Here is a 72,089-nt window from a genome sequence, read left to right as displayed (position 1 = left end):
TTATTTCATCGGTATCTATTTTAAGGCTCTCGAGGCTTCAATGAGAGAGCTCTCTACCTGAGCGTCTACCTACATCGACGATCAGGCCACATCCCATATGGATTTGTTAAAATCATTCCTCTAATCCAATACCATGAGCAAAAGTGGAAGGAAGAGGAAAGATGTTGTGAATGGGGAATCGAAGGGATAGTGAAAAACGGAAAAACATAAATTACATCGGTGTATGATATATGTATAGCATAGCAGGGAATGTAATGTAAGTGATAAGTATGGTATATAGGAGAATCGATTCCACAAGCGTTAATTAATATGAGGTATAATAGTATAAAATTTGGGCTTAATCTTAATTTAGAATGATAACTGCATTTTGTGTGGCTTTGTAAAGGTGGAGGATGATCTAAGATGTGTTAATGAGGTTTGTGAAGGCATAAGATGATTTAAGATATATCAAGGACCACTAGGCTTCTAGCACCTGTATATAAATCAAGGCTTCAGGTTGACAGGAGCAGTTACAGTTCATCCCATGGCCAAATTAGACTTGGGAGAACTGCGCCCCCTAATTTTTTTCCTGGCATTTGGTAAGTCCAGGAGGTACTTACTGTATATACTTTTGTTGTGGGTGGGGGGGAGGGAGGAAGGGGAGGGAACGGGGGGAAGGGAAGGAGTTTTTTTTAATTTCTTTTTCTCCTCTCTTTCTCTCTATTTTTTTTTTGTTATGGTATGCACAATTATTATAGGCCTGTTAGATATATGCACTTATTGTGCAAAAACTATTGCTTGGATATTGGATGAAATATGATGGCTGATAATATAGTTTATCTGAATGTAAAAGGCCTTAATTCACCTGCAAAAATAAAGTTGAATTAAAAAGAATGCAGGCTGACTTAGCTTTTCTGCAAGAAACTCACCTTAATTGATCTCATGCATTATCTTTGACAGATAAAATGTACGATAGAGCATATAACTCGAACGCCATTCGTCAACACAACGGAGTGGCTATCTTGTCCCATAAACAATGCCAGTTTAAAGTCTTAAGCTGTATTCAGGATAAAGAAGGAAGGTATATTTTAGTATCTGGAATGATAGGCCCTCGTAAGCTACACCTACTGAATTTATATGCTCCAAATGTCCAAGATAATAGATTTTGGGACACGATAAGTCAAATTATTAATTCTATAGCGTCAGACTGTCTTTTGATAGGCGTAGATTTTTAATGCTGTCTCATGCCCAGCATTAGACAGGAGCTTTAAGCCTGGAACAGTGCGGTCTCAGGGAAGGGGAGGACAGGACAGACTGTTCTTTCAATTTACTTAAAAACTAATTGATGTATGGAGAGCTCACCACCCCGACACACTGGATTTTACTTGTTATTCTCATCCGCATGATGCGTATTCTAGAATAGATATGTTTTTGATAAATTTAACACTTTCCCCCTATGTATATAGCTCACAAATTAATAATATCACCTGGTCAGACCACGCAGATATTGCTCTATATATAAAAGGATTGTCAGGCAAACCTAACTATTCATGGCGCCTAAATACTTCTCTTTTACAGGACCCCTTAGTTAGAACAGATATTATAAAGGCACTTTCAAATTATTTTTTAGAGAATAACACACATGAAATCAGTAAAACCACTTTAAGGGCAGCACATAAAACCGTCATTAGGGGAGAATTGATTAAAATAGCTTCATATAAGAAAAAAGATAAAATCGGAATCATTGTTTGAGTTACAGAAATTTATTCGTAAGCTGGAACAAAAACATAAAACAGCCCCTTCAGAACAAACACTACACGATCTGAAAATTAATAGATTCAAAATTAAAACTCTTTTACTAGATAAAGTGAAAGGCGGTTAAAAACAACCTGCAGATATTTTTCCGAGAGAGCTAATAAGATAGATGTCCCCTTGGCCAAGTGTTTAAAACCACGCATATACTCTAAACTTCTTTCAGCAATTAGAAATGCCTCAGGAACCCTGAGATGAGAAATATGGAGTCTTCCGGGAATATTTCGCTAGACTGTACAGTCAATTTATGGATGAGAATGGGGAGGATACGGACCAGGAGATAAGACTGAGAGAATTCTTAGGTAGGATGAACTAACCCCAAATCCCTGAAACTGCTCTAGAATTATTAAAGACAAGAATATCTATAGAGGAGATTAAAACCGCCTGTTTCTCCATTAAAGGGGGTAAAGCACCAGGCCTGGATGGTTTTAGCAGTAGTTACTATAAAACATTCCAACAAGCCCTTATGCCATATCTCTAGGAGGTCATAGATGAAAAATGCCTAAGTGGATATCTTCCAGCTGATCTCACAATGGCCAAAATTGTTCTCCTACCAAAAAAGGAGAACAACCCTGCATCAGTGGGAAATTATAGACCTATATCATTAATAAATGTGGACATAAAGATAATAGCTAAAGTTCTGGCTTTAAGACTTTCTCCTCTTTTCCCCATCTTGATTCACCCAGATCAAGTAGGCTTTGTTCCTGGTAGACAGCTCTACGAGAATAACCGTAGAGCCGTTGATATCACATGGGTAATGGAAACAGGGAAGACACCATCGATACTCTTGTTGTTAGATGCAGAGAAAGCATTTGATAGGGTCGCCTGGCCTTATCTTTTTTATTTGCTACAACATTGGGGCTTTCCTGATCTTATCATCACTATAATCAGAGCGCTATACTCTAACCCCCAAGCAATAATACAACCCCATTTGGAATATATAACGGCACACGCCAGGGTTGCCCTCTTTCTCCAATCGTGTTTGCCCTTATATTAGAACCTCTCCTGATCCACATTAGAGAAAGCGGTAATATCCAGGGTGTTCAAATAGGTAGGGAGATCTACAAAAGAGCGGCTTATGCTGATGATATCTTAATCTCTATAGCAATTCCTTTTGAATCCATCCCCGAATTGTTCAACTTGATAGAAGAATCTGGAGATATTTTGTGGTATAAGGTAAACTATAATAAATCGTGCAGAGTGACTTTTAATTTATCAGAGGCAGAACAAGATCAGCTACAATCTAAATTTGATATGTCTATTGGTAAGTTGCTGTGCTATTTAGGTATTAGAATTGGACGCTATTATAACACATTATTTAAAGATAATTATTTACCCTTAATAAAAAACCTGAAAAAGGACTTAGAGAATTGGCATGATAAGCCAATCTCGTGGATCAGCAGAATCCATTCTATAAAAATGAATATTTTACAGGGCTTTTATTTTTATTTCAAGCCTTGCCTTAGAGAGCATCCAGAAAGCTATAGGCACATTCATATGGCAGGGTAAGCGGCGCAGAGTAGCCAGAACTTTCTTGTATAGACCTAGAGACAAAGGGGGACTAGGCCTCCCTAACTTACTTATCTATTATTATGCTGCCCAATTGGCACAAATTATTGGATGGCATGCACCTCAAGGGAAATATAGATAAGCAGATATGGAGAGAGATGTGATGATACCAGACTCACCGGGAATGTATAGGTGGCTAAATAAGTTCTCAGGACCAGTTTTAAAACAAATATGCCACACACGAGAAGGATTTGGGAATTGTTATAGACAACAAATTAGGTAGCAATATGCAATGTCAATCGTTGCTAAGGCCAGTAAGGTTTTGTCATGTATAAATAGGGGCATAAATTCTCGAGATGAAAATATAATTTTGCCTCTTTATAAATCGCTGGTAAGACCACACCTTGAATACGCTGTGCAATTTTGGGCACCTGTTCTAAAAAAAGATATCATGGCACTAGAAAAAGTGCAGAGACGAGCTACAAAATTGATAAAAGGAATGGAGCATTTTAGTTATGAAGAAAGGTTAAAAAATTTAAATCTCTTCAGCTTGGAAAAACGGCGCCTGAGAGGGGATATGATAACATTATACAAATATATTCGGGGCCAGTACAAACCATTATCTGGAAATCTATTCATAAACAGGGCTATACATAGGACACAAGGTCACACATTTAGGCTGGAAGAAAGGAAATTTCATCTAAGGCAAATAAAAGGTTTTTTTACAGTTAGAGCAATAAGGATATGGAATTCATTGCCGGAAGAGGTGGTTTTGTCAGAGTCTATACAGATGTTTAAATTGCAATTGGATAAATACTTGCAAAAACATAACATACAGGGATACAATTTCTAATTAGTGGGGTAATAGCTGCTTAATCCAAGGAGACATCTGACTGCTATTTTGGGGTCAAGAAGGATTTTTTTCCTAGTTTGTGGCAAAATTGGAAGCGCTTCAGACTAGGTTTTTTGCCTTCTTTTGGATCAACAGCAAAAGCATATGTGAGGAAGGCTGAACTTGATGGACGCAAGTCTCTTTTCAGCTATGTAACTATGTAACTATGCCCATCAACATCAAACTCACTATATATTTTGGACAAACTTAAGTTAAAACATGGTCTAACCAACTTCCCTTCTCCTATGACACCAGTTTTTCGGAATAGACAATTTATCCGTGGAATAGAAGAACACTATTTTCAAAACCTAAAAGCAGGAGGAATCCATAGATACGCAGATCTTTGGTTAGAAGTAGAGGTGTTTTTTTTTTTTTTCCAGATTATCGACCAGAACAGGGCTGAGGACAGGAGACTTTTTCCACTATTTGCAGATTAGAGACTCTGCTTACTCAACGGAAGTAAAAATGGCAGTTAAACTTCCCCTTACTGACTTTGAAAAAGTTTGCAAAATAGGAAAGCTAAAGCGAGGTCTTATATCCGATTTTTATAATCAGTTAAGTGAGGAACCTACAGTATAGGGTCCATTAAATTATATATCCCATTGGGAGGCAGATATAGGAATCTCTTTAGAAGCCAATGATTGGATAGATATTTGGGAAACAGCATCTAAAATATCGATATGTGTAATCTCTCAGGAATAGATGTTTCAAATATTGTTTTGATGGCATGTGACCCCCGTCTTATATGGCATGTGACCCCGTCTTTGATGGCATGTGACCCCCGTATAAAATCGGTTAAAACTCGATCGTTTTTTTTTTGTTTTGTTTTTTTCTCCTGGGTTATTTTATTTTACTTTAAATATAAAAAATACACAATGTTGAATAACTTAATATAGAGCTACTAGACTTAAAATGTAACTATATAGTTAATAATTCATGTTAATGCATGTTACAGATTGTATAGCGTGTTTACTTTTCAATGTTAAATAAAGAATTATCGTAATATCCCCAATAAAAAAAAAATAAAAAAAGAAAAAGGAAAAAAAGAAAAGAGTACTTGTTGGCTTCCTGGCCAAATCCAGGCCATTTTCTTCCTTTTCAGTTTGGGTAACTTACTACAAGCTTGTCTTTTTATTTTATGATTATTTTAAGCTCAAAGTAGAGATGTATTTACTTTATTCCACACCACCTCTCTTGGCCGTTCTTTTTATTACATCTAGGCTACGCACTAATATATAAAACACATGTAAAACGTTGAACGAGTGAGACACATCACTAAAGACTCAGGATATTTTCTTTTCTTTATTAAAATTAATACAGCAAAGAGCTCACCTGGATGCAGGTACGTCAGTAAAGGAGCTTTTATACCTGTTTACTTTTAGGTGCTTAATCATAGGCATCAAATAACAGTATTACCAAAACCTCTCAACTTTCATATCACTCCCTCCTCCTCCTATTCACATCTGCAATATAATCTGGGTTTTTTTCCCTGCTTAGCAATCTCCCTTCCAGATTCTCACATAGCTTCCAAAATCTAAGGACTGCTTTAAACCTCAGAGACGTATATTGCCCAATTCAATAAATTCTTTTAGAGCGCTATCCAGTATAGGTTCTCCAAACCCTGGCTATTCACTTGTACGATACAACACAGTTCTGACTGTCTGTTTCTGCCTCCACTTCCAATGTTATAAAGTATGTCGGTGCTCTAAAAATACACAAGTGTCTAGCAGTTTTACATGATATTTTGTTATATTATGTGCTATAGTGTTGAAGGTCACATTATTATTGTCTAATTGAACTTTGTTATTTTACTATGTAGTCATACATGCTTTAGAGCATACAGAATACCATAAAAATTAATAATTCAGTGCTTAAGTAAAATAATTACAGTCCAATGGCAGCTAAAACACCAAATGCGGAGTCTCTCTCTTCCGATTAAAAGCCTGATAAAAAACAGGAGGTAGGTGCGGTGTATAAAAGGAGAAAGGGAGATATAGTAGCGTAGTATTTAAAACTTCGGTTGGAGTAAGTAAAAATAAAAAATGACTACTCACACTTTTCTGAAGCTTAGATACAGCTCCAAATTATGTGCCTGGGCGAAATGAACCTCGCCTAAGATTAGGTGCAGGGTTGGATCTTCGTATTGTTGTAGTTGTGGGAGGTATCCTCATAGAAATAAAAAGATAAAAGAAACGTATATGGTGTAGTATGTTGGGCTATGGAGCGAGAGTAAGTATAGATAAAAATGTGCACTGAGCACTCACATGTTATGGAGCCGTAGATATGGCTCCAAAGAGAACGTGTGAAGTGGTATGATCTCCACTTAAGGATATGGTGCAAATAGTTGTTCTCCGTGGATATTTATATAGGAGGAAACAAATAAAACCACAAGATAATATGTAGTGCAAAACACAATTAAAAAGATAAAAGACCTACTCACATGTTCAAGAGCAAAATGTGATTTGCTCAATCCAGTGCACTTAGGTGGTATTATCCCCACCAAGGATATTGCCCAAAAGATCCAGTAGCAGCAGCAATAGGTCCAATAAAAAAGTACTTTAATATAAAAAACGTTAAGAACAGTAGCAAGATAAAAAAAAACAGTAGCAAGATAAAAAAACAGTAGCAAGATAAAAAAACAGTATAAAAGCACACTTAACGTGTTTCACCATACCTCATGATTTAGAGTATATATGTGTACACATGTATTTATATGTGTGTGCATGTATATATATGTGCATTTTTAATTGTTTTCAAACTTCAGTTGGTCTTTTATAATTTCAGAAACTTTTTTTTCTCATAATTGAAATGTATGTGACTTTTTTGTACAGTCAGTATATGTTATGTTATGTTTATATGATTTTACTGTGACTGGGGGGTCTGACTGTTTGAAAATGTATTTGTCTTATATATTGGCTTAGGGTAATTCTTTTTCATGGATTCTTAGAGGATAAAATATTATCTACTTGAATAAAGTAAACAATTCATGTATAAGGATCAAACATTCAGTCATCTAATGGATGTATTTTATTATCTCAGTATCAATGAGTGTTGTAGATGAAAAGTTTAAAAAAGAGCAGACATCGTCTCTGTTCTGTGTTACTGTGTCAAGTGGAATAGGTCCAAGTTTTCCCAACTACGGTTCAATGCTCGACTGAGCATGGACCTTCATTCCTAATGTATAAATATAAACATTACCCATATGCTAACATCTGCATAACTACTGCACTTACTGTACATCTTGTCTATTGTAATGTAACTTGTAAAATGCTAAATACACTTGCTGTAGCTGTAGATAAAATATACATACACTGTATACCATCCGCACTTACCGTACCTCCCTCTACTGTAATGTAACCTGTAAAATTCGATTACACCTGTTAGTGCTATAGAAATAAAATATACACATAAAACAACGTATGAGGAACTGGATAAAAAGATCCAGATATAGCAAAAAAACAGACAGGGACATGGTGCATTGAAAAAGGGTTGTACTCGAAACGTCTGTTTATTATTCTGTCCTCCAATAAATTTTGGTAGCACTTTGTTTGTGCACATAGCAACATTTTGCACAGCCTCTATTAGTTTAGTTTGTACTGTAAAATATACACATACTCTATAGCCACTGTCTGCTATTTTATAAACGATAATTCAGTTATGGTGGTATAACATTGCATTTATACGGCTATTCACCAAACGCTGGATTTTTGCCTCAATTTAATATTTATGGATAAGCTTTTCCAATGATTTAATATTTTTAGATAAACTTTTACAATATATATTTTTTCTAAATATTAAAATATCAAAAAATATATCATATATAAAAATATATAAGTATTTGCAAAATGTAAATAGTTTTCATGATATTAAATCATTTTAAATGCTTATCCAAAAATATTGAATAATTTCAAAAAGATTATCCAACAATATTAAATGGGCAGATGGACAAAATCCAGTGAAAATGATTAGATTCCGCAGGATTGGCAAAGCTCGTATTTACCAAAGCCCTAGGTTCTCACTCCTAAATCTTATAACAGCCACCACACACTGGCCATGTTTTGGGGTCAGAGGGGACATAAGGAATTCCCCATTTTTTTTTTTTATTAAATATCATCCGATGGCAACAGGTGGGGACATGGGAATGGACAGTAATCTGTCCACCCACCATTCATTTTGTAAAGACTCTGTCATCCTGTTATTTCACTATCTGCCAATTCTCTTTAGTTGATATGCCCCCACTTGCCGCATGGCAGGTGGGGACATAGGGAGGTGAAAAACCTTTATTATCAGTTGACCCCCATAGAATTTTTATTTATTTATATATATTGTCTGTTTTTGTGGCAGCTGGCACACATACGCTGGTCTGCCTCCATATAACTAAACCTAGCACCGCCAAGGGTTTTTAAAACATTTGCCGGCTAGCTGCTAGCAATGTCAGCAGGCAAATAGTTTTGACTTTTTTTTTTAATCCAGGCCCAGATTTGAAGCATCTGGGCCCGGTTTTAATTAACTAGGTCCTGATTTTAGACTTCCAGCAGTAAAATCTGGATCAAATCCAGGTCCATTCGGGGCTTGAAAGACAAAATCCAGACATTGTTAGATAGCATGAACAATGTCCTCATGGTTTTGTCCCATTTGGTACGGGGCCATCGGACTGTAGTAAATCCCCCTGTATAGAGTTCTTGATAGTTTTTATTACTGTTGCATTGTAATTCAGCAATCCACACTAAATTAATACGTATTGCGAAGTATGGTTCCAAATTGGCATATAAATTAAACACACCGTTTGGAAGGTTCTCACCTACAGGGCCTACAAAGAATACATGGAAATGGAGTAGATGATCGTAAAACAATACAGAATGTTTAATCATTGACAACAAATAGAGTCATGAAACAAAAAAATGAACAATAAATGTCTTCCTAACTGAGGGTTAATTAGCCTTTTTGCCTTTAATGAGATGATGAATGAGAGGTTAAGTTAGATCTGTTACATAGATTTAGGGAGGTGAATTATAGATATAAAACAGAAATAATTAAGTTAGTGTGCAAAATGTGTGAGTAACAGTGCCAAGTGGGTTCCCTGGAAATTGTGTTAGATATTCTCAGTGATGATTTGAGTAATCTTATTTTTGGATGGGCCGTAAGTGAGAAAAGAGTTCAGGGATTACTGATAGGAAATGAGATCAAACTGTATAAACTTCACTAATTCCACAAAGCCTAGTATGTTCGAGCAGATCGGAATTTCTACAGATTGAGAATCCAGATAAGCGGGGCTCAGGGACAGAGTCACCAACCCATTCTTCTGATCCACTGCAGTGCCGCTCACAGAATAACTGATGGGGATAAGATCCTTTCCCTCCATTATACTTTGGTATACATGAGGAGCAATCAATGGGGAGTTTTACAAAAACTGGAGTGATAACCATGAATCTTACCTTCTAGTTACATAGTTATACAGTAATTTAGGCAGTGTGTTTCAAATAAGTGAGAGTGCATGTCTGTCAGTGAGTGTGTGTGACTGTCAGTATGTGACTGTCAGTATGTGTCTGTCATAGTGTGTGTCATAGTGTGTGTGTCTGTCAGTGAGTGTGTGTCAGTGAATGTGTGTATCAGTGAGTGTCTAAAATCAGTGATGGTGTGTGTGTGTCTGTCAGTGAGTGTGTGTGGCTGTCAATATGTGTCTGTCATAGTTGTGTGTCTGTCAGTGGGTGTGTGCCAGTGAATGTGTGTGTCAGTGAGTGTGTGTGTGTTTGTCAATGTGTCTTTTAGTGAGTGTGTCTGTTTGTCTGTCTCTCAGTAGGCATGTGTATGGGTCAGTGAATGTGTGTGTGTGTCAGTGAAAGTATGTGTTTGTTAAAAAGAGTGTGCCAATGAGTGTGTGTGCTTAAAATGATGTGATTAGTAGTAATATACTTGTGTGTGTATATACCGGTATGTATATATGTGTGTGAATCCACACAGTATATATACACGTGCATGTATTATTGATAAGTGTATATTGCATTAAAGTGTATATAAAATACATGTATATTAAAGAGCATTAAACTCCATCTGTACATTGTGCTAGCAGAAATGCTAAAAATGCAAACAATTTGGCCCTCCCACACTTGTCAATGAAATCCTTAACATTTGACATGTGTTCCAGTGGCAAACAGGGACTAATATCATAGACTGAGTGACAACCTGTTACTCCCCTAAGGGGTGCTAGCTGGGGAAATATGGGATGCACCAATGCCAGGGTGCTGGCCACGAAGCCAACATGTTAGTATCAGCACCGGGGATTGCCAAGCTGCGGGAAGTAACCCCAAACAGGGCCAATCACTCCACAATCACACTTAGACAAACCCCATATACAATCACACTTAGCCAACCACACACATACACACAATCTTACTCTGCCAACTCCACACATACATATCACACTGAGCCAACCAGCTTAATCAGACTCAGCCAAGCCCCACACAGAAGAACACCCAGCCAACTCCTGGTCTCCTGCACAATCACACTCAGCCAACACACACATCCCACTCAGGTGTACTGCTTTTACTGCTCCACCTCTCTTTCCTTCTGTAAGTTACTTTTTCTCACTTGATCTATGAATTAAATGTCGGGATAATGTACCCATTAGTGTACTGCAAAATATATACACAATATTTATATTACGTATGTATTTTACAGTATGCTGATTGGCCCATTTTCACACGCATTTTGGTTTGTTCAAATGTGTCCGCGGATATTTTCCCATAGAAGAGATTCTGCCAGACCGGCACATGAACCAACGTTCAGACATCCCAAAGTGTAAATTACGGGAAAAATGATTCAGCCAAACAAACTATCCTGCCATGAACAAGTCCTCAACGTGCATGTACACGAGCTCAGTTATCGTCATTCTATAACGCAGAATATGTGCGTTCTCATGATGCAATATTGTATATTGTATCATCTTTAGCAGCCTTATTGCAAAACACCTGTGCCAGCTGGCCGCTCTAGTTTAGCGCTATTTATTGATTACATACCATGCGTAGATATCTAATCTATATCTAATCTATACCTGCCCAAATCTACATCAGCCGTCCTGCCCAACAGGACAATTAACCTAGCAATTAAGCATTACTACGTCTGCAACGCTTAACGTTACTAAATGCTAATTCATTTATCAGCAGCAATGACAGTAATAGGTGTTATTAAAAGAAAACTCTATTAGTGGTTCCAGCCCAGAGCAATAACCTTTTCGAAAGAATTCTACCAGCTCGTCCTGTAAATGGCTGAGACTGGAACTCAAAAATAACGCCTGCAGCAAGTTCGTTGTATAAAATATGAGATGTACACATGAATTGTTGGCATGCACAACTGCCATTGTCTCTGTATCCCGCATGGACAATTAACTGTCTGTGTAACAAGTGTGAGCCAAATTCTAAATTGCTACTTGTACTGGGAGCTAACGGGTTAAAAGCTTCGCTGATCACGCAAATATCCCTTTAAAGAACTTTAGAGTAGACAGCACAGCACAGGGAAGGCAGGAGGTGGGGAGAATAGAATAGGAGGCTGGGAAAAGTGTCTCAAGTGGGAAAATGCAGGGTTTGTCCTTAAGTCTGACGTCAGATCTATCTTTTTTTTTAAAAAGAGAGAAAGACTCAGACAAAAGGACCTATCTTCTTTTATGTATCTGTCAGTTAAGGACAGTTCTGTTCTCCTTCACTCCAGGGACTTTTACACTAAAACTGACCGGTGTCTGGCTTCAATCAATGTATTTAATACAGGCTTCTAGTGATGAGTTGGCTCCTATACTGGATTCTAGCAGCACTCAGCATTGGCCAGGTGAGTTAAAAAGACAGACTGGCAATAGGCTGCTGTGAGACTGCAACTCTCAGACTGCATTGCCAGACTTCAGGCTGTCTACGCATGATGGGAATGATAGTTTCATGAGATCTGGGGATCTTCCTTTTGGACACCTTTTTGGGCTAAGCAGATTACTTTAATCTTGTCTTTGCTGACATTGTGTGGACATTGTTCCCCTATTATAATGTTTGCCAGCAATGGAAGAGTTAACCGCTGTGTGTGCTATTAATAAAAGTAACGCAAAAAAAAGCGCAGTGATTTATGACATGCAATGGATATAAGTCAAAGAAACCTGTTTGAATAATAGCTGCATATGGAATGCAATACATGTCTTTTATCCCTTAACAAATCTGAATGTCAGGCTGTGTTTAACTATTGCAGTACAGGATGCACGCGCTGACTGTGTGAGTTATAAAATAACACACAGATAGCGAGAAAGGCTGATACTTTGCAAACTCCTGGGATCCTTAATCAGGGTAAACACACGTGGCAGAAGCTGCAGGGAAAGTTAGAGGAGGGGATGCAAACAGAGCTGGGGAACAAGCTGTGCCTTGTGGCTGGGAACAGAATATGCATCATTCATATTGTTTATTCCACAATGGATATGGTTACTTTGTTTGACATGTTTGCTCTGAGGCTGAATGGGCAACCCGCAACATTTCAGGGGTTTCCATGGTGATTGCTCCACTTTTAGAACTTTGTTAAATTAATTACTCTTTATGTGTAATATTGTTTTGTCTGTTTAGTGTATGGTCTGCCTTCTATCTATATATAGATTTATAGAGCGTATAAACGGGTGGTCTGCAATCTCTCCCTCTCGATATAGCTTTATATTGAGCATAAATAGGGCATGTTATATGTATATGCTATTAAATGTCATTATTAGTTTTCTAATAGGTGACAGATAACTGCTTTAGGGGTTGTCCCATTACCACCCATGCCCACTACCTGTGACTCTGTATTGGTCCTGTAGGATAGTTTACCTTCCTAAGTGCCTTACCTGGCATTGTTCAATGGCTATGGACTATGAATTCTGTATTAATTAAGTATATATTTAAGAGATTATTTGGATTAAAAAAAAAAACCTCTTGGATAAATGTTTTTTGGAATCAAATGTTGAAGCTGCTTTTTAAAAAAAACATATATATTTTACAAAGTCTGATATTTTACAGACATTTCTAAAATGTATAAGTTAATGAAGGATAGACACAAGCATTAAAAGCCATGATAGAATGTCTAGAGATTTGTTTCTGTGATGGGAAAACTCTGGCAACTCGAATGGTTCTGACTACCATAATGGACAGCCACCTGCTGCCTGACTCGTCATCCTAGGAGTGAAAGTCCAGAGACCTTAAAGTGCAAGAGATGAGCTGTCTTAAGGAGACGGGTCTCCCAGGATATCCAGAAGGAAATGGGTTTTGGATAAATGAAAATGAAAGAATTATAATAAAGTGGTTTAAAAGGTCTCTACATCCAGGTGATCAAATGTTCATCCCTTATGGACTAGCCAATAACATCAGCTATATGAAGGGACACTCAGAAATTAAACAAGCAGGGCTTAACATTTGTAGTCCTATGCAACTAGCCAGGCTTTAAAAGTTACTAGCCACTGTACGCCTTACCATACACCCCAATGGTGAGTTTCTATTCACCACCGTTGAATTTTCACTTGCCAATGGCTAGTGGCTAATGAAAACGTTGAGCACTTATACATACATACCTCTCAGTCTTTCAACTAGACAGAGAGGAACACTTTAATTTTAGGGGTGTGAGTGGGGGTGTGACCAAGGGCAGGGCTGTTCTGAGAAATTTTAGCTGACTTCCTAATAATTTAGAATACAATGTGTCCGATCGACACAGACTGATTTCTAAACACATTTATTGTAGTTTAAAGACACATTACCGGGAGTATTATTGCTGTGCAGCCACACCAACAATATGAAGCTCCTAGAAAATAGGGACATTAGGACAGAAAATAAGGACACGGGGATTGGGCACAAAATAGGGACTGTGACTCCTAAATATCTAGATGAAATAGAGCTGCCTACGCTGAATCATACTTTTTTTCTATAAGCATCCTTAAAGGGACAGTATTAGCTTGCCACCAGTGCATTGCATAGGATTCTAATATAGATGTTATGTTGTTATTCTGTATTATTTTCAAAATACAAGAAAAACATGAGAGAAACACTATTGGATATGCTGTCTGCACAAAGTACTACAATAGTGATTCATTTGAAGGACATAAAAGCATTTAGCAAACGTTTCGGGATTCAACTGTTAATCAGTGCAAATGCCCTTACAAAACAAAGTACACTCACCTAATAAATAGAAAAAAAGTGCTTCAACCCCCCCCCCCCCCCCTAAGAGGTGGCTGTAGAGCTTCATGCCCTGGTTCTGGGTATTCTTGCAATAACTGGTGACATTGTAAGTGATGCACATGTCAGCTGTTACTATGGAAATCCATACGACTTTACACACTCCAGAAAGCGTGTAAAAATGGCAATTTTGCAAAAACAATGCTAAACAAATGTAGCAAACATGCTAGAAAATCATATAAAACAGGGAAAAAAAACTGAAAATTAAAATGTTGAAAAATCTGAGTTTGGCGCTGCTAGGTAACGGCTGGGAACTACACCGCTAATATTAAATGATAGCACAACAGGATATATGGATATCTAGTTCACACATACTAGTTAATATGGATATCGAAAACATCAAACATTCCACAGGACACCCAAACACAAGTGAACAAATAGATGTGAAATAAGATATACAAGTACACTGGGTCAATGTATAAAAAACAGATGTACCAGGCTTTCATGGAAGGAAACAGAAACATAGCCACAATATGGTGGGATCAAGATAAATGGGAATAAATAAAAAAGCAGTTAACAAAAACAAAGAGATTGCACCACAATAAAATATTGTTGTCAGTAATCAAATGAAATAGTCCAGAATAAAAAGGAATACCCCTTTAAATGCAATATAAGTTCTTGCATACATGGTAGGGGTGGATGGTCGATTCTTTAGATTCTTCTACCGGAATGTAGGTTCCTTGGTAAGATCCATATAGATATGTAAAACAGAACAGGAAATCCCTTAGTGCAATAAATCAATATAAGAGTGGAATATATAATAAAACAGCGGTACTTTTACTCACATTTGATGGAGCTATGACCAGCTCCAGCTGTAGTGGCATACAGTGGTATAATCCCCATGCACGGTATATGTGGATAAGTGTCCGAAGGAGGTAGTTTTGTTGAACCCATGACAAGAATGTAAAAAGGCAGATAATAGTGCTCTCTGTTGCAATACAAAATGCTAAAATAATAATTGTAGTAAATGCTCACAAATATAGAGCAGGCAAACTGCTCTATGGATAAGGTGCCGGTGGTGTGATCCCCACCTAGGATTACTTTGGAGTAGTCTTGCAGTTGGTACCAGTGGCTATTAAAGGGGGAGATGTATTACAGGAACCAGTGGCACTCGAGCATCTCATTGAGACCATTAGGTGGAAATGTATCCAATCTGCACATCTCCTTAACCACCATTTAAAACAAAATTCTTTCCCTATTACTACCGATGCTGAGTGGTGGAACCCTGTTCAGAATTTGGTATCGAAGTTGAGAAACATTCTGACGCATCTCCCTAAAGTTTCTTGCCACTGGTAGGTCTAAGCTAGTATTATGTCTAGGTATTTTATGTCTAGATATGCGGTCTTTAAAAGGGTTAATTGTTTTGCCCACGTAACCTAGTCTGCAAAGACACTTCAGGAGACACAGCACAATGTCAGATTGATGGTAAAGAAACCTCAGATTTTAATTTGTTCACCAGTGTCTACAACTGAAGCAGGGGTATATACAGATTTTAAAAAGAATAGTTCTTTCTTCTGGGGAAAAAAGTGTCAACTTTTACTGTCATATCACTGATATTCCTACCTTGTTTGGTAACAGAAATCGGGTGTATTGCATAGCAAAATGTGCTGATTAGACCCAATAACATGTTCAATCGTAGAGGTCAATGGGGAATATGTACTTACAAAGGGAATGCATTTGTAATGAGTCTTGGGTGAAGTGTGGAGTAGACTTTCCCAGTCTATAGTGTAATTGAGGCTATTTGCCGTATTTTGCAATGTAATACATTTTTCTTGCGTTCTGCCTTTGGTATTATTATACTTCTGATCAAGCAACAGGGGGTAGCGGTGACAGCAGCATGGAGGTACCTATTAATGATTTTTCAGGTTTGTTTAAACTCCTGACCTTGTTTACACTTATTTACACTTTTTTCACTGTGGGCATATTATTTCCAGCATACCCAGCATTCCATAGTTCTATTTATTAACGATCTTGCAGTGTTTTAAGCTCACAAAGGTCTCTCTCTGAGATACATAGGAATGCCATACTCTGCAATCTGCTTTGAGCTCTTCATCTCTTATAATAAAATGCATGAAGTGAATTCACTAATCCTGAAAGCTTGCACTCTACTGCATCTCCTTTGACCCATGTTCACTATACATCCACTACACACATAGCGGTTAGATAATAGTTCCCCTGATCACTGCAGTGTGTTCATCGACTGCATGGACACAGTAAACCGTGTTCTTTGATGCTCGAGTTTAACTTTGGAAACCTCTAAGTAACAAGTTACGCTTCATTGAGATTTTGAATTTGGATTTTTTAATAATTTCTGTAGCAAAGTGCTAAAAGTGGGGTAATCGTCACGGAAACAAATGGAATGTTCATTCTAAAAATATTCCACTCTTAAAAAACTTTGCCTCAGACGTGCTCCATCTAAATAACCCCCATTGGCTCTCCAGGTCGCCATCACGCAGCTAAAATACTCTAATTAAAATACACAATACTGGAGCGTTTTGTATATAAAGACTCTATAGGGGCAAAAATAGAGCTATTTATAGGTTATATAGGTTCCCAAATATTTCATAGATACTAGCTACCACACTTCAAAGTGATCCCTTCACCACATATAGAGTATTCAAAGTATAGTATTAAGAAGTGGAGCGATATCATATCAAGCTACAATAAGCCCCTCTCCCACATGCAACAGAGCTTTCAAGAGGAAAAGAAAAATACTTATAATTCTCACTGGATGGTATTCCAATTCATACTCAGCATGCAAGAGAAAAATAAAAACATCATAGAACAGATCGGTATAGATTACTTGGCACTTCTTAAATAGTGCTAAATTATTTAGGAAGTGACAAGTAATCTATACAGATCTGTTCTATGATTTTTTATTTATTTTTTATATTTTTAATTTTAATGTTATTTATTTTTATTTTAATTTTATTTTATTTTTCTCTTGCATGCTGAGTATGAATTGGAATACCATCCAGTGAGAATTATAAGTATTTTTCCTTCCCTCTTGAAAGCTCTGTTGCATGTGGGAGAGGGGCTTATTGTAGCTTGATATATCGCTCCACTTCTTAATACTATACTTAAAATACTCTAATTGTTGAATGAGGTCCTAATGTTTTCCCTTCAAAATGTTTGATTATATTTACAACCATTTAATAAAAACAGTTTGACAGAGTATCTTTTGCTTCTTTCTTAGATTGTAAGCTCGTTTGGGCAGGGCCTTCTTCACCTACCTGTTCCCGTATGTCAAATGTGTTTTGTTAGTTTTAATTGTTTGTCTTATTTTTTGTACTGTCTGTATTGCAAAATATGTTGGCACTACATAAATAAATGTCATTTTGGGAAGACAGAGAAATGAATGTGAAGTCATGGGGAGCAGGTCTGTATCTGATTGGTGGTCGCTCCTCAATTTCCCACCAATCATTTCCTATTTGCCATTGCTATATTCCCTTGTGCCTTCTTTGCTGTGATATATTATGATACTATCTAACACATGTGCCATTTTAGTAAAATTGGATTTGGCTCTTCTGTACAGTAGAGTAATGTTTTTTTTTGTCTCTGTTCCTGTGTAAATAGTTAAAATAATCTAAAAGCATGCAACGTTATATCACATTTTGCTATAATATTTTCTGTTCTGTACAAATAAACAGCATCACACTTAGGGATAATAGATTGGAAACAAGGTGCATTTTACGTCTGTGGGGTCTGGAAATTTGGAATTCATTTGGTGGAGAATGTTTCCTGGACTGTGGCAGTATTTACCTCTTGAATACCATCCATTTTATACATGAGTTTTATATGGCAAAATAATCTATGTATGCCTACTTTTGCTATGAAAATATAAAGTCCATTATAATATGCCAATACGATGATTATACCAAATATATTATGTACCCATTTAGCATAGCTCCCAATGTCACCATCCCATGAATTTGGACGCAGGTTGGGGTGAAAGGAGGAAGGGCAGTGATGCAAATCACGTCACTGGTGCCACCAAAGGGTGCAGACCATTTTAGTGTGGGTGCAGATCCACCCGAATTACTGGCAGGTCATGAATGCATGCCAGGCTGCCTGTCAATCAAGCTGTGTTAGAGCTCTCTGCTGGGTCTTAGTGCCCAAAACATAGCACAATCGCATCTAATACTCTCATACAGGCCGGGCTGGCCATCGGACAAACTGGGCAAATACCCTGTGGGCCGCAATGGCCGTGGGCTGAGGCCGGCAGGGAAGATCACAGGATTCCCCTGCCGGCCCATGCAGGGCCCGTGCTATCGGAGCTCCGGCTCTGCTGTGTGCCTTCAAAGATCAAAGATCTCCCTCACCAGCCCACAGGCACTGACATGCTGCCGCTGGCTGGGGAAGGAGAGGAGGACCTGGGGGAGCTCTAGCTAGCAGCTCCGCCGGGTTCCTCTCGCGCGGTTGAGCGTTGCCGCGGTTACCAACGCAACGCTCAGATCTCGCAACAGTGAACTCAACACTACGACCACCAGGGATTCACCTCCACTACCACCACCAGGGATTCACCTCCATTACGACCATCAGGGATTCAAGGGGTTCACTTCTATGTCCCCCCTTCTAGGCAAAGGTAAGAAGGGAGGGGGTGATATGAAGTATAGCTGTTTTTTTTTTTTAAATAAAAAACAAGCATATTTATGTATTACTTTCATCTTCCCCCCACTGCACACCAAACCCACAAACACACTAACTAAACGCTTCACACACCACTCCTGACACACTGCACCCTTTACACAGACACACACATACACACAGCACCTTTCATACACACTGCACCTTTCATACCTACAGTGCACCCCTCACACACACACACACACACACTGCAACCCTCTCTCACACACACACACACACATACACACACACATTGCACTCTTCACACACATTGCACCCTTCAAGAGCATTGAACCAACATGCTCACTTTGAGAGGGGACATGCTTGTCATTGGTGAGTGACAAAACACCCCCTCTCTGGCCCCGCCCCTTCACCCAATTTCTTTCCCAATCCGGCCCTGCTCTCATACTATGCTTTTTGGGGACTGTTCCCTGATTTCTCTAAAAGCTTGACACCAGGGACAGCAGGACAGGACCCTGATATCAAGACTGTCCTGCCGTAATCAGGAGGATTAGGAGGCCTGAATTAAATATGAGTCTTTACAATAAATAGATTGCAGCAAACAGACATTTTAAGGTAACGTTATCACCTGTGCAGGACTTTGCATTGGCCGGTTTAGGACCAATAAATATTATGCAAAGGTTTGTTTTCAGAATTTACCAAGTTATCACACAAGTGAGTGGATTCTCCAATAAGAGATACATCTTTCTCTGCTTACTTAATATCAGTTTTCCCATAGATTTCATTGGTTGACTTGCTGTTAACAGATAATCAATAATCTAGCTTAAATGGCGTGTAGTCAGACCTGGGTAAGGAAATGCAATGCTTGTGAGAAATTTCCACCTAACCCGTATAAATCTGCCCGGTGCACGAACCCTTTGACCATTCCCTATAACCCAACCCATGAATATTGTAGGGAGGGGACAGAAACCAGCTTTCTTTTCTACATTTTGACCACATTTTGCTTGGCAAAAAAAGATGTATCTCGATTTAATCTCCAATATTGGGCTGTGTCTCTCCGGATAAGAAATCCGACTCTCACTCGTTTTCCATTTTTCAGTATAGAAGAACTTCTTCAGATGGGGGTACAGCTCTGAGCACATATCAGGATTTGTTTACAGTCTGCAATGTAAGCCTCTAATGCTCTTTGACATGAAGACACATTTCTTAAAGACATCTAGAATTACCGCATGTCACTTTTTATCTCCATGGCCATGTGTTTAATATTCTGCTGGCAGTCTGCACTGGAGATATCACCCGCTCTGAAAAGTAGTATTTTTTCACATTACCCATCACGTAGCATGCTCAGATAGTAAAAACTAATGTAGCCAAATCAGTTTTTTTTGTTGAACTCATCTGTTGTTACAACAGGGATATTCACTAAGGTGAATTTCAAATTCAAGGTCAAAGCAGAAAACTGGAAACATTCTCTAAGCCAGTTGTGCATCTGGTTCTGCTACATTGGACTGAAAATTTTAATTCACTTTGAATTCTCACTTTAGTGATTAACCTTTAAATCTCCTTTAGAATCTCAGGTTGGCCACACACCAGTCAGTGAGGACCACATCTGGTCTACATACCGCATGTGTGTACTGGGTCCTAATGAACTGAGTGTGTTAAAGCTTTTTCTATAGTGTTGTAAAATTCTTTTAAAGGTTGTAGCCTGGGAGGAACAGAAAAAAAGCTAAGCCTGAAAATCGAGCTATATGGCTGCACACAAAGAATGTGTCACCCCAGGGCAAGTGATGTTATCATGTTGCTACAACTACACATTTTTAATGAATTTACTGAGACAGCAGTTATTTGTATCCGACAATTCCTGGCAATCAAATTATTGTGGATCTCGACTCCTATCATACACATTTACTCCGATTCACCGTGGGTGGCACCATCCTCTGGGAGGCAACTAGTAGTAATACTTGGAGCTTCTGTGGATAGACAAGTTCTGGCACTCAAAGTATTATGTTCAAGCAGTAATTATCGTGTGGGTATAAAAAACCAAGCCAATTCATTGTCACTCTTTCCTTTAGCAGAAGACCCCGCTCTGGAAATCTAGGTAGCAGGGCAAATTTCAGTAGTATGACTGCTAAGCTACAGAATGATTAGTAAATTAGTCTGCCAGCCCTCAGTGGTAAAGCCATCTCTGTCAATGGGACATACTGGATAAACATGGCACCTTCATGCACCCATTCTCAAATGCAAATATCCACTGGTATATGCCCACTGCCAAAAACATACACCCATAAGATTACACACACTGATATGCACATACACACAGACTCGTAAGTAAGTAAGCAATGTCATTGTGAATGCCTATGAGACACAGACACGGCGTCCTGTAACTTCACTGCTACCAATAATAATATGAATTATTATTAATAGGCCTGTGTGACATATTGAGCACTGTCTGATCTGACTGCACAGCCAGCTCAAAAAAAATCAAAAAACAACTGGAGCGGCCATAAGGCTAATCAGACATTGAGAACCAGTGCCCCCTTGGTGGGAAGGATTGCGTGGTTGGGGGTAAACTGTTATTCCAGCACCGAGTAAAGGATCAAACAACTGCTGGGTGTGGTTGCCACACTGGAAGGAGCACTGAGTCGTTTGTACAATTTAAAAACTGGTGTTCATTGGATCCCATGTTAAACTGGGAGACAATCTCCTTCTAGACCAGGTGTAGGCAACCTTCGGCACTCCAGATATTGTGGACTACATCTCCTCTGATGCTTTGTCAGCATTATTGCTGTAAGTGTGTTATGGGAGATGTAGTCAACAACTCCAGTAAACAACAGGAGAGCCAAAGGCTGCCTAACCCTGTCCTAGACTATATACGAAAGAGACGGCAGCTCATTGTGTGATTGTCCCTGATAAGTGGGGTAAAGGCAAATAATATTGAACAGGAAGTAACCCACTTTTTCATCTATCCCATGGGTGGGACATCAACCACCACATTTGGGCTCATGTTAACCTGTCTGAATATTTCACAAATGCAAAATTACATCAAGCTGACTTTTTATCAACCGTACCCAACTTGAACTTGGCTTGGTAATGTTTTTCTCCAAGTTGACCACATCTAAAACAGTTTGTATAGAAGCCGTATTTATGACGAAATGTTCCCAAATTAATGTGAACGTTTATTTTATTGGTAATGACAAAGAAGAACCAAAACAAAAACGTCAAACGTCATAATGGAATTGACCTTCAAAGCAAAACTATACCGTAATCAATAATAATAATGGAACTATAATATCTGTTACAAGTATTGATCTACAGTAACAGTATACACAACGGACATATTATACGTCAAATGTTTTCTTTCATAACATTGATTATCCCAGTTTAATGTTACACATCAAAACTTAATAATGTTTTCAAGACAGAAAAATGATGAAATAATACTCCTTATTTCGTAATGGATTGCGTGATCAGAATGACATATCGGATGAACAAATCAATTTTAAGAAAAAAAGTGTTTGAAGCAAGTATTAATTTACTTAATTCCATTGGCTAATGGATATTGTTTGACAAATCTACTTTAAAAGTATTGAGTTACTTATTTTATTGTACAGACACAGCAGCCAACAGTACGCCCAGGGTTACGGAATTCCTGAGCTAAAATGTGACCTATGAACCTATTTTCCAAGTTTTATTAATAGTGACAGATCTTTTGTTTTTCTGGGTTGAGAAAGAAAAGTTTCTGAATACATTTTGCCCTCTGCCTTGTAATTTTTAAAGATGAAAATTGAGCTGTTACTATAACAACTGATGCTTTCTCTGATGCAAGCACGTAGAGTTAAAAACTCATCAGCAGAATCAGGTCTGGAATTATTCCATTTTATCGTCTAGAGGTCCAAAAGAGGATTCTTGGTTTGGTGGATTCTGAGAATATGCTACATCCTGACTTCACAGTGCCAACAATAAAACTATAGTGTAAAATAGGACTGGTTTGGGACTGGTTTTCTAGGATTTGGCAGGTTCTAGTGTAGGCAAAACATAATGCCACACCATGCAGTAACATTCTAGACCGTTAGATATGGGCTTAGAACTTTGCTGCTGCAGTTCATGGAAGGTTTGTTGACATTTCAGCATGACGATGCATCACGATGCTCTAAGTAAGCTACATGTAGAAATGGTTTGTCAAGGCTAGTGTGGAAAATCTTTACTAATTTGCACAGAACCTTGACTTAAACCCATAAATACCTATGGCTGTACTAGAAGCCAGGCTGATTTGTCACAGAACATTAGTGACAGAACTTACGGAGTTTGAATTATTAGAGCTGATGCTAACATATTTAGAGCTAAGTATATTTTGCACAAAAAAGGTATGTGGCGGAACCTACCGCCAATTTCGTATACTTTGCCCCTGTTCGTGTGTTTTCCCTTTTCCATTCGGGAGTTATTACATATGTAGCGGGATAGAGGTTCTAACTACACTTTTATTCCCTTTGTTTGGATGTCCGTATACCCCTCATTCATTTACCGAACCACCTTTGCGGGGTCCCCTTGCTCGCAAATCATGTTTGGGCTTGATTGGAGGATTGTGCTTGTCCCATTCTAAATATAATAAAGATGAGGCTTGATTATTAATCTGTAGGTAAGTAAGTATTGGTGACTCTTTTGGATATGATATTGGAATACAAGGCTTTTTCTTGACCATTCATATCAAAGGACTCCTTATCTAAGAGGGAATCAAGACATATGGCAAATGACAGAGTTAGTTTATACTGAAACCAGACTTCCAGGCTACTTATGTGTGACTTCTCACACCTTGCCGAGTAGCTCTGTTGGGGTCCCAGCTTCAAAGAGGAATTTAGGTTGTAGGCTCTGACCTCCCATACATCAAATTAACCCCTTTTGAAATTGACAATACCACCTCTACCAAGCATCCAGTTCATATATGCACTACACAAATTACATTAAATGGCAATATTCTATAGTGCAACAAGGAATTATGTACCCTTGCCGTGACACCTCCCCCAGATGAGAGACGCAGTGGGAGAAGGCTCTCATGCCTTGCGTATCGGCACTTGTTCTTTTTTGCCTTCCCACCCACTGTGCTCATGTAGTAGCTCTAAGGGAAAGAAACCAATGAAGGAATCTGAGTGATATTTTGGCAATGTGTGCGCTCAGATCCAAGCTATTCGTGATATTACTTTCGTGGTGTTCCGAAGTTATTTAAATGTATTTTTGGGGTGTTTTAGAATACTGTATTTTTCTGGGAGGAAAAGCCCTGTGTTATTGTATGGGAGACCCCATGTAGGGGTCTGTGCATAAAAGCTGTGTGTGGACAAAATAAAATCAGTTGACTCCCAGAACTATGTTTCGTCTGGTTACTGGGGAATGGATGTCTATATGCTTTAATGGTCCCAGAGTGGCTGAAGGAAGGAATTAGCGGAGGTAACCAGTCGGGTTACCCATGGTCCACTACATGATGGTGATTCCAATTTATTAGGCAGACTTAACTATTTAGATGCGCAAATAGGAAATAATTATGCGATTAAATATTCTGTTTACACATCTGTACAGAATCTGATAAAACCACCTTTATTCTTTACATTATATTAAATATATTCTGCTTATATGAATATCACATTATACACAAAATAGTTTTGTCCTTCCTTCGTGAGGCAGCTCTGCTGCCCATGCTTCAGTGTTATGATTCCATTATTTAAAAAAGAGCTAGTTTTATATTGAGAGGTTAATGACTTATCATAGGCAGATGACACACTAAACAAAAGATAAATACTCTGAAATATCCGCTGCCCATTACTTTTCTTACCGATGATAGCTATTGCAAGTAGTATAAATGTTGTGTGAAATCCCTTTAGTATGACATCGAGAGACGTGGACACTGAGTCCTAATCCACATTCCAGAATTATCAGATAATAAATAAATCAGTTTAGCGCACCTCCAAAAAGTTTATTTATTGCAATTGAGTGATGCTGTGCCCTCTGTCCTACGTGATTGGTGTTTGTCCTATGCTTTGTCCCTCTGTTAGTGATTCCAAAACATCTTTCACGATCAAGTAACAGTCTCAAACTCTTGCAGTTGTTAGCTTGAAACATTATGAGAGGCTTTCATGATTGGGTTAAACATATGTAATTTTTAAGAAGGTATAAGTGTAATGCCATAGTTCTTTCTAGGGGAGACCACCGATACTGGGAGACAACCGAAAACACCAGCAGACAGCAAACAGTGCTGAGGACAGCAGTACACGTGTCATGGGCAGTAAGAAGACAGACTTGTATAGTATAGGGCAGCATATTACCATGTAGTGAGGAATAAAAATTTAGATTACTGGACAGGTGGAGGTCAGCACAGATAAACCAGGAATATTTCAAGTTACAGCTTGGAAACAAAAAGTTACATTACTGGACAGCAGGGATACAACATGTTATAGCAGGGCCGATTACATCACTATGCTTAATAAAGCGTATTATTTGTCTTAACTGAGCTCTATATGCAATCGGATATACCCTAGCTGAATACATATGGCGGGGAGGGATCCTTTGCAGTTAAACTGTTCTGTAACTTGCAATTGTACTGGGGAAACGTGTAAGTTAAACAATATGGCTTTGTGCCGCGTATGTCATTCAATGACTGATAATTCATACCTGTCTTGTCAGGAATGTCTTTAAACACCTTAGGTGATAAAAACAAGCCTATAGGATATTTTGAGAAAAGGAAAGTTCAAAATATATTAAAGAAGATCCAGAGAAATAAGATCTGGCAACAGCTGAACTTTGTGGCCTTTTTAACTCCTTAATCTATGTAAGAAGAGAGTTAATCCAATTGTTGAGATAATCTCTTCTTTCAAGATAATGAATCTTTTTAAATACGCAGTTTAAGAAAGAGTCCAAATATTATCAGCATTTCATATTCCTGTAGCAAGAGCTTTATGTATGTACGGTATATAAAAAAGACAAGTGACATCTGAGTCATAATTGTTTTAAATGATTAATTAAATGAAATGTACTTTATTACAATGCTGGTCTCTAAATTGATTCTTAAAAAATCGAAGAAATTGTCCATGCCACACATTAATGATTGCCTTCAGGGTTGTTCTCTGCAGTCGAGGAGTCTACTTTATATGAAAGTCAAAGACAGACCAGGATTGAATTCTACAGCTGTGATATGGGTTTATGGCTCAGTGACTGGTTTGTACAGGAGAATGAAAAAGGATTGATAGATTGTATTTGTCGAAGATACATGGAAAGTTTCAAAGCTCAAGTAATAATTGTGTTGGGACAAGGTATACCTGCTGATGTTTTTGGACTAACAAAACACCTTGAATGGACACTCCAGTCCTTAAAGAACTTTAGCCTCTCTTCAAATAAATATAATATGTGTCTTCAATATACAAAACCACCAATAATATAGAATAATACCAGTGGCTCAATTATAGAGAAATGTGCATTCGTTCTTTGCATATATGGAATGTAATTGCTTCAGAGTGACAGTCAGTTGCCATGCAAAGTAGTTTGTAATTGTGTAGGTACTATAAGCTCTTTTTTTATGATTTATTTTTTTATTCCAACAATATTTAAAATGTAGGATAAAAACAGACGCAGAGGTCTTAGACGGCAGCTAGCACCAACCAGAGGGTAGAAAGTGGTGACAGTTAACACTGAGTACGTGAGATGTAAGTAAGTGTTAAGGGAAGTGTTTGGGGTGTCAAGATGAGCTATTACTAACAGAAGGCATAGTCCATTCTGAAGATGCAGAGCTCAACCTGACAACGTTATGTTGTTCTAATGCACCTTTCTGCAGGGAGGCATTGAGCCACTTGGATGTAGGCTGAGTTATTTAGGAACTCTCACAGATATACCCTTTATCTACCTGGCTCATTATGTACCATCTATTGCATGGTGATATTTGCACTTTGTGTGCCAGCTTTATGAGTAACATTCAGTGTAAGCCATCAACATACGTCATCAAATTTGAGCAGATCCAATGACTTTGTTCCAACTGCAAAACAGAAATTATGGGACCAAAATAGACTTACCCCATAGGACAAAATAGCACAAACCAAACTACAGACGTATGCCTCATCGAATAGAGGCACGAAACGCCCCGTCCACCTTTCCCCTCAATAGCGAGCTTTACCCAACAAAGGTAGCTCACGCAATACAACCGAACCAACACTAACTCTCCAACTGTTGCCTCCACGACCCACCCCCCTACCCACGCTGCCACGAAGTAGCGCAAAACCGCCACTCCCCCCCCCCAAGACTCAACTCTCAGGTTGCCAAACGCATCCCCCACAACACCACTCCAGGAAAACTACAGACACCAATTGGACCACTACAATGCTGCACCAACACTTACAAGTTACGGGCAACACGCCTTCAAGCATATACCACGACACAAACATAAGGAGGAGAATTAGATAATCGTTCTAAATCACAACCTCTTTGGTTATACCTCTCTCCCACTATCAAGCACATTTATACACAGGAGAAAAATAAGAGGATAACACATTGGTGCAAATCTAGGGCTCCCCTGCCTCCCTTCCCCTCTCTCTTCTGTACCCTCCCCGAACCATGAGACTGTTGGAACCATAACAATGTTTCTTGTTTCCCCCCCCCCTTCTCTTCTGTACCCCCTTGTTATGCTGAAAACAATAAAAATTACAAACTGACCTCTAGCACAATCGATTGTATCCTCCAACTACCCAAACCTCAAATTTAGAAGTGTAGGCATTACAACATGTTCTACCATCTTTAAAAGACAAAGCAATGATCTATCAAAAAAGCAGTACTTACTAAATAAATAACAACATATACGTTAAAAAAGAAAAAGAATAAAGGAAATTGCATTACATATTTATAATTAATACAACTAATCTTAAAGTTAGAACCATCAGGTTAATGCAATATTTGAGTTCGAGGATTTTTATACAAGCATTTTATGTCCAGTTATAAGATTTCTGCGATATTAGAAAGACATTCTTTAGATAACCACCCTTGCGGTCATCACATAGCTATATAATAAAATATAAGCTCGGGGAGAACATTCAAACCAGGTGTTGATAAGTTGTTCCATAAAGTTAATCACATTTATATATATATTTTTTTTTATTGCGTTCACCACATGACTAACAAGAGTAACGACTGAAATCTGAGAGCTACAGATTAGTCTATGGCTTTTAATCTCAGCCACAGGAATATTTAGTTGTCTGGTTTGTTTTTGTAAATGTTACCAGCTTTACGTCTGCTGGTAGGGAACCCTCAGGACACAGACTTCTATAGTTTCAGATTAGCTATTTTCTGAAATGCTGAGGTCATGAAAACAATACATTTTTTTGATTCAACCTGTGAAACTCTTAAATATTCTTGCTGTGTATTTGTTCATTAAATAGAGGATTCATGGAACTAATTTTCCTTTATACTCTGTAGAACAAGGCAATAATTCCGCTTAACCACTTGCAATTGGTGAGTGAAAATGTAGCTCTGGTAAGTAGAAATTCATTTTACGCGGTTGTACCATGAACTCTCTTTCTGCTGCACTCCATAATGTCAGTCATACACTCAGTGCATGCATCTACATACACACACGCATTTACACACTACACACAGATATACACTGATCAGCCTCAATATTAAAACCACTGACAGGTGAAGTTAATAACATTGATTATATCATTACAATGGCACCTGTCTACAGGTGGGATAAATTAGGCAGCAAGTGAACAGTCAATTCTTACATTTCTGGTTTTGGAAAAAGAAATGGGCAAGTGAAAATGTCTGAGTAACTTTGACAAGGACCAAATAGAATGACTGGATCAGAGCATCATCTAAGTCTTGTGGGATGTACCCAGTATGCAGTGGTTAGTACCAACCAAAGTGGTGCAAGGAAGGATAAGTGGTGAACCGGCATCAGGGTCATGGGCGCCGAATGCTCAATGGTGCAAGTGGGAAGCGAATGTTAGCCTGTCTGATCTGACCACACTGAAGAACTACTGTAGCTCAAATTGCTGAAAAAACATAATTCTGGCCATAATAGAAATATACAGTGCAGTTTGCCGTGTATGGGGCTGCATAGCCACAGACCGGTCACAGTGCCTTCGATGGGGACATGAGCACTTGGAAACTGGACCACGGAGCAAGAAGGTTGCCTGGTCTGATGAATCACATTTTCTTTAGATCAGGTTGATGGGTTGTATGAATGTTGTTTACCTGGGGAAGAGATGGCAGCAGAATTCATTATGGAAATAAGGCAAGTCGAAGGAGGCAGCGTTATGCTCTGGGCAATGTTCTGCTGGGAAACCTTGGGTCCTGGCATTCATGTGGATGTTACTTTGAAACGTATTAGATGTTTTAAGGGTGATGCCTGTATTTTGTTAAAATTCTACAACAAACTGATTGTTGTTCCTGGTGTTGCATGCCTTTGAACTTTGAACATAAATCCTTAGAGTACATTCTGTCACAAGACTTTTACTTTGATGATCATGGCTCTTGGCATCATTTTAATTCATGATAAAGGTCCAAAAAATGCTATGGACCTATATATATATATATGTTCATTTATATCCTACATTCTAGGTATAATTGGGGCTTATGTAGGATAAAACATACAAGGGAGGTTTCAAGATGTATGTGAGTTGTAACTATGATTCCAATGATTAAGAGCGACCACGGCAGTGCACAAGCGATAAAGTGTAAGTCATCTAAGTCCATGCCTGATACAGATCTATCTTTGATCTTCACACAATACACATTATTAAGGGAACCTGATGCTGAGGTCTTCATATTAAAAGGGGATTTGACACTTTCCTCTTTTCTAAATGATACTTGAGGCAACAGAAATGGGGACTGCAAAAAAAACAAAACGAGATAAAATGTATACTTTTATATGCTGTTTAACCCGAGTCACAGAAAGAAGTAATCCATCCAAATGATTCTGTTAACCAAAAATAAGTCCAGTGCCTCAGTAAATAATCTAAGATCATTCTTGCAAGCTCTGCAATTAATACATTGAGGACTGTCCCTCACCACCTGTTGCAAGCACCCCTAATGCCAAATGTTTGGTTGCCACTAGCAGATATATGAAGAAGTCCCACTAGGACCTGTGATAGGCCATCTCCAGGTGGGATCCTAAGATGTCCCCAGTCTGTGTGGGTCTGACAGCCTTGTGTGCTACACAAATGCACCTTAAGTGCCATGCACTGCATGCGTGCCATAGGTTACTGACCCCTGTTTTATATAGTAGTGTAAATTCTAGCGAACTGACAGTTCCCCTTTAACAGATCTTCTACACCTTGAAACTACAAAATCTAAATTCTTCTTCCCCCTGTTTCTTCCACAAGTAACCACATACTGCAAGAATTGTATACATGGAGAGGATATGTTGCTCCATTTCTACTTATGTAGCTCAATAAATAAATATACTTTTTCATATTTAAGTACCGTATATACTTGAGTATAAGACAAGTTTTTCGGCACATTTTTTGTGCCCCTTGTCTTATACTCGAGTCAATTGCCATAATACAGATCAGGACTGTCTGGCTCATTACAAGCCCGGCGGTCCTGTTGGGGGCTGGCAGCGAGCTGTTACTTACCTTCCCTGCAGCTCCTGTCCGCTCCCTTCTCCTCCGTTCTGGTCAGCTCCACTGTAAATCTCGCAAGTGCCGCGGCGTCCTGTGGCAATGCTCCGCGCGGGACTCAGACCGCGAGACTTACAGTGGAGCTGACCGGAACGGAGGAGAAGGGAGCTGATAGGAGCTACAGGAAAGGTAAGTAACAGCTTGCTCCCAGCCCCCCTCCTGCACAGTACACACCACTGGACCACCAGGGAATAATATAGCCCCCTCCCTGGCCAGCTAACAAGCAGGGAGGGGGGACAAAAAATAAAATAAAAATGTAAATAATATTAAAATGCCCACCCCCCACCAAGGTTACACACTCTGCATGCATACACACACACACACTGCATTCATACACACACACACTGCATTCACATACACACACACACTGCATTCATACACACACACGGCATTATTTACACACACAGACTGCATTATATACACACACTGAATTCATACACACACACAGTGGTGTATCCTGGTTTTGTGCTGCCCTAGGCAGGACAAAACTCAGGCGCCGCCCTCCCCCCCCTCGCCACACCCACCCAACCCTTCCCCCCGCCCCGCCTTCTAAATACACACACACACATTCACTGACAGATACGCATACACTAACAGAAACACACACTCACTAACAGACACTCACTAACAGACACACACACACACACTAACAGACACACACACACTAACAGACACACACACACACTAACACACACACACACACTAACAGACACACACACTAACAGACACACACACACTCACACACTAACAGACACACATACTAACACACACACACACACACACACACTAAGACACACACACACACACACACACACACACACACTAACAGACACACACACACACACTCACTCACATTAACACTTTTTTACTTGAACCCACCCAGCCTCCTTACCTTTGGGAATGCTGGGGGGGGGTCATCTTTCTCCCTGGTGGTCCAGTGGCTGCTGGGCGGGCGTGCGGCTGGCGAGGGAGCACTTCCTCTGAGATGTCTGCTCAGCTCCCTCTCGCGCCGCAGTGAGGCTGGGAGCCGGAACATGACGTCATATTCCGTCTCCCAGCCTCCCTCTGCGGCACGTGAGGGAGCTGAGCAGACATCTCAGAGGAAGTGCTCCCTCACCAGCCGCCCGCCAGCACCCCCTGACCGCCCAGCAGCCCGCCGGCATGTTTGTTAGCCACAAGGCTAACAAGGCATTTGCCCTGGGCATTTGGGGGCGGCGTTTTTTGCTGCCCCCTGGAAAATGCCGCCCAAAGCAAATGCCTTATTTACCTCGCGGCTAAAACGTCCCTGCACACACACACTGCATTATATACACAGTCACACACACACTGCATTATATACACACACTGCATTCATACACACACACACTGCATTACATATATACACACACACACTCTGCATTCATTATATACACACACTGTAAATAAATATTAAATTAATATATTTTGGGGGGATATAATTTTATTTAGAAATTTACCAGTAGCTGCTGCATTTCCCACCCTAGTCTTATACTCGAGACAATACGTTTTCCCAGTTTTTTGGGGTAAAATTAGGGGCCTCGACTTATATTCGGGTCGACTTATACTCGAGTATATACGGTAATCACAGGTATCATGGGAACCACGCTGTCCTCATATCACCTCTCCTATTGTCCTAGAGCAATTTTATATTATAAGTTGGCATTTCAATTATCCATCCAATAAACATAGTGCTAGTACTTGGCAAGACGCAGGCTTATAATGGAAATGTCATTAAATAATGAATTCCAATCCCACATTTGTAACTCTGGGTTCCTTAGTGAAGGTAAACTTTGGTTCCATTCCCCATCTGGTCTGACTCCCACGAGTGCAAGCCTGTTGTGCAATATATATATATATATATATATATATATATTTTTATATATATATATATATATATATATATATATATATATATATATATACAGGTATATGTAAAATAACATACAACAAAGCATGTTGAATCAAAATTCTGTAAGTCCAATAAAAAAATAAATAATTCCTACTAATTTAATCTGTTTGTTTTTTTGCATGTGAATTACTGTACTAATGCAATTACAATTTCTACATTTCTATGTATTCATATGATCTGAAATACTACATGGTTCAGTACAGTCTGAGGATCACTCTCAGGAAGAACTGGGACATACATGTGGAGACAGCAGTCTCACTACTCAATTATCTGCCATTTTAGCGTTAAATCACTTTGTTTATGCAGCCCTAGTAACACCTTCCTGCCTTCCTAAACACTTCCTGTAAAGTGAAGTCTAATGTTTACACATCCTTTATTGCCAATTCTGTTTAAAGGGACACCATTGGCACCCAGATCACTTCAGCTCATTAAAGTGGTCTGTGTGCAGTGTCCCATGACCCTTAACCCTGTGCATGTAATTATTGCAGTTTTTAATAAACTGCAATAATTACCTGCTATGGTTAACTCCTCCTATAGTGGTGGTCTACCAGACAGCCAGTAGAGGGACTTCCGGGTCTTTAGGTTAATTTTGGTTGTCTAAATGATGCTGGACATCCTCACGCTATGCATGAGAACTTCCAGCGTCACCGGATTCCCCATAGGAAAGCATTGAATAATGTTTTCCTACTGGGTAATCCTAATGCGCATGTACAGATTTTATGGTGTTTTGGAAAGTTACAGGGCTTGCCCAATTCAGTTTGTCAGATTGGTTTGCTGGGTCTGTTCCCCTGCTGGCAGCTCCATAGACTTCTATTGCAGTGAGGTGATCATGGTGATCACATGGCCTTGGAGGGCTGGGGTGGCTGGAGCTGCTGCAGGGGGACTGCTGGGGTCTCCGGCAGTCCCCCTGACTGATCACTGCGGATCGTCGGTTCAGGTAAGTCCAGGGCTCCTATTTGCCGCAGATGTACTGGGTAAGTCCGCGGTCCTTAACGACTATTTTTTGTGAGAGCTCAGGAAGGCTATTCCGGTCAAGTGATCGCGAGGGAGAGCCGGATCAGGCAGACCCCAGGATCATGATAGCCGGCAGGGGATCGCCAGGTAAGTGGGGATTTACAAATGGACGTACCAGGTACCAGGTACGTCCGCGGGTGTTAACGGACAAATTTTGTCAGACGTACCTGGTACGTCCATGGTCGAGAAGGGGTTAAAATATGTTCACCATTTAATTGGAAGTTGTTACAAAATGCCCTTTGCCCCAGGCTGTTGGAGGAGCCTGATTGCCAGCCTCCTTCCTCATGACTATGGCCCCGGGGAGATTTTGGCCTTTAAAAACATTATTTGGCCATATCGGATTTTATTTGAATACTTCTGGCCCTTTAAGAACTGTATGTAAGGATTGGTACTTTTTATATGGCACTTCAGATGCAGCCGAAGTGTCGAAGTAGTCTAAGTGGCTGCCATTCGACAAATGAACACGTGGCGGCGGCCATTTTAATTTAGTCGAACGCGGTCAGCAGTGTGTGCCCCTGAATCCATGGAACTAGAATCGGCTACACATTTGCATGAACACCGCTGACCCTGACCTTCTCCTCCACTTCGACACTTCGGCTAAAGTCGAAGTGCGTTCGACAATTCGAACGCCATGTTACACTGTGCTATTTGCACGAACGCGGTCCGTTCGTGCATTCGAATGGGACTTAGTCATTTTTTCTATGTGAACTGACTTTAACATTGGAAATAGACCGGCCTCACAGCCAAACTCTGTGGAACTGTTTTGGGCAAGAAATCCTGCGTGCGGTCGGTCAAAAGAGGCTTCCCCAAAACTTTAACCTCATGGCAAATTTACTTTGTTCATGGGATCTGAGCGCTGTTCACCTATATTGGGCCCTCCCATCCGAGCTATCAGGGGTTTGTTTAAATGTGGGGGTTCTGTGTAATATAATAAGAATTATGTATTTTTTTGTACTTTTACGTATTTTTGCTGTTAGTGTAAAATGTAGATATTGTCTGTACTTGGAGATAATTGAGTTTACTGCAGTGCCTTAAGCCAATTATCTCCTGGATGGAGAGGAGGGATTTCATTGTGTATGTGGGAGTGTTATTATGTTAATTAGTGTTCCCATTGGTTTGTGTCCCTTTTGTCACAGTTTACCACCAGGTCTACTTGTATATAAGGAGTAATAAACACTCATTGTAGACAGATCATCTTGTACCTTCATGAATTTCGGCTCATGTTTGGGGGATTGGAGAACTACACTCTGGGGATTGCTATAATCACTATACTCCCCAGGGTATGATCACTAAGCTCTGCTAAGAGCTTGTTCCTGTTCCTGTTCTCTGGAATTCGGAGAGGTTGACCTACTAGAAGCTGGACCCTGGTCTTGGGTCCAGAGTGGGTGGAGACGGTGAGACCCCAGCCAAGCTGCGGCGGTTCGTGGGAGTCTACAGTGGTTATGGTGTCTGGCAGAGTGCTTGGAGTCCTCGGGAAGCACTAGGAGCATCCATCAACAGAAGGTACCTGGTCAGGGTGCAAGCGGTTCCATTACAGACGCCAATGCAGAGAGTGGAGAACAGGTGTTATGTGACATCAATATACTTGAAAGGTACGCAATCTTGTAAACATATAACTACACAAGATATATAACAGCGGACCTCATAATACATAAAATAATGAAACCATGAGAGAACATTATTTTCCCCTTATGCACACTTTGACTTATGTATCTTTTATATGATGTGATATTTTTAAGTTAGGTTAGTTTTTAGGTAGTGTACGGGGTCAAGGCCGGGGCAAGGATTTCTGCCGCCCTAGGCAAAGATCCATTTTGCTGTCCCTTCATGTCACACACTCACTGGCAGACAAACACACGCTGACACACATACAATCACTCACTGACACACACACACACACACAGAAACTCGCTGACAGACATACACTCACCCACTGACACACACACACAGACACTCACTGACATACACTCATTCACTGACAGACATACACTCACTCCACTCACTGACAGACATACACTAACTCACTGAAAAACACACACACACACTGCTGACAGACATACACTCACACACACACACTCACTGCCAGACACACACACTTACTGACAGACATACACACACACACACACTCACTGACCGACATACACTCACTCAATGACAGACAGACACACACACACACACTTATTGACAGACATATACTCATTCACTGACAGACACACACAGATACTTACTGACAGACATATAGTCACTCACTGACACACACACACACACACACTCACTGACAGATATACCTCACTCACTGACAGACATATACTCACGGACAGACACACACACACAGAGACACTCACTGACAGACATGCATACACTTACTGACAGACACACACAGGCAGACACTCACTCACTGACAAACACCTTCCTGGGGTCCAGTGTGGGGCAGCTCCTCACTCCTCCCGTCCGCCGTTTAGTATGCCGGAGCGACGTCATATTCCGGCATCATAGAGGGCGCGCGAGGGAGGAGTGAGAGGCTGCAAGAAGAGCCTCCCTTGCCACCTGCCTGCTCCATCCCCATCTCCTTCGGTCACCAACATTTGATGGCAGGTGCCTGCTCTGCCATACTGTGAAAGGGCTCCTCTGGGCGCCCCCACCTTCGGGCGTCTGAAGGAGTGGCCTGGGGGGTGGCTCTAGAGCCGCTTGCCCTGCGCTGCGGTTCAAGACAGGGGGAGCCCACCAGGAAATATCCCGGTGGGCGCCCCCAGCAGGCCGGCGCCCTAGGGAAATGCCTAGTTCGCCTAACGGTGGCGCCGGCACTGTACAATGTTAATGTTTAGTGACAGTGTTAGTGTAAGAATTAATGGTTAGTGCTAGTGTACTCAAGAATATTACAAGGGAAGGCACGCTTTCTGAGTACAACCACACAATATAGACACAATAAAAAATAAAGCAACAGGGTTCTCACTCAACAGCCCTATGCCCCATAGGACCCTAAAAAAATTGAATCAAAAAAAGAATGAGTAGCACAAAAAATTAAAACAAATAAACTAACTTATTACATAATCCAAAATGACATAGTACCCATAAAAACCATTAACGAAAGATAAGGCTGTGGTACTAAGTATCTATAAGCAATGAGCAATAGCATGTACATAAGTAACATCTGCCAAAAACAAATCGGGAACATGAAAAAAATATGGAAACAAAGAAAAACTATCACAATAGATGTTATCCTAATAATCAAAATAAAATATGGGATACCTAACCCATTGCAGAATACATATCAAAAATAAACAAGAGAGCTATAGATTCGTAAGAAAATGTTCCCTTACCTTAGATATTTCCCCTTTTCTAACAATTCTATTGCTCTCTTGGTTTTTGGTGTCATAACATTTTCCGCGGTGCATTACAATTAGAAAATGGGTATATGTAGTAAGTAATTTACATGCAGAATATAATGGAGACTTGAGGTGGAGAAGGCCTTGCCCAAACGAGCGTACAGTCTATGAGGAAGAGGTAAAGACACAATAGAAATAACAGCATGTCAGAGGGGGTAGGAATTGATGGGCAAGATGCCTGTGTAGAAATAAGTAGGTAAAAGTGGTGTGTGGAAGAACCAAACAGTGGCAGGACAGAGAGTGAGCTGGGCTATGGAGGCGACGGTCATGATGAGGGCAGTGTAATGAGATAAGCGTCACCCAGGAAGATGGTAGGATTTCCTAAAGAGCTCATTTGCAGAGCAAAGAGAACAAAAGTGGTATGTGTGTTGAGTAAAGAGGAAATGTAGTGAGGAGTGGAGAGAGTGAGGGCTTTGCAAGTTAGTGTTAACAGTTTGAATAGGATCCTGAAAACCAATGTGAAGATTGGCAAAGGGGTGAGGTGTAGGAATAGCAGTCATTGAGAAAGATGAGCCTGGTGGCAATGTGCAATGAGTTGCAATAGTCAGGTAGGGAAATGATGAGCACATGGACAAGTGCCTTAGTTTTATCTTGAGAAAAGGAAGAATGTGGGCAAAATTTGTAAGGTAGAATTTACAGGATTTGGAGACAGACTGGATGTGAGGAGAAAAGGTAAGACCTGAGTCAAAAGTAACACAAAAGCTCGAGGGGTTCACTTGACATTGACTTGCAAGGAAATTAATCGAGGAGGACTAATTCAGAGTGGAAAGATGAGGAGTTCAGTGTTTAGAAAGATTACGTTTTAAAAAAACTGGAAGCTATTCAGTTAGAGATGAAAGAGAGGCAATTTGTAAAACGCTCTCGGAGAGCAGGATAGAGGTCAGAGAAGGAGAGGTAAATGTGTGTATTGTCAGCATATATAGTACTGGAATCCAAAGGAATTAATAAAGAGAGAGGCAGTGTAGATGGAGAAAAAAGAGGAGCAAGAACAGGGCCTCGAGGAACATCAACAGGCAGCAGGAAGGAGGAGGCACCAGAGAAAGAGGCACTAAATGAGCATTCAGGTGTTATGGAGTCCAAGGTTATGGAGGTTTTGAAGAAGAAGAGAGTGGCCAACAGTATTAAAGGCAGCAGAGAGGTCGAGGAGAAAAGAGAATAATGACCTTTAGATTTAGCAGTGGTTAAGTCTTTGGTCACTTTGATAAGGCCAGTTTTAGGAGGGGTTGAAGAGGTTCAAGGTGAGAGTTAGTATTGAGAAAATAAGTTAAGTAAGCTTAGTTTTGCTCCCTGCCGCTTCCATATTTAATTCCTTACCCGCTAACAATGGGTGAGGATAATAGGGTGGAGTCTGCACTAGGCCTCCATATTAAACTAATTCTCTGAATTCCTGATGCTGGAGGTTGGGGAAAGGAAGAGGTGGTGAGCTATACTCCTTGTAATGAGTGAGAGGTTAAATATATCAATGGTTATTCCTGAATTTTATTTGCAAACTAGACTAAAGTCCCCAAATGGTGACAGTGTAGCTCTAAAAAAAAAACTGGGGGAGGGCGGGGGGTCTGCCAAAACAGACCAGACTCCACTGATAAATATCAACGTCAATACAATTTGAGGGTAAGTAAATATTTATGTCAAGTGATTTAGGTGTTTGGAGTTTCTCTTTAAGCACTGTAAGAAGACAAAGAAAATTCAGCTATGGAATTCCCATTATTACAATGAAAAACACAAGTTATAGATCAAAATATGGCTCTATTTCTATATGTTACTGGGTGGTCTAGTAACATTCAATAAATTAGAAACATATTTTCCTGGCGAGTATGTATCATTCATATGCCTCTGCTCTCTCGGACCTGTGAGATAACATCGACCATGCATGCTCTAATAGAATTCTAAGAATGTAACTAATGTACAGGACATCATACCAACATGAAAATGATGTACATTGTGCATTGAAAAAAAACATCCATCAAAACACATCCGAGTAGTCTGCTTAAATAGCCGGTCTAAGACAGCTGCAGTGCCATCTACTGGCTAGAATTTTAAACTACACCTACTTGTTCGTGAGCTCCCAGTTCAGTGCCTTGAGTGAATTAGGAAATAAGATGTTAACAGTTAAGACTCGGATTGGAAGTCTAACCGAAGCTAAAGAAAAAAAAGAAAAAGAAAATGTCTAATTGGTGAAACAAAACAGTTTTTTTTTCCAGAGTGGGGGAACAGAGTGGTGTATTGTTGAGAATTGACAAGGAAGTTGCAGCATTTATGCCAAAATAGTAATGTTGGCAAAATGTCCAATTCATCTCCAACTATGGAAGACAAATGTCATCTTAAGAATAGGTGGCTTTAATAAGATATCTAATAACCTTCGTTGACAGTGAGCTAATGGATGTCTTCTGCATGCAATTCCCATATTTAATTCATCCTTAAAGGGACACTCCAGGCACCCAGACCACTTCTGCCCATTGGAGTGGTCTGGGTGCCAACTCCCACTACCCTTAACCTTGCAAGTGTAATTATTGCAGTTTTTCTAACTTGTAAATGTAAACTAATATTTGCATTGCAGGGTTAACTCCTTCTCTAGAGGCTGTCTACTAGACAGCCACTAGAGGGCACTTCTGGGTTTATAGCACAGGTTTTCTGTGCTATATCGTCGCTGGACGTCCTCACGCTATGTGAGGAACTCCAGCGTCGCTAAAATCCCCATAGCAAAGCATTGAAAAGCATGGTATTGAAAAGCATTGAAAAGCATAGCATTGCCACGCATGCGCATTAGGTCTCCCCCCCCCCCCCCCCGGCTGGTGTGATCAGTCTCCCCTGCCAGCTGACGTGATGAAGAGGAGAAGTGCCTCTAGTAAGTCACTGAAGGGGTTTTCACCCCTTCAGCAACCGGGGATGGGAGGTGGGAAGGAGAGGGAACCTGCAGTGCCAGGAAAACAGATTGTTTTCCTGGCACTGGAGAGTCCCTTTAATGGAATTTGTTGTGTTCCATTACTCCCTGACCCCCCACTAGATCTGTGAGGTTTGACGTACAGTTATCACTAGACATCACCCACCGATTATTGCAAAAAAATGTTTATTTCATGCAAATCTGCTTTTGTCAATGAGTCATTTCGGTTGGGACAAGTTTTTTAACCATCTGAAACAATTCAGATAAACCAAAAAGAGGGTAAAATGGCCCAATCAAAGTACTGGAAAATATATGTATGATATAAATGTAATGCATCTATTTAGCAGTAAACAGATAGGTGCCATGCTGTTCACAGATCAACTGAGAAGAAGCAATCAACAGAGAGAAAAAAGGGGGAAAGTAAAAGAAAATCCATATTTATACATGTGTGTATTATATATTTATCCCTTCTCTCCTGATCTGTGAATAAAATCAACATTTAGTTATATTTTTTCCCCATCAATCAATTTTTTGTTTCTATTAATCATCTTTTTTGTTTTTGGCGTCATGGACAGAAAATCTGAATCACAAATCAAACAAAACTGCTATGTTCATTGATCATTTCATTCGTTTCACAATTTGTTTGAACCCGAATGCACTAGCAATCACGAATAACTATAAAATGCTTCTGAAACAAGAGTAGATCATTTAGGGTTCCATGCTAAATAGCAACCTTATAGCAATCGGTCTACGTAGTGGGGGTGTTAGATATACAGTGCATCCTAGTGTGCACATCTACCCATATACCTTTAAGATGCAAAGTTTGCACAGTACTATATACTAAAAATACCCTGTATTTTGAACACAAAAATACAAAATATTTTTGTATTTGTATTCCTCAAAGCAACATAATCCAAGAGAAGCAATCAACACAGCACCTGTATGGTACGATTGTTAGAGATAAGGATCAGAACTAGATCCATTAACGCATTCTTATTAAACTACTATTTTTCTCATATCAAACTGGCACCTTATATGGCATGGAAAAGCACATTGAATTGCCCCATATTGAAACGCTGGGGTCTGGCTCTGCTTGTTATTACTGACGGTTGTGCTATACAGGTGTTGTGCTTTTCTTTTTTTTTTGTCAATCATTCTTTTATTCAAGGCATAAGCAAAAGGGGAACAGAAGAAAAAGCATGGGAAACGTACCAGCAAATTACATCACAGGGTGGTTACATCATTGTTGTCATAACAGTACAGTTTCAAAATAATAATGCCTCTTTTTCTTTTTTTTTGTAAAACAAAGAAAAGAAAAGCAATGAATTGTATGTTATTGTCAATATAAAAGCTTCAAGTGAACAGTAAAACTATTAAACTATAGGGATTCCTTTAACAGTGTGCATAAACCTGTGGGTAATTAGCAGGCTAAATATAACATGGGAACAGAGGGGGGCGGCCATGTCTTGGGGGGTATTCAGTATCAGTTCCTATCCCCTGCTATATAGGGTGCTTAGTAGCTTCGGCTGTGCTGGGTTGATTTCGTTAACTAAGAGCCGTATATTAGGTCAGCGGTGTGGTGCTATGTAGGTAAACATGCGTGTCAAGTCTTAGTGCCCTATAATGCGTCATGTGGGGTTATCCCAATGGTTAGTCTCTCTTCTAAGTCCGAGTCTTGCGTCTCCGTCCCGTTGGTTATCCTGATGTTCAGCATTGTTGCCCCCTAAGGGTCAGCGTGGGTGGGTATACCGGGCGGGACCACGCCGGCACCCGGGGGCCATGCCACAGGCACTTCCCGCGAATGGACATCCAACGTATCGCTGTCGGACGCGACTCGGCCAGTATCAAGCATCTAGCTCTGGGGAGCCAACTATGCCGAACTATTAGAGATGTATGCTTTCCAGGGATACCATTTGAGGGCACATTTGTCAGAGCGCTCCTGCAGGGAGGCGGTCATGATTTCCATATCATAGATGTTTTCTACCTTGTCAACCCATTGTGTGAATGTAGGCACTGTGGTGTGTTTCCAGTGTAGTGGTATGAGGGCTTTCGCTGCAGTGAGTAAGTGTATGGTGAGGGAGTTTTTGTATGTTCGCATGGGTACTGGCGTGTGGTGTAGTAGCATCGTCAGGGGTAGGAGGGGGAGGTCCGAACCTGTAATCTCTCTGATCTTTGTATTGATCATTTGCCAAAATGGTGTGATGCGTGGGCACGTCCACCATATGTGTATGTTTGTGCCGGGTCCGGACCCGCATCTCCAGCAGTCTCCTGTGGTCGTTACTTGCATACGTTTGAGGGTCTCCGGCGTCTGATACCATTGTGTCAGAAGTTTATAGCTGGTTTCTTGAAACTTTGAGCTTATTGAGCATTTGTGTGTGAGGAGGAAGATTTTCCCCCATTCCTGATCTGTTAGTTGGGTCCCCGTCTCTGTTTCCCATTTACCAGTGAAGCTTAGCGGGCTGCCTCCCAACGATGTCAGGAGGGTTTCATACATGCGGGAGACACCGTGTTCTAAGTGTCTTCTGTCAGTGCACAGTTGTTCGAAGTCCGTGAGCTGCCTGTGGAGGTGGGCTCTACCCGCTATTTGTGCGTGGTATGCCTTTACTTGGTGGTGGTGGAATGTTTCTAGTTGAGTGGGAGGCCCCTCCATCAAGTCTGCCAGCCGCCTGACCTCGCCCCCCGAAATCCATTGATGTAGGTAGATCCAATCTGCCCCTTGGATGCGTTTGAGGGCGGCCGGGGGGAGGCCTCCTGCGAGGTCCGGGTTGTAAGTAATGGGGGTAAGAGGGTTCGGGGAAGTAGTCAGGCGGCGGGTGAATCGGAGGCCGCACCACACTCTGAGCGTGGCATCGATGATTGGGTTGTCCGTCTGCAGGTCCCTGAAGGTGAGCCGTCCCAGCCAGAGTTTGGATGGGATGGTGCCCAGGGACTGTCTTTTCTCCATCTGTATCCACCGCTTGGGGCTGGGGTGGGCGTGCCAATCTACTATTCTGTGTAGGTGTGTGGCCTGGTAGTAGGTCTGTAGGGATGGGAGTCCCACACCCCCGGCAGCCTTGGGGCGTTCCAGGGTGGTCCTGCGAATGCGGGTCGGTTTCTGGTTCCATACGAAGCGTCTGATGGCCGTCGTCGCCGATTTGAAGAATGCCTGTGGGATCCTCGTGGGTAGGGTTGCGAACAGGTAGAGGATGCGAGGCAAGATGTTCATTTTGACAGCACTTATGCGGCCGAACCAGGTAATGTATTGTCCTGTCCACTTCGTCAGGTCTTTCTGTATGGTCGAGAGGATGGGAAGGAAGTTCAATTGGTAAAGCTGAGCCAAGTCACTCGGCAACCAGGTACCCAGGTAGCGAAGTTTGGTAGTGTTCCAAGAGAAACGGAACTGGGAGCTAAGGTGTTTGGCGAGGTCCTCGTTCCGTGTTATGGGCATGGCTTCGGACTTATCTATGTTCAATTTCAGATTGGACAGGCGTCCGTAGACCTCGAACGCCTGCAAGAGGTTAGGGACCGAAATCAACGGTTGTTCTAGGAAGAAGAGCATGTCGTCGGCATATGCCGCCACACGATGCTCCTCTCCTCCCACCCGCACCCCCCTGATGCCCCCATCTCGTCTCACCGCCTCCAAGAAAGGTTCCAGGGTGAGGGCAAACAAGAGGGGCGAAAGCGGGCATCCCTGACGAGTGCCGTTGCATATTGGGAAGGCATTCGTCAGGGCTCCGTTGACCCTGATCCTGGCTGTCGGCGTGGTGTATAACGCAGCTATCCATGAGCGCATGTGTGGTCCGAAGCCCATGTGTCGCAGTGTTTCGGCCATGAACATCCAGTCCACCCGGTCAAACGCCTTTTCGGCATCAGTCGACACGAGTACGGTGTCACGGTTAGATGATCTGGCGGTATGGATAACATTGAGTGCACGTATCGTATCATCCCTGGCTTCCCTACCCGGGATAAATCCCACTTGGTCCGGGTGGACAAGGTCTGGCAGTATATGGGTCAGTCTGAGGGATAGTGCTTTGGTGTATAGCTTCAAGTCTGCGTTCAGTAAGGAGATGGGTCTGTAGTTCGCACAGACGGTCGGGTCCTTGCCCTCTTTGGGGATGACCGTGACAGTCGCCGCCAGTGTATCCACGGGAAAGCGTCCTCCGTCCCGTAGGGAGTTTAGTCCAGCCAGTAGTTTTGGCATAAGCGTGTCTCGAAACGTGCGAAGGTATGTGAGCGGTAGTCCATCTGGTCACGGTGCTCGGTGTGGCTTAGAGTTATTTAGTGCCAAGGCCAGCTCTTCGAGCGTTAGGGGGCTCTCCAGGTCTTCTGCGTGTTCCGTCGACAGTTTGCGTGTAACGTGTTGTGACAAGTAGTCCGTGATCTTCCGGCGTTGGGACATGTCTCTTGCGGCTTGTGTGGCCTGTTTCTGATTATAGAGATCCGTGTAGTACGCCTCAAATGCTGCCATAATCCCCTTGGGCATATTAGTGTGGTGGCCGGCGCGCGTCTGGATCTTATGGATATGTTGAGACCGTCTCTTTGAACGGAGCATTGTCGCCAGGAGTTTACCACTCTTGTTGGAGTGTTCGTAGAAGAACCTCGTGGATTTGCGCAGCAATTGCAGGTGGCCTTGAGCCAGGTGTTCCCTGAGTTCCCTCCGAGTCTCTGTCAGTTGAAGATAGGTGTTGTCGTCCAGTGTCTGTTTGTGGGAACTCTCCAGGTCAGCAATCCTCCTCGTCAGGTCCATAATGTGTCGGGACTTCTCCTTCTTGCGTTGCGTACACACTGATATAAAGTGCCCACGCATCACACACTTATGAGCTTCCCATAAAGTCAAGGGGGGCATGTCGGGAGTCTCATTTGTTTCAAAGTACTGGGCGATAGTGCGCTGTGCTGCGGTGCGGGCTACTGGGTCGGTCAGTAAGGATTCATTGAGTTTCCACTGGCGCTCTGCTGGTTTGTATAGGGCAGAGTTTATCTGTATTGATGTCGGGGCGTGATTTGACTGGCGGACAATCCCTATGTGTGCGTCTCGGAGGAGCGTCAGGTGTTCCTGTGGCATGAAGATGTAATCTATGCGACTATATCGTTTGTGTACCGACGAGTAGCAAGTAAAGTCCCTGTCGTCTGGGTGGGCCGTCCTCCAACAGTCCACCAGTCCCGCCTTATGTAGGGCCTTCCTGGCGGTGAGTAGGCAGTGTGGTGGGATTGTGCAGGTCCCTTTCGAGGTCTCTATGTGTGGGTCTAATGGTAGGTTTAGATCCCCTGCCAGGATCAGGAGGCCGTCCCTGAAGCGTTCCAGTTTGGACAGTGTTTTGGCTAGGAACGTGTGCTGCGCTAGGTTTGGGCTGTATATGCAAGCGAATGTGTATGTGTGGTCAGCTATGGAGCCTTTGATGAAAATGTACCTCCCGTTTGGATCAGCAAGTGTTTCTGTGTGTTGGTATGGGATCGAGTGTGCAATTAATATCGCCACCCCTGTTTTCTTAGCATCTGGGTGGTTCGCAAAGAACCCCTGAGGGAAACGGCTGTTCTCTAGTTTCGGTTGTGTTCGGCTTACGAAGTGCGTCTCCTGCAAGAATGCTACTGACACTCTCTCGGCCTATAGTAAACGCAGCAGTTGGGCGCGTTTTTCAGGGGAGTTCAGGCCGCGGGTGTTGTTGGACCAAAACTTTAGCTGAGCTGGGCGTACCTCCGACATGGCCACGCGAACCGGGGATCCCCCCGGGACCCAGAGTGAATCAGGAGGGAGGGATAGGTCAAGAGCGATAGGGCGGGTTGGGCAGAAAAGAAAGGAGAGGGGGTGGGTGTGAGGGGTAAGTGCAACTTCGAACCTCGGTCGGGGAGAGTCGTCGGTGGGTACTATCCTGTAGTCCCTCCGAACACCGACCGGTATATACAGTACAGGTTCGTTGCTTGAGGTGCGAGGGAGGCAACCGATGTCGTCAGTCGTTCGGTTGTATTACTTCCGTCGGCAAGTGTCTCTCAGGGCTCCCAACCCGCTGGTGGTGGATACTAGCGGTCTTAGGTAACTGCCTAAGGTGGTATCATGTGGGGGTGGACCGTAGGTCCATGTGGATGGGGAGCGTCATGAGATAAGTCTGGAGGGGCTACACCCTATCCAGCGTCCGTCTGGCTATGTCCGGGGTCCCCGTCAGTCGGTACTCAGAAAGCGTGTCCGTGTGTCAGGGCGTCGTCTACTGAGGGTGGGACCGTGAGCGTGCTATCCAGGTCTACCCAGGTCCCCGGGTCAGTTAGTTACGCCCGTGGGCCCCGACTGTATAGTCGTATCATACACAGAAGAGTACATACTGTAACACATAACAATAAGCAAAAGTTAAAGGTAAAGTCAATAAACACTGTAACTTGTGAACATGTAAGGTACCTTCAACATTCCCCAAACCCGATTACCCGGGGTGCTCGGCTGCCGGACCCTGTCCCCGGGCCCTGCCCCTGCTCACTACTCGGCCAGCGAGGGGGGGGCCCACGAAGCTCCGGGGGTGCGGCGGGCGTGCCCCCACGACCTGCCAATCCCATCCTCCCGCCCAGCCCAAGTACTCAGGGGACCCCCCGATAACAGATCAACGGCCAGCCTAAATACGGGAGCCCAGGGGATCCCAGGCCCCGCTTGGTATAAGCGTTCAAGTCTCGGCTGTATTAGCTAGCAGCTTCAAAGTCCCCATGGCGGGGAGTTCCGGGACGAACCCTTGACATGACAAGTGTGTGGCCTGGTGGGGACCAGCAACCTCGGAGGGGATTCCCCACCCCATCCCCAAGCCCCGCCACCCAAATTCGTAATGTGCCCCCCAAAAATTTTGTTGCCGGGGGTGAAAGCCAAAGTCCCGTATCCACAGTGGGCCCGCCACCCCCAGGTCCCCTCACCCACCCAAGCAGGCGTAGATCCCGGGCTAAAATTCAAGTAAGGTGTGCGGGGGGGGTGCAGTACATACCAGATCGGGCCGTTCTTACCACTTGGGAGCCCCCGGATCCCCCCGTAGGCGAGGTGGGCAGTTGTCAGTCCGCTGATGTCACGTGGGCCCGGTGTCCATGCAACCGCTGCCCGGGGTCATAGCTTGGGGTATAGTCGCTTATTCTTCGGGGCCCACTGATCCGCCGCGCCTCTGGCTCGGGCCCGAGGTGTTGTCTGTGAGGTTCTCAGCTGGGACAGTGGGGCCGGTGGGTCTGGCTGGAGGGCAATCCAGGATCCAGTTGGAGATTGTCATGGGAGGGAGGCCCACGGCCCGCAGGAAACGGGGGAGGTCATTAGGCCATCTCAGCACGTGCCACTGGTTGTCCGTTCTAGGCTTGCAGGCTAAACGGGAACCCCCATTTGTAAGGGATCCGTTTCTCTCGCATGAGGTTGGTAAGAGGTTTCAAGGCCCTCCGAGCATCTAGTGTAAGTGTAGACAGGTCCTGGTACAGGGAAATCTGGGCGTCATTATATCTGATGGTGCGTTGCGTTCTGGCTGCCCTCATAATGGACTCCTTTAGCTGGAACGACTGTAAGCAACATATCAAGTCCCTTGGTAGGCCGTCCCTGCGCGGGGACCGTAGCGCTCTGTGTGCTCTCTCTAGGCCGAAATCTGTAGGTGCGTCAGCACCGAGTATGTGGGTGAACAGGCCCGTTAGCTGTTCCCGGGGCGATTCCCCTTCTGATTCCGGGAAGCCTCGTATGCGAATATTGTTCCGGCGTCCTCTATTATCGAGGTCTTCCAACTGCCGCCGGAGGTCTAAAAGAATATTGCCTTGCCTCGAGGCTGCCAGGTCGGCCGCCTGCATGTGGTGTTCAGTATTCAGGCGGTGTTCTTCCAGGGTATCCACCCGCGTCTCCAGGACCGCGAGGTCCCTCCTCACTGCCGCCACTTCCTCTCTGATAACTGACCTGAACTCGGCTATGAGCTCCGTTTTGTCACTGCGGGTAAGCATGTTGGCCGAAATTGCAGCAAGGTCTGCGGACATCTGAGATAGTGCATCCTCTCTTGGGAGCTCCTCATGGAGTCAGCCCGGCTGCTTGATCCCGGGGATGCGGGCGCCATCTTGCTTTGGTCCCGCGGGCCCCCAAACGAGTGCGGGGAGGACAGAAAGTCGTCCATCGGGCCCGGAGTCTGTGTGGCTGGTGTGTGTGGAGGTCTAGGGGTAGCCCCTCGTTTTGTTTTCCCCATAAAACCGGCTTTTTTGCGGCGTGTTTAACGTTTAAGCGGGTTGGGGCCGCGGAGCTCTCGCTGTCTGCGTCCTACTCCATCGGCTGTCAGGCCACGCCCCTCGTTGTGCTTTTCTTTGCTGCACAATGTTGGTTTGCACAAGAGAGTCAAAACCATATTTGTTTTTGTGCATAAAAGTCCACTCCTTATTTACACTGTACACTGGGTTCTGTTTTATAATTACACAATGTGGGAGATTTTATTACAGTAAAGGAAGTTACTTTTGCCATTTAAATTTTTTTACATTTTATTTAACCTTTGCTACGCATATGGACACACAACGTTTTGTGAAATACTCACTCCTGATATAATTTTTTTTTTTGTTTAAAAATGTATATTGTATATTGGCCCTTAATTTAATATTTTTAATGAACATTTCAAATGATCACAATCTGTTGTGATCAAAAAACTTTTCAAATGTTTTATCTACAGGCGTTACCATAAAGGTCTATGGGAGTTTTTTTTGTAGATAAATCATTTGAATTTGTTTTCTAACAGATTGTGATCATTTGAAAAGCTTATCTAAAAATATCAAATTGATTAAAATAACATCTGATTTGAGATTCAGAAAACCATGGAAGCAGTCCAGACATCTTTCAGTAGACCAACAAAACTTTGATGTGTCCCACATAGGACTACATTGTAGTATGCAAATATGTCCACAAGGTGGCAATCTCACATATTAGTTAGAGAACATTGCCCTATGTAACCATGGCTCATAAGCCTCGGACATGTTCAGATAATCTTGTATGGTAATGTTTTTTTTAGAAGCTCCCTTTAACTTATTATCTATTAATTAGGGATATGTCCTATTAAAATAGATAAAGATAACTCTGGTAACAGAACAGCACTTCTCCCATTGGCATCTTTGGGTAAATTGATATCAATGTCATGCTCATCTCTTGGAATAGAATCTAGTCCTCAGTAAGCTAGCATTGCCTAAATTACTTAGTCAAATAGGTGATATAATGCAAGGGAATACCACCGTTGGCTCACAGAGAGTTCTAAACCGCTACCAATCCAGTTGCCAGGTAAAATGTCAACTCTGCGAGGAGAGCTCCAGTGCCTGCAACGATGTCTATTGTATTAAAGATACTTCACCTGCTTCGTGGAATTATAAATGCAAGCTTTTCTTGCACCAGAAGGTTTGGAAGGAGTCTCTTGTCTATTCTCTCGAATACCACATTGTGCACAAAAATGAAGATAATGGACGAATAAAGGTGGAAATGCTAGAAGAACCCTCTAAAATATAATAGAGATACAAATCTAAGCCAAACTAATACAGAATGGGAAAGTAGAAGGGGAGGCTAGGTGCTGTCTCATGTTTGGTACTCCATGACCGACTCCCAGAACAAAGCAGCTACCTCTACTATTCTTTCTCAACTAATGAGTATTATTTACCTTTATTTTTTACCAGTCCCTGAGGACAGCCGCTAAAGGTGTGTTTAACCCCGTAATATAGTATCTTAATTAGTATCTACTAAACAGCATTGTTTTTTATTAAGCGGTTAAAACTAAAGGAATGCTGAATCCAGAGCACTTCATTGGTGGGATGTGGTCTATGTTCCTTTAGTGATCCTTTACCTTTTTTCTACACATTAGGATATAACTGCCGAATGGAATTAGTGTTCTGTTTCAAGGATTAAAAAAAATAATAATACTATAATAATAATATTAAAATATAAATCAAGGTTTTTTTTTTTATGAAAATGTGTTTGGCAAATGTTGTTGTGCTTTGTAGATGGCCCGCAATGACTAAATGAAAACTTGTGGGATATATTTGTAAAAACCCAGAGGATACAGTATGAAGTACACAGCAGCGTAACGTGTGCCACTGAACTCCAATATGGGTAGAATAGAGGCCTTCCAAAATAATATTTGGAAACCCTAGGAAACAAGCCTACGTACTAAGATCCATCAGGCTGAAAGAATGTTAGAATATGATGCTTTCTGCAGAAACAGGTGGTGAACCCGTTAGAATGACTGGACACATTGTATCCCTCTACAGTGCTCTGTCGAAAATCACTGAAATAACCACAAAGCCAAAAATAAATACTAGTAACCTTAAAAATAGTTTGTGCGTTTGTGTTGAAGCTCATGCCCAGATTTACTCTCCAGGTATAACGGCAGAGCATCATACTGTACAATCCTATGAGCGGGTTATAGTGTAAGCAATGTAGAGAACTATGTTAATGTGTATCTCTGAAAATGGTAGGTGTCTTCAATCTTCAATTAGAGTTGCACTTTGCAGCATTGATGACTTCAGGCTTAGCCTGTGCTTTTGTACTCTGATAACCACATCATCATCCTATGGCGAATGGATGTTAGGATATTTTATTTATGAAATGAGGAATTTAGAAAACAGCTTAACTAATCTATCGCAGTGACAATTAAATAAATGTGAGTTCTAGAGAATGACTTGAGAATGAAAATGTCACTTTGACTTAAGAGAAGATCCATCTACTTTATTGAAGAGTCACTTTTGTTTATAGGATTAAGTATCTCGTGACCCATCTACTATTAATAGTACTTGCTATGATCTATACATAATGTAGCCTGAGAGGTTTGCCTTCCTTATTGTTATTTAAATCATATTCACAGAATTTGGAAAATGAGAGGTACGTTGTGAGTAGGGACTTTTAAAATGAAGCAGGGAACATCTCCCATATTTGGTTGGAGCGGACTGGGCAACCATTACTGGTTTATTTTTTCTTTTGTTTGGTGGACATTCCAGGAGTTATCAAAAAGGTTTAAACATTTTTCTTTTTACATTTATTGTTTTGAATGTTTGAGTTTTAAACTTTCTGCCGTAAGTGGAAACACAGAAGAACAGCATGAATAAAAAAAATTACGTGTGTAACTTAGGTGTTTGAATAATGCAAATGAAAGTTAAATGTGCATCGTCTGTTTAATACATTGAATCTGTTACTGAAATGCCAATTCCTTCACCTATGTCTGTATATCAGGATATGTGGATTCTTCTCTGCTTTTTGAATAACTGCAAATCTAATGTTTAAAAAATATAATGCAGACTAAATTTTAATAAGTTCACTTTGTTGTTTAAATTGACTCTTTCTGTAAACGTTATACCTCGGTTTCTTGGAGTTTAGTGTCGTAAGAGGGCCATAATTAAAGGGACACTATAAGCATCAAAACAACGTTAGTGTAAAGATCATGCCTCTGCAGTCTCACAATTCTCTGTCATTTAAAGTTAATCGATTTATTTCTGTCCATGCTACCCTAGCCACACCTCCCCTGCCTGTGGCTCACACAGCTTACATGAAAAATTGTCTCATTTTCGATCATATGTTAATTTACTTTAGATGTTTATATTTAATACTAGGTAAATTTAACTTGAATCACATACAGGAGGCTCCTGTAGGGTCTAGGAGGCTTTTAACAGAGCAGGAGATACGAAATTCTAAATTACATTGGCATAGAAAGGAAGTGCAAACATTAGATCTCTCTATAGGAAGTGTTTAGGAAGGCTGTGCAAGTCACATGCAGGGAGGTGTGACTAGGGCTGTATAAACAATGTGATTTAACTCCTAAATGGCAGAGAACTGAGCAGTGAGACTGCAGGGGCATAATCAATACATCAGAACTACTTCAATAACCTACAGTTGTTTTGATGACTATAGTGTCCCTTTAACCCCGTAAGGACACATGACATGTGTGACATGTCATGATTCCCTTTTATTCCAGAAGTTTGGTCCTTAAGGGGTTAATACTTTAATTTAAAGTGAGACAACACAAAGTGGATAGTAAGTCCATATATAACTATTACCCATTAAATTGGGTAATAGGAACATCCCCTGGATGTTGGACTAAGGTAACATCCCCAGGATGTACTTGAAAACCTGAGTAATCTGAATGTACCTTTCTTGGTTAAATACTTTGTTATTACTATTTCCTCTATACCTGCTGTAATTTTGTGCATGTAATATTCAAAGGCAGATAGAATGATAGAGAAGTATAGCTGTAATGAAAGAAAACAGGCATCTTTAGACGTGACATTCAGTCTCATGTTATATAAACTCTCCTCTCCCCTGTCTATCTGTCTGTCTACCTACATAGGGCAACACTGCGATATATCTGTCACAGGCTGTCTGATATCAATGAGAGTCACACACCCAGGCTGAAGTCATGGCTCCTGCAGTGCCCCCTAGATGTGTGACTCAACCTTTTTGTAAATAGGATGTGAAAAAGTACTCATGATTTGATGCAGGTGCAAGGGAAGGACTACCCTGAGAGATGCTTTAACAAATAACACAGACAAGGCAGTTGTGAAGTAAATTAAGTTTCCATTTTACTTCACAAGGTCACGCTCTGCATTTGATGTTTTATTCCTATCTTCTTAGCGTGAAGTACCACGTATGACCACTGATATATAGTCTAATACTATCCTTACCCTTTGTGTCACTTTACCCCACTCCCTCTAGCATGTAAGCTCATTGAGCAGGGCCCTCAATGTTCCTGTCACCCTGTGTGTCCAACTTGTCTGGTTACATCTACATGTTTAAGGCAAAAAAGATACCCAACCACTAAAGACCAGCAAACAGCAAACAGCAAACCTACTAAATAGTGTGCCCTCTGCAAACACCAAAACAGTAATGTAAATGAAAATAGGAAGTAGGAATGCAAAACAAGAGATGAACACTTCTAAGGTGCAAAAATAAAAAATATATACAACCTTATAATAACGAAGTGGGCGATATCTATATAAGAATAAATAAATCGCACATAGTGTAATACAGAACAACAATATTAAGACACGCAGGATGATTATATGGAACTCACAGGATAACAGTGAAAATCAGGCCCATCATCCTCAGTCCGAAGGAATCTTCAGAATGTATGGAGAAAAACTCTTCTTTTGGAAAAAGGATCCAAGTAAAACAGCATGTAATCCACTCTAAGGTGGTATCAACAGCATCAAAAGTAAGTCCCCCAAGTGATGTAATCTGACGCGTTTCGTCTAGGTGACTTCCTCAGGGTGTTGATACCACCTTAGTGTGGATTACATGCTGTAACGGATCGCCTGGCACCCCGAATTGGTACCTCCGTTAATGGATGCTCCTAGCGCTTCCTGAGGACTCCAAGCACTCTGGCAGACACCACAATCACCGAACCGATGCAGCATATGAATGCTATAGACCGTTGAATAGGAACCATATGAATAGGCTTACTCTCCTAGCAGTCAACTGGAACAGCATGCAATAAATCCTTCCCCCAATAATGAGACGACACTTCACTTTGAGGGTTAAACAGGAACTCTGGACTGGCTCATCCAGCCTGGCTTTTATTACACTTGTACACTTACAGGCCACACCCAGGGGGAGGCACAAAATGACCAATCACATACATGGTTCAACCCACACATCCCCTCCCCTCAGATAACAGTAAACCCAATTATACGGTACACATTTTTAGCCAAGTTCTGGATGTACCCCAAAAAACAGGGGGTACACCTTTAAACATATCCAAAAATCAGTTCATTCGGATAAACGGTTCGGGAGATATGGGGTTCCAAAGATTTGACCGACCGCATGGGTAAAGTATCCGAAAACAGTTCCATGCATTTTGGCCCTGCGGTCGGTCACAAACAAGGGAATGAAAACAGACGAATTGCCTGGGTTATGGAGCCTAAGGGGGATTCGAATGAATCCCCTAGTTCGTGGGGTTCTTTCTACCGAACGGCGGGCCGTTCGGTAGTTTCCATACGAACTTCTGGAAGTATGGAGGTCTCAGCGGTGTTTGCCTAGTCGAGTGTCCGATTTTAGTTCCAGACATTCGACGGCAAAACACCGCTGTTCGGGAGTTTAAGATGGCCGCCGCCACGTGTTCGTTTCCCGAAGGGCGGCCACCCAGAGGACAAAGAATACATTACACTGATTGCCAATTACCCGTTTGCAACATTGTTGCAAACGGTAATTGGAGGCATACTTATTCCTGGGTGGTCTGGTTGTTCGGTAGTTTCACTCAGTATAATGAATTGAGTGATTCTACCGAACAATCAGATGAATGCTGCATACATATAACCCAGGTTAACTGAACACATTATAACATATGTAATATTAAAGGCAGTATACTGTAATATGCTCCACAGTCTTAAAGGTACAGTATACCAAAAAGTCCTAATATGTCCATCGATGATTTTAAAAGGGCCAGTAGCAGCAATATAAAGTACAATATGCCCCAAATAACCCAGGGGCCATAGTCAGCAGGTAGGAGGCTAGCAAACAGGATTCTCCAGGGCCCAGTGGCGAGGTTGGTTTCGCCACACATGCTGTTTTACTTGGATCCTTTTTCCAAAAGAAGAGTTTTGCTCCATACATTCTGAAGATTCCTTCGGACTGAGGATGATGGGCCTGATTTTCACTGTTATCCTGTGAGTTCCATATAATCATCCTGCGTGTCTTAATATTGTTGTTCTGTATTACACTATGTGCGATTTATTTATTCTTATATAGATATCGCCCACTTCGTTATTATAAGGTTGTATATATTTTTTATATTTGCACCTTAGAAGTGTTCATCTCTTGTTTTGCATTCCTACTTACTATTTTCATTTACAACTACATGTTTGTTCGTCCACCCACTGTAAAGCGCAAATTTGTTGGCGCTATATAAATAATAACATAATAATAATAATATAAAATACACTTTCATCATTTACTTTGTCTCTTTGGTTCTTCCCTTGTTTATGGTCTTCTTATCAAACAAGGTTTGTGTATTTGAAGTGTTCTGATGCCACTGTGGTCGATATTTATAACAGCAAAGCAGGTTCTATTCTTTACCAAAGGGCTAAATGTTGTGAGACATTCTATTGGTTTCTATGGTGATTGCACCTTCTTTAGCAACCTGCAGGTGGCAGTACCTGTTTTCCCTCGATAAGTAAATCCCTATGTTCCTGAGTTATTCTGAAAGCTTGCCAGGCAGCCCGGGATACAATATATCCCCTATATTATGTCAGATCAAGATAAGCAATCCATCCAGCAAAGAAGGGGTTACTGCATATCGCTGATTTCTGCTAGCGCCAATTGTCCCGTTGAGTTGTCTTTAATTAGATTCTCCAGCCAAACATCTTGACAATTTATTAAGTCTGCTGCCAAGTGACTGTTTTCACGCCCTCCCTGTTAGTTTCGTTTTTGGGTCTGCTGTGATTTGGCAGTTTTCACTAAATCTGCAAATTAACCGTGGTGACGAGGGTCTGCCTGGACTGCACTGCACTCATGGATAGCTCGTGGCTTTCACAGCTTGGGCTTACCAGACACCAGGAATATGTATTATTAAAAAAATAAATCTGAATGATCTCATCGCTATGGAATGTACATTTCTGCTTTAGGAAATTTCGACTCTTGTTTCATAGTATTTATTTAGAGATCGCTGTTCACTCGTTTTCAGAAAGCAGGAGCTGATTAAAGATTATCTGTATTCTTTCAGACTGTAATTCACATAACCCTCAGCTACAATAACATAGATTTATTATGTCAAACAAAATAGTATTTTGTAGCTATTAATTATGCTTTCCCTTTTTTCATGTAAGATTCTGGTTTTAGTTGTCTAAAACTCATTACACTTTGTTGCAATCTGCATGCTAAGGGTAGGATAACCGGGCAAGTGCACACGATAAGGGAGAAACACACCGCACGCGTGTTTAGCGCTTCACAGTTCAAAACTCAACAGCTCCAATCTATTGTACTATGGACAAAAAACAATTCTAAAATGGTTTGAATCCTTGTGGGGGAGACAGAGTATTCCTGGCACCATAACAACTAAAGTGAGCTTGGAGTCTTACTTTAACGGTGGCGGACTTTCAGAGTTTGGGGATGTGTATGGGTAAAAAATGCATCTTGTTTCAATAAATTCAGATTTTGAATTCGGAAAATATCAATTCTGACAATTTGAATTTTGGCTGAAAATTCAGTTAACCTCAAAATTTGGAAACATATTAACCCTTATGTGGAATGAATAAAGGGGCAGTTACAATATACCAATTTAGGGAGCTATTTGCTAAACTTCTGAAAGATCAAAATTATGAAAAGTCCTTTCGTAATGTTGATATTTCCACTTTTTAGTAGATGTTAACTGTCTAATTTGCTATAATTATCAACATGAACGGATCAGAAATAATTTGTTTAATATCACTTTAAATTTGTTTGTTTTTGGTTTTGGTTTCTCTCAATTCGGAAATTCACACTCTTCCAAATTCACGAATTCAGACAAATTTGCATAAATTCGGATGAAATTAATTTCTGAATAAAAACAGATTGTAAGAGACTGGTATTAGTGTAACATGGGTCATAGATGAACGTATATTAGAGGGTTTGTTTGCAGCTACACCACATGCAGAATATGATGTTACCATCACAGTCCAATATTTTGTTTGTGTGTTTTAAAAATACACAAAAGCGAAATATCACCGGATGTTTTGGCAGAGAAAGATGATTATAAAAGTGTTCCAATTACCCTAGTTAAATACCCTGGGCGGTCTAGTTTCTAGAAATATATACTTTTAGGCGGACCGAACATCGCGCGTGTTCGCGACCGCGGTTCCCGGCGAACTGTTCGGGACATCACTATTCACAATATTACCGCCTTATGTCCTCAGATATCTCTCTCTCCAAATCTCAGGTCACCATTGAAATAAATATGGCTTCATATAAATATAGCACATATTCAATAGTAAGAGGAATCATAGGAAACGCAAGCAGATTATCCAAAGATGTGCACTACCTATTTCAAATTGCTGCAACTATGACCACACCTGATTCTGATATACGTTTCTGTTTGTTAATATGGGGGGTGGGAGGGATCAAAGCATTCATCAATAGTAATTTTTACATGAATACTTCATAAAACATTTAAGTCTGGAATTTGATGCTTCCTCTCTAAGCCTGTCTCCAGCCCAGGATTAGCACATTAGAAAAAGTAAAGTCTTACTGTGTCTTAGTGGCAGGCTATCCTGTGATCACAGTGTATATTATGGACATGTTTTGAGCTCTGGGTAGAAATAGAAAAGCTTAAGGATTAGAAAACATTTAACCCTTCATTTTGAGGTCAACTGTTTCAATGTGGTTCATCTGTTGGTAATACAGAATGCTTCATATCATTACATGGGCTCATTAGAACACATGTAGAATGTATTTCAAGAGTAAAATTCTAAAAGTGGGGCTGTCAATATGGATAGGGAGTACTTCTACTGATTTCCCTAGAATTGCTCTTCTTGCATAACTTTCAATGTGTCTCGCTAGTGACCAATGATTTTATTGGAAACAGCAAAGAGTTGATTCAGTTATATCATTTACTTATCCAAAATCAATATGCCTTTGCCAAACTATAACAGAACAAGTATGTATTTTTTAAAGCTAGATTTCAAAACTAAATCTACGGCGTTTTCAGCCAATGGGTTCTGTTGCAAAACCCAGAGTTCTGCTAAGGACACCACCAAAATGATACAAATCATAAACTCATTTACCCTGAGTGGACTCAATTTTTAAATTTCAATGAGATATCTCCATATGTAGAACCAATGGAGTGACTTCAGAAGTGCAAAGCTGACCTTGAAGCAATGGATAAAGGTGAAACATATGACGTTATTTGTATTGCATTCATTCAATCACCTGGAAACAATTTGAAAGAGCATTGAGACATCGTCCTGCTCATTCACTTGATCACCATCAAAATATAGCATTTTGAAGATTGCTCTCCACTGCAACTAGAACAAGGAACTAGGCACATGTCAAACTATTTCTTGCTCATGAAAATGTGAAGATAAATATAAGTAACAATGAAAGTCAATGACAATTTTGTATAAAAGGGCAGAGGAGCACTGTGCAGTCTATTTGAAGTGTCTTGGGAGTATTTTACAAGGAGGGAACTAGCTTTCTTCTTCTCTGAATGATAGTATTGATGTTGTATATTTGTTGTTGTAGATAGTAATACTCATCAATAGTCATTAATCTGCAAATCATATGTAGCAATCGAACTGCAATAGACTGGCTCCTTCTAGGTGAGTCCTAAATAGGGAAGTTTTTGCAAGTGATTTGCATCATGAGTTCTTAACGGAATCCTAGACGCATCAAGAAGGTGTCATTTTGTGGTTGTAGACCATGTTAAGCCCATGGGTATGATGACAATTGCGAGAAACAGTTTCCATTCTCAAATCCTATATAGAATTTTGTCACATGGAATTAGGTGATCATACTGGGTAAAGTTAAATTGGTATAAATGTATTCTTAGATTGGAGATCATGCTTCTTACTTATAGATAAACAGCCACCATATGAGAAGCTTAATGGTAGGAATTAAATTGTTACAATGCTATTAATATAACTATTAAATGCTTTTAAATTAATTTCATGTACAAACATTATACCCTGTTGCCTCTCAAATATGCTCTATCTTTATTGCATATCCCATAATTTGAAGTTTTGAATTTTTGATTTATTGTTATCTCATCTCTTGTAGGTATTTTCACAAAACACCACAATGCCACCTCACACTACAACAGTGACAGAAGTATATATACGGAAACAATATTGCAAGTGGCCTTGCAACTGTCCCAGAAAAAAACCTGTATGTCCAACAGGAGTCAGCGTGGTCACAGATGGATGTGATTGCTGCAAAGTGTGTGCTAAACAAAAAGGTGAAAGCTGTACGGAAGCAGATATGTGTGACCCTCATAAAAGACTTTACTGTGACTATAGCATGGACAGTCCACGGTTTGAAGTTGGTGTATGTGGACGTAAGTAAGATTCATGTTTTCTAAAAAGTTTTGCTTAAAAAGTGTTTCTTTTTCTTCTGAAACCTCATTATTTATCAGTAATCAATGCAACAAAGGGTCTTTCAAAAGTATCGTGACAGAAAACCATCTTTATTGCTCACAAATGGTATGCTCAGGCCAGAGTAGGCACCTGTCTGTAGGGATCGTCTATTTACAGCATTTATAATGTGCCTTTTTGAAGCTTAGGTGGGCTGGTGAGGAGATAAGTATCAGAAGTGCTCTGCAGTCCAGTTAGCCTGCTTTGTTTAAAAGCAGAGCTGCAGAAATTGTTATAGAGAGTGTAAAACTCAGTGCTGTCCCAGCTCCTCCAGTGTCTGTGTGTGAGGCTGGACAGGAAGTGGAAGGGATCACTTCCTATCTGCCCACTAACAGCCTCTCACACAGGAAATGCCCTGCAACACTGAGTGGCACACACCGTATAACATCTCCTGCAGCTCTGTTATCAATCATAGGAGGGTGAGTAGTTTGCAAATACCCCATCAAACTCCACATATATACCTTAAGCACACTTTTTTCTCTAGCCCTTAATTTAACTCCTTCCAAAACCTAATCAAGCTTTTTTCCCATAATCCAAAATGTAAGCAATCAAAGCCTAAACCTGAAACAAAATCCGTTACCAATGCTAGGTTTAACTCTGCTTAGAATATAAGCATTCTATTACTAAATGTAACCCCAACATTACCCTAAACCAAATAATTTGACACACCCATTATACCACAGCTATAACCCCTCTCAAGATTTGAATCATCTTGACACTGAACACCCTATGTAATCAATGAGCGTTACCCCACTCTAAATTTAACCCCATTTATTATAACCATTTATGCTTACAGATACATTGTAAGTAGAAATACATACATACCTATATTCATATGAAGTTGTCAAAATGTAATATATGTTTTTGTAGTGTTTTTTTTATGCTTGCAATGTCCAAATAAAAAATTTGTTAAATTCACTTTTTCTTTTTTTGAGGTGGTAGGATTATAGGGGATAGTAAACCCACCCTGGGTATGCTGAAATTAAAATCTGTTACCTCAGTCTTACAGCATGGTGCTGACCTGTCACTCTAGGTATAGTGTGTCTTTAAAAACATCTTTATTCTTTTCAGCATTTTTGAACATTTTTGAACATTGCCTACTCTTGACTTAGACAGTCAATAACTAACAAATAAGTGACTTAAAGCACGTTTTATAATGACTGGATAGTTGGAATAAAGTAGTGAGCTTCAAAAAGTAAAGATCTCCCTGTTAAGTGAGTTTGTAGAGAGCTCTGGTCATGAAGAGTAAAGGGTGGAAAGTGCGAGATACAAAAAAATAAAGCAAAACAAATATTTAATACAAAAATAAACAGATCAGCTTGGGGGTGAGGGGGATCATTTATTTTATGGAAAAGCTTATGAGGGTCATGTAAGAAAGGCAGCGAGGCGGTGTTTATTGATTCTGTTATAAGAGCGGTGGTACAAGTGGAAGACTAAGTTATTGTCTGCACAAATACGATTGTCAAAGGATACAAATGGAATGCTCGAGTAGTGAAGTAGTATTTGATGTCATGCATGAGTGCTTACTAACTAATTTTACCATTTTAGGGAAAAAAAACTGGATGGAAAGTCAGAGTTTCATATTTAATGTTTGTTTGACTTTATATATTATTTCAATGCGTTATTTATTTTAGGGGTTTAAACTGGCAACATCACATTTTGTTTAGCTACAACTACCATCAATCTCTTCTAGGCTACGGTTGGCACCAGGAGTTTAAACAGGCTCTCACATAAAGGTCACAGGAAACCATCTGTGATTTTCTTAAATGTAAACAAATGTGATAGATTGTCTTTATAACGTATCTGTAGCTGAGAATTCTCCTCCTTTATGAGGTACATTAACCAGGGCCGTCTTTAACGCTGGGAAAATGGGGCAGCTGCCCCGGGCCCAGTTACTCCTGGGGGCCCAAAGCAGCTGCTCCATTTGCCCTCTGCCCGCAACAATTTATTTTAGGATCACCGCACACTAAGGGGGCCTATGCAGTTAGGGCCACCCAATGGACATTTGTAAGCAGGGGCCCGGTGGCCCTTTAACAGCGCGACTGGGCGCCTTGCTTTTCAGGAGTATGTGGAAGAAGTGACAGTCACTTCTTCCCAGCTGGTGTAGAGCTGTCAAAGTGTAGATTTTGCATGTGTGTCTGAGTGTGTGTATTAGTATACCTGTCAGTATGTGTATTTGTGTGTCAGTCACTATGTCTGTCAGTGTTGGTATACGTGTGTTAGTGTGTCTGTGTGTGTTAGTGTGTCAGTATGTCTGTCAGTGTGTGTCTGTATATGTGCCTGTGTGTCAGCATGTTTGTTTATATATGTCAGTATGTGTCTGTGTATCTGTATGTTGTCAGTGTGTGTGTATCTATGTATGTGTAGGTGTCAGTGTGTATATTTGTGCATCTGTATATAGTCAATGTGTGTATCTGTGTATCTGCATGTGTGTCATTGTGTGTATCTGTGTGTCTGTGTATCTACATGTGTGCCAGTGTTTGTATCTGTGTGTCTATGTATCTGCATGTTGTGTATCTCTGTGTCTGTATGCATGTCAGAATGTGTATCTCTATGTTGTCATTGTGTGTATCTGTGTATCTATACTATGTGTCTTTACATAGTGTGTGTGTCAGTGTATTTGTGTGTCTGCATGTGCGGCAAGTTGTGTATCTGTGTATCTATATGTGTGTCAGTGTATCTGTACGTTGTCATTGTGTGTATTTTTGTATTTATATGTAATCAGCGTGTGTATCTGCATGTGTGTTAGTATTTGTATCTTTGTGTCTATATCTGCATGAGTGCCAAGATGTGTATCGGTGTGCAGGCCCGGACTGGCCATCGGGCACACCGGGCAAATGCCCGGTGGGCCGCGATGGCCATGGGGTCGAGGCCAGCAGGGGAGATCACAGGATCTCCCCTGCCAGCCCCTGCAGGGCCAGCGCTACCCGAGTGCCATCCCTGCTGTGTGTCTACATGGGCCGTGGGGAGATCAAAGATCTCCCTCACCGGCCCAGAGGCACTGACATGCGGCCACCGGCAGGAGAGAGGACCGGCGGAGCTCTATCGAGAAGCTCCGCCTGGTCCACTTGCAAGGTCTGGCAACGCTCAGATCTTGCGAAAGTGAACTCTAGCCTAGAGTTCACTCTCACCACTGAACCACCAGGGAAGAAAGCATGCCCCCCCCCCTCATGGCAGAACGGCTCCCATCATGTCAGAACGGCTTCCCCCCCTCCCAGGCTAAAGGTAAGAAGGGAGGGGGGATATAACTTTTATTTTTATTTTTTATTATTACATAAAAAATATATATTTTAATTTAAATACAAAATACATTCACACACACACACAACCCCCAAACACACACAGCACCCCCAGACACACACAACACCCACAGCACACACAGACACACACAGCACCCTCAGAAACACACAGCACCCCCAGACACACAAAGCACCCAAACACACACAGCACCCAAACATACACAGCACCCCCAGACACACACAGCACCCCCAGACACACAAAGCACCCCTAGACACACAAAGCACCCAAACACACACAGCACCCCCAGACACACAAAGCACCCAAACACACACAGCACCCCCAGACACACACAGCACCCTCAGACACACACAGCACCCCGAGACACACACAGCACCCCCAGACACACACAGCACCCCCAGACACACACACAGCACCCAGAGGCACACAGCACCCTCAGACACACTCAGCACCCAGACACACACAGCACCCCCAGACACACACAACACCCACAGCACCCCCAGACACACACAGCACCCTCAGACACACACAGCACCCCCAGACACACAAAGCACCCAAACACACACAGCACCAAAACACACACAGCACCCCCAGACACACACAACACCCCCAGACACACACAGCACCCTCAGACACACACAGCACCCTCAGACACACAAAGCACCCAGACACACACACAGCACCCAGACACACACACAGCACCCAGGCGCACCCAGCACCCCCAGACGCACCCAGCACCCCCAGACGCACCCATCACCCAGACACACACAGCACCCCCAGACAGACACACAGCACCCAGACACACACAGCACTCCCAGACACACACAACCCCCAGACACACACAGCACCCAGACACGCACACAACACCCCCAGACGCACACAGCACCCCCAGACACACAGCACCCAGACACACACACAACCCCCAGACACACACAGCACCCAGACACACACACAGCACCAAGACGCACACAGCACCCAGATGCACACAGCACCCCCAGACGCACACAGCACCCCCAGACTCACACAGCACCCAGACACACACAGCGCACCCAGACACACACAGCACCCTCAGACACACACAGCGCACACTCAAACACAGCACCCTCGCTCACACACACAGCACACTCCCACATATATATATATATATATATATATATATAATAACCCTCAGTGAGTTAACAAAGAAAATTAGAAACCTAGAATGTGATGGCAGATAAAAACACCCTCACACACAGCACCCCTCTTACATACACACACACTGCGCCCCTCACACATACAATACCTCCAAATATATATATATATATATATATATATATATATACACACACACTACAGCACCCCTCACACTGCACCACTACACACATTACGCTCCAGATACACGCTAGATCCCTTACCCTATATGCACTCTTAATCCTCTATACACACACACACAATCTCCTATACACACTCTGGGTCCTTTACACACTAGAACTCCTACACACACACACACACACTGCATTCCTTGTCAGCAAACACATACAACATTCTCTAAACACACCCTCTCTACAACCCCTACACACACTACGTCACCTATACACACACACTACAGCCCGTATACACACACTCACTACATCCCTTATAACACTATGCCCTCTATACACACACTCTCTACAGCCCCTAGCCACACATATTACACCACAAACACAAATTAAATTGACCTATTTACACAATACCACACCACACTGTACACACACGCAATCCCTCAAGCAGGCTCCAAACACATGTACCATACACTTTCCTGGCCCTTTTTTCCTCTGGTATCCCACTTGTGGAGACAGCAGAGACAATTTAAAAGCAAACACAGTGCAAGCATGTTATTAAATTTGCTTGCGCTGCGCAGAACAAATTCAGGGCCTTTTTCTAATGCCAGAGCTCTTCAGCGCGGCTCTGCGCATTGAACCAACATGCTCACTTTGAGAGGGGGCGTGCTTGTAATTAGTGATGACAAAACACACCCTCTCTGGCCCCGCCCCCTTAGGGGGCCACTCTGATTGAAAAATGCCCGGGCCTAATTTTTTTCCCAGTCCGGCCCTGGCGGTGTGTATGTATATGTGTCAGTGTGTGTGTGAGTGTATCACAGTGTGTGTGTGGCAGTGTATGTGTATACATCTCCGCATTCAAATGCCCACACTATACAAAAATACACCCCTGCATTCAAACTGCAAAACTACATACAAACACACTCCTTCATTAAAATGTTAACACTACAAACAAACACACCAAAATTAAATATAAACAAACCCCTGCATTCAGAAACAAACACTACACATAAATGTATGCTTGCTTTCAAATGCCAACACCACATGCAAACACACCCTTACATCCATACAAAACCATGCTTACATTTAAACATACAAATACTGTTAGGTGCTAAATACAACCATGCAAGCATGGGAAAATGGTAGAGCCACAGCTGTCAAAGCATTATTGGAGTTGCATGACAAATGGGGATCTACCTTTTGGCCACCCTTGCAATTGCAGGGCCCAAAATAAGTCTTGCACCAGAGCCCTCTCTACTTTAGCTCCGCCGCTGTGTCAGAGAGTGTGGGTGGAAGGGCCCAATGGTCCCAAGCAAATGCTTGCCCAGGGTCCAACCATTATTAAAGACGGCCCTGACATTAACATTTGTCTGTTTTTCGAGAATGTTGACCCAATTCTGAACGTCGATTCAGTATGTTCTGTATGCTTTTTTTAACCATTCAGAAATGACAGGAGTCGGGTGTCTTCTCAATGGAATTCGATACCTGAATGGACAGAACTTTCAACCCTCTTGTAAATATAACTGCACCTGCCTGAATGGGGACGTAGCGTGTGTCCCACTCTGCCTAAACTCTAGACCACCTCTAGTTTGGTGTCAAAACCCAAAACGTGTTAAACTGGCAGGAAAATGCTGTGAACAATGGATATGCGATGATTCAAGGAGATTCAGGAAAGCATCCCCCCGCCATATTGCATTCCCAGGTATTGATATTAATATGAACTTGTAAAAAAAAAAAAATGACTGCAGAATTTTGAAAATTTTATACAGCATATCTAAAAAAAACAAAAGCAAAGCAAGCCCTTTCACAGGGTCATTCTTTAAAGGAACACTATAGTGTTTGGAATACAAATCTGTGTTCCTAACAATACGGTGTCTCTCTGCCTCCATGCCACCCCTGCCACAATAAAATACCTAAAAATCCTTTGCCTATTTACCTGTTTTCAGCGCCGAGGACCCTTGGCACTTTCACTGATGTCAGGGCATTAGGCCTTCCCCAAGGAACGCAATGACTCAGTGCTTTACTATGGGAGATTTTTAGCTCATTTTACTGAGTTAAACTCCTTGAAACTGGAGGAAGCACCTAGAGGCAGTCTTAACATTGCAGGGCTAAGTGACAGGGACACTGCACCCAGACCACTTCAATGAGATGAAGTGGTCTGGGTGCCTAGAGGGTCCCATTAAATTCTAAATTGTAGCAAACTAAATCCAAATGGCAACATTTAACTAAACATACATTTTCCAAGTCATCTATGGTCACAGGTTGACTATTGTAGCCTAATTATTGACATTTAAAGGGTTGTTCACAAAAAGTGAGAATTTAGAGGTAATTCAACGTGAATTTCAAATTTAAAGCCGAATTAGCCGGCCTGGACAAATTCCAAGTCAGATATGTTTTCAGTTTGGCTAATTTATCTTTATTTAAAATTCACTTTGAATTCCCATTTTAGTAAATAGTCTAGGTAAGTTGATTTTCAAATGCAGTTTGTAGTTTAGCGAATAACCCGGAAAATTTACCAACATGATAAATAGATGCAAGTGATACTTGTAGGACAATCCTGATTTATTTATATAGCAACTCCTAGTATCATTGGAGAATAATTTCCCTATGCACTGTTTGGTTGACTAGACTTTTCTCAAGAGAAAGTGTGAAATAGGGAACTTAATTTGTCCAAAAATCTTATTGTCACAGACAATGCCATAGTCCCATTTCTTCATATACGACCATTGGATGTGGCACTGCCAGGCTAAAAGCATGGCCCCGTTTGGTTTCCTGACCACAAAAGCTGCTTAGTTCTAGCTCATAAGAATTAGTGTAAGGAAAACATTTTGCATTTTTCTTAACTTTCATATTAATTACTTTTAGCTTAATCTGGATCCAAGCTTAAAGGAGATCCCGAATCTCAGTATAATTGAGAGATACACAGTCTCCATATTGTCACAATGCTTGACTCAAGTTACCAAAGGATCTAAGAGTTTCATTTTACTTTTATTTTTGTATATAATATAGTTATACGTTTTTTGTAAGTGTTTTTAATTGTGATATAAATAGAAGGACAAGCTGATCACCAAATTCTCCCCCTGTTTTAGCATACAGTGATGAAAGTGAATCGTGGCAAAATAATTGTGTAATTCAAACTACACCGTGGAGCACATGCTCTAAAACTTGTGGGATGGGAATATCTACACGGATATCGAACGACAATGAAAAGTGCAAACTCCTCAAAGAACGTCGTCTGTGTAACATGAGGCCTTGTGAAGTAGACATTACCAAACACTTTAGGGTAAGTGTATCTTTCACAAGTTCCAAAGTGCGATTATGATAATATATATTATAAATATAGCACTGTCCTAACTTATAGTATCTGACGTTTGGAAAATATTCAGGGGGCACTATGACTTCTACAGTTCATTGTCATTGTTTTAGTAAAAAAGAGTCTTGGTTACCTCTGCCGATTTTCGTCAATTCAAGCTTAAACTGTATGACAAAAACCGGGACTGTCTTGGCACCTAAAACTTGTCTCTTCTACACTGGTTCAGTGAGCTACGATGTTTTCTGCCCCAATCTATCTAAACATTGATGGCAATGATAAGTTGAAAGTTCTAGTGGTGCATCATCAAAGGTCTTGCAGCAAATCATTGTCGGTCCCGGATGTACAGTTTTGGATAGATAATGTGGAAGTGATATCTCTCCAGTAGTTTGACTCAAACACTCACAACACCACACCAATTACACACTATCTGTAGCAGTTCAGATTCTTACATGGTTTTCTACTAAAGTAAGAATTCAATGTGAATTCATAGAGAATTTCCAATTTTAGTTCGAACTGAAAGCATAACTGATTTAGAGAATTTTTTCAGTTTGTCAATTTGGATTTTAAATTTAAAATTGACTTTGAATTCTCACTATGCTCTCTTAACTATCATTTTTTTTATTTAACAGTCTTTTTTTCTTGAATTTTTTGTTGTTGTTGTTGTAGAACAAATGTGAGGAATATACCCATTAGGGGGAGCTTCCCCTGTTAGATGAATAGTTGGCACAACATACATTTTTGAACACAGTCTTATTCTATAGAATTTTGCTCTGTGTAAGCACTCAGCATTGTGTCATGTAGTCAAAGTCTAGATTTGGGACCTCTGTCCTACAGTCCCATGTTTTTCTCTGGTGTCCAATTTCAGGAAACAGCAGGGAAAAGTCTCAAAAAATGTAAACACATTTGCACCACACAAAGCCAATGTAGGCTAATCGTTGTTTTCTGACTTGTAAGTTAGCATGAAAGCCTAGGACATACTTGTACTGAAATTAAGTCCTTTTTTTCATAAACATCTCCTGCATATCCAAAAAAAGTAATTGGCCCACTTCTGTGTGCTACCTTCATCACATCCACAGTGCTGATTTCATACAACTAATTACTGTTGGGTTTATGTTTGGTGAGTCCAGTGCAATCATGTATAACAATCAAACCTCAACATCTAATGTACTAAGCAAAGTCTATGATTTCCTTACGTGGCATCATATTATTATTATATTATTTTGATCATTAGATAAAAAGGAGAATGATGGTATTCAAAAAATAAAAATGCAGATCTACACAAATATCAAAAATAGTCGTAAGAAACCATATAAAAATACCTATTTTAGAAATTGATGAGTTTGTAAGTAGACAGGGTGTGTACAACCTATAGGCACTGCTTTGACAGCATTATCTGATTTTTTTTTAATCATTTTATTTTCTAAATTTGGACCGTTCTTTTTTTAATCACCGAACTCACAAACAAGTGAAGCTGTTAGGGTGTTAAGGTGTTTGAGAAAGACTTGCTGCCAATTCACTTGGTTTTAAGTAGGAAGCTTTGCGAGATAATATTTTGGTGCTAAATACTGATAAAATCAGTGTGAATGTTGTGACTAAATTGCTCAAAGTCTTTGCAGCAGATTTTTACTAGTATGACACATGTTTTTATGCAACTTCAGTAAAAGTTTCAAATCAGCAAATTTATAAATAAAACAAAACAAATTTGACGTTCTTAAGGATTTCCATCCTTTGACCAGGAACGGACTAAAAACGCTCAGCCAGTCCTGCTCCTCACATCAGTTTCAGTGGAAATACTGAGCATATCTTAGTAAAATCCACACAGCATTCAAATGTGATAATATTTCAGGATTGTATGTAACTTCTTAATTGTTCATCATTAATCCTCTACCTTTTTATTTGTATGTATTTCATATAGCCTGGTAAAAAATGTTTGGCTGTATACAGAGAAGATCAACCCAAAAACTTCACCATTTCTGGTTGTGTAAGCAAGAATTCTTACCGGCCCAAATACTGTGGGATCTGTACGGACAACAGATGTTGTGCACCATACAAATCAAAGACCATTGAAGTTAGGTTCGAATGCCCAGATGGAAGCGGATTCTCTTGGAATGTGATGTGGATTAATGCTTGTTTTTGTAATTTAAGTTGCAAGAATCCAAACGATATTTTCCAAGATCTAGAGAGTTATCACAACTTTAGTGAAATTGGCAACTGACGAAGGCAAAATAATAAGATTTACTGAAACTTCCACCAAACATCCAACTCAACTTTACCATCCACAGATGGGATTTCCTTTTGTGCTATATCTTAAAGTGACTCGGTCAATGGCAGGTGCCGAAATTAAAATGTATCTCCATGTATTTATCTCTATACTTGTGTAGGCTTGATAAGATAAAGAGAGCTTGCAAACAAAGAAATTCTCATCTTTGTACATATTTCCGGTGTTTTGAACAGTTAAGTGTTTGGCTCTGTTCATACTGGATAAACCTGTTTTGTTTTGTAATTTTTTTGTTCCTCTTTGTGTATGTTATCTTCCTAAGCCTTCATCTTACCCATTGTATGTTTTTGTATGTTGTTTCATGATGTCTCTTCAAATTTTCTTTGAAGAGTAAGAAAAGACCCCAGTGTATTCTTTACTTTATGTTAATTTAAAGACTGATTATTTACCTATTAGTATTAAGATCTACACCATAATTTAGCCAACAACAGGTTGTCCAATCAGAATGTTTCATTTTGGAACTCACCAAATTCACAGAAATTGGGAATTTATCCAAACCGCTCAGGGTGTTTATCTCTATAAAGACAAAATATGCTCCGTTATTAAGTTACTTCTACGTCCTTAATGGTATCACTTTTGGGTACGTCCATCTCAAGTGGTGTAATAGATTAACTAAATTAGGTTGCTTGACCATTTTTTATTTTCCATTTTTTTGACTGATTAACGCTATTTATTTTTAGTTTACTCGGCTTAACAATGGCAGCCATCTTTGTGTCATGGCAATTTTTAATTATACATATGTTTACATAAACCTAAATATCTCTGCTCAGGATTGTCTTATACCAATAAATAAAAGCATTAAAAAAAATAATTAAAAAAAAAAGAAAATATTAACGGTAAAACAACCTATCTTGGACTGCTTGAGTTGTATTAACCCTTTCCGTAGTATGATCTGTTGTGAAGCTAAAAGTAAATGTAAAATATTATGACTATTAAAATATTTCAGGGACATAACTTGCAGTTCAACACAAAGAATGCATGTTCTAAACCTCCAATTTAAGTCCTAAGGTCTTACAGCATAGATCTTTTTTATTACTCAATTCAATGTTAATTGTTTTATTGACCTTAGAAAGATGAAAGGCACATTAACGCTATGGAAACTGTTACTGCGACAGTTTGTAAGGTGCTTGGCATTGCTGCTGCTGTGCTTATCAAATCAGCTATTTCTATGTTCCCACTCTATGTAAATATCTGAATGAATGCCAATAAAGTATATTTTATTTAAACAACTGTGCACGTAGCAAATGCATGATGCAAGAAAAGGGTTTAGGCAATTACACACATCCAACCAAAATTCTGCAATGACTCTAGTTTTAGGATTTACGTGAGTTAATATGTAGGAAAATGGAATAGTATGCATAAATTATGCATCAAATTCTGTTGAACCATCGAGTCTGAAAAGCTTCCATTTCCTACAAGACTCATTCAACAATTGCATTTCACATCATAACATTTAAAAAATATTCTCATGTTCTTAAAAGTGAAAAAGTATCTGTGATTTTTTTTTTGATTTTTTTTGAGTAGGTCTGCAAAAATGTTGGCCAATATTTGTCCAATACAACGATCTGCATGAGATATTTGGTGTAAACTCTTTTAGAGCATAAATAGGGCCTTAGAACACATCATCTGTAGACTGTTCCTGGGTGAAATTTAAAAAGAAAAACAACTCCTTTTCTGTATCAGAAAGCCTGTACATTAGCATATTAAAATAAATGGATTAAACTGAGAAAAATCTCCATGAATTCACGAGTGTTTAGTAAAATGATATACCATGTATACGGCCAAATAATGGGATAAAGAAAATGAAGCTCTAATTCACAAGATTACTCGAGGGATAAGTTTGTATGTGATGTCTGGCCAAGTTTTCTGGTTCCTGGCGTAAGAGGTTCCATAACACAACCTAAATTCAATCCCAAAGGAGCCATTAAGGAAGATGTTTTTCAACAGTTCAATAAATTATGTTCTTAACGGAAGAGGTTTGCTGTTTGCTGAGTGCTCATTTGAGAAAAGTAAAAGTAGATGATCCCCTGCTAACAGGGATTATCCACTAAACAGTTTAGTTTATCAAGTAATTTACAAGATAATATGCATGAAAAATATATTTAAATTTCAGCAGGAATTAAGTTTTTTTTTTCCGTAAGCTATTAAGGCTTACATTTTTCAAGTGTGGTTGCAAGCTTACCTACCCAACTCACTGTTTAGTTAACTTGACGTATCCCCTCATTTACTGGAAGTAAAACCATCATTGTTGATGCGTATGTTCTTAATCAATTTCAGAAGAAAATTACTGTAACAAATATACAGAAAAAAATTATTAAATAATAAAAAGAAAATATATATTTTTTTCTATTTTTTCTATTGCATTGGTTATAGTGCATTAAATACATTACACTTAAAATGTCTATAATAGCAATCTAAGACACAGTCGTGTCACCCTGGCTTCACTCCATACGGTTCTGCGTGTACTACATGTGCTGCATGTACGTAGTTGGTTATTAATTCCTGGCATTTCTGTTAATATTTATTTCTGGTGAAGATAAACACCTACAACTTTTCCGACAGGGAAAGTTTATTATGGGCTCCGTGGAAGCTGATGGTATAATGTTAATATTCTGCTAAACGGGACTTTGAACAACAATGTAGTATTTTTATTTTTTTTTTTGCATGCTTGACTTTGACTTGTGTTCTGTTTAGAAGTAAAGAATTCTATTTAGAACTTTCACAAAACATAAAAAAGAGAGATTGTTGTTATTATTTGCATAATCTGTAGGCTTCTGATATAATATTTTCCCCAGTTGTTCAGTGCTGCAGTATATTTTGATGATTTAGAAATACCAGTAATAATAAAATTAGACAATTAAATTCATGTGTGGACATTTGGTAAACATTACTTTACAATTATTTAAACAATGCTTCGAATAACCCAACAATTTGGTGAAATTTGTATTTACAGAATTAAGTGAACTGCTCAGAATTGGATCTTTTGAAATGTTATTTCCTATGTATATATTTATGTGACAACCCAGAGTTATTTTTGTAAGTTATATTTGTAAGTAAATAAAAGCAACGTTTTGACATGTAAATTAGT

At 40.7% G+C, this 72,089-nt stretch overlaps 1 protein-coding gene across 1 annotated transcript; it reads left to right on the top strand.

The window, feature by feature from the left end:
* Positions 1 to 11,831: 11,831 nt before the first annotated feature.
* Positions 11,832 to 69,679, top strand: CCN4 (cellular communication network factor 4). Its single transcript, XM_063451039.1, has 5 exons — positions 11,832 to 12,010; positions 58,502 to 58,778; positions 64,855 to 65,112; positions 66,500 to 66,693; positions 68,639 to 69,679. The coding sequence occupies exons 1-5, from the start codon at positions 11,963 to 11,965 to the stop codon at positions 68,936 to 68,938; spliced, it is 1,077 nt and encodes a 358-aa protein (XP_063307109.1). The 5' UTR covers positions 11,832 to 11,962; the 3' UTR covers positions 68,939 to 69,679.
* Positions 69,680 to 72,089: the final 2,410 nt, after the last annotated feature.

Source organism: Pelobates fuscus, chromosome 4, assembly GCF_036172605.1.
Source record: "Pelobates fuscus isolate aPelFus1 chromosome 4, aPelFus1.pri, whole genome shotgun sequence".
NCBI classification, from domain to species: domain Eukaryota; kingdom Metazoa; phylum Chordata; class Amphibia; order Anura; family Pelobatidae; genus Pelobates; species Pelobates fuscus.
The sequence above is the reverse complement of the archived record's forward strand: the minus strand, read 5'-3'. Positions and strand labels throughout refer to the sequence as shown.

Bases quoted from the DNA above. Each gene is read 5' to 3' on its own strand.
- CCN4 (XM_063451039.1), top strand. From the start codon at position 11,963: ATGAGTTGGCTCCTATACTGGATTCTAGCAGCACTCAGCATTGGCCAG. The intron at 65,113-66,499 runs GTATTGATATTA...CCCCTGTTTTAG, and splicing joins CCGCCATATTGCATTCCCAG to CATACAGTGATGAAAGTGAA. The intron at 66,694-68,638 runs GTAAGTGTATCT...TATTTCATATAG, and splicing joins ACATTACCAAACACTTTAGG to CCTGGTAAAAAATGTTTGGC.